The sequence below is a fragment of the Mytilus galloprovincialis genome, chromosome 2, assembly GCF_965363235.1.
Source record: "Mytilus galloprovincialis chromosome 2, xbMytGall1.hap1.1, whole genome shotgun sequence".
In the NCBI taxonomy this organism is placed as follows: domain Eukaryota; kingdom Metazoa; phylum Mollusca; class Bivalvia; order Mytilida; family Mytilidae; genus Mytilus; species Mytilus galloprovincialis.
This window is the reverse complement of record NC_134839.1, coordinates 75,046,600-75,118,688: the sequence shown is the minus strand read 5'-3', so window position 1 is coordinate 75,118,688 and position 72,089 is coordinate 75,046,600. Positions and strand designations below refer to the sequence as shown.

At 32.6% G+C, this 72,089-nt stretch overlaps 2 protein-coding genes and 1 long non-coding RNA gene across 3 annotated transcripts in view; all 3 read right to left on the bottom strand.

Annotated features, from left to right (window-relative positions):
* Positions 1–29,869: 29,869 nt before the first annotated feature.
* Positions 29,870–34,950, bottom strand: LOC143064394 (uncharacterized). The gene is made up of 3 exons (XM_076237197.1): positions 34,593–34,950; positions 32,261–32,350; positions 29,870–30,620 (listed from the first exon to the last, which is right to left on the bottom strand). The coding sequence occupies exons 1-3, from the start codon at positions 34,705–34,707 to the stop codon at positions 29,995–29,997; spliced, it is 831 nt and encodes a 276-aa protein (XP_076093312.1). The 5' UTR covers positions 34,708–34,950; the 3' UTR covers positions 29,870–29,994.
* An 11,474-nt stretch (positions 34,951–46,424) lies between these two features.
* LOC143064391 (ATP synthase subunit beta, mitochondrial-like) lies at positions 46,425–61,680 on the bottom strand. The gene is made up of 9 exons (XM_076237193.1): positions 61,522–61,680; positions 57,867–58,043; positions 54,999–55,173; positions 53,985–54,106; positions 51,867–52,051; positions 50,889–51,170; positions 50,246–50,458; positions 47,496–47,697; positions 46,425–46,666 (listed from the first exon to the last, which is right to left on the bottom strand). Exons 1-9 carry the CDS (start codon positions 61,637–61,639, stop codon positions 46,569–46,571), a joined length of 1,572 nt encoding a protein of 523 aa, XP_076093308.1. The 5' UTR covers positions 61,640–61,680; the 3' UTR covers positions 46,425–46,568.
* Positions 61,681–71,945: 10,265 nt separating this feature from the next.
* LOC143064390 (uncharacterized) overlaps positions 71,946–72,089 on the bottom strand; it is a 2,894-nt gene continuing 2,750 nt past the window's right edge. Inside the window, exon 3 of the long non-coding RNA XR_012975238.1 lies at positions 71,946–72,089. This exon is cut by the window's right edge and continues 710 nt beyond it. This is a non-coding gene — a long non-coding RNA (uncharacterized LOC143064390).

Below are 72,089 nucleotides of genomic sequence, written 5' to 3'. Positions count from 1 at the left end.
TATTTCTTATTCTTTTTAAGAAAGTAATTGTATTACTAATTACAAATCTGCCATATCTTGGGATGTCCGTCCGTAACTGCTGTAATACGCCCAGTGGTGATACTGAAATAGATACGAAGAAGGGCAAATGGAATTTCGGTACTTTCATATCTATATTGGGTGCCATATGACTTAATTATGATCAGATATATAACCACTGAATGCATTGACGCCTAAAATCACAAAGATAACAAGAAGAGTCCCGTTATATATAGTGAATAAAACATATTACCTTTTCTGTCCATTCTTTTAACTATAGGCAATTGCTAGGCTGTTTGGAAATAGATTCACGACTTCCATCTGCCCCCTTATATATATCCATGGTGTTTTCTGCCTTCTACTTAATAGATCTTACAAATACATGTTTGTATTTGCCCCCTTTAGCCGGGGTGTTTTATAACTTATAATTTTACTAGCTTATGAGTTTATTTGTTCCCTTTATCCATGTTTTTTTTCTTCTACTGACTAGATCTTGGAAGTCTTACTAGTTTATATATATACATAAATATGTAAATTTTTATTTTCCCTACTAAGCCGGTATGTTTTCTGACTTAATATACTTACCAGTATTTTTTCTTTTACCCCTTATGCAATGGTGGTATCTACCTACTATTTACTAGATCTTACTTGTATATATTTTTAGCCATGATGTTGTCAGCATTCTACATACAATAAAATGTTCGTATTTGGGTCTTTTATTCACTATGTGTTCTGTCTTTTGCTTACTAGTATATGTTTTTATTTGCCTCAATAGCCATGATATTTATTTGACTTTCTACTTAATATTGATTGATTGTTGGTTGCTTAACGTCCAGTGGCAAATATATCATGCAGGATGAGAACAAGTTCACAATAAATACAATAAGTAGGTCTTGTCATAATAGAGGCCATTTGGGATGATGGTCGGGGAAATTTGGACTGTCACTGAAAAATGAGGGTATATTGGATAGGGACAGAAATCTTTCTACTTACTAGAATGAGTTTTATTTGCTCACTTTAGCCATGGTGTGTTTTGCATTCTGCTGACTAGACTTGTGTATGTGTTTTTACTTGATTCATTTGGCAATTGTGTTATCGAACTTATACTTACTAGTATATGTTTTTGTTTAACCCCTGTAGTCATGGTATTGTTTGCTTTTGATTTATATTTTGTATTTGCCCTCCTTGTCCCTTGTGTTGTCTGTCTTTAACTTTTGTTTTTTTATTCGCCCCCATTTGACCATGTGGTTGTCTATCAATAACTTTGATTATGATGTTTTGCATTTGCCTTTTATGTTTTACTAGATTTTCTTCTGTTTGAACAAAAGACATGAAAAAAGAGTAACAAAAAGGAAAATCACAAAAATACTGAACAACGAGGAAAATTCACTACGGAAAGTCCCTAGTCAAATGGCAAAATCAAAAGCTCAAACACAGCAAACGAATAGATAACAATACCAAACTCCAATGTTAATTTGAAAAGGGGAAGTCAAGAAATCATTTATTCCTCGAAAAAAAGAAAACGTTCATGTAGCAATTTTGCTAACATATACCATAAACAAACCACAAATATAATTTTGGTCACTTATGAAGGTTCTATGCATTAAGGTTTTACGTTCATAGAAATAGTGTAAATTACACAAATTTAAGTTTCACTGTGATTTTATTATTTTACAACAATTAATCGCCCAATATCATTAAAATTTTCTAGAAATAATCTTTGATATGTTCGCCAAATTTAATGTCAATATTTCAGTCAATAGCATGTGTAACAACCTCTCTTCCGGTACAGTTTCATAACACGACGTCTAAGACTCGTTACAAGCATTCAAAAGTTTAGTTGAGGAAATCTAAGCCATTCATCAACAATTACCACTTTTAAATCGACAAACCTTTGTGAAGGTTGGTCTCTGCGATTGAGATTTTTGCCAATGACATCCCAGACATGTTTGATCGGGATTATGTATGGAAACATGGAAGGGCAAAAGATAGTGTAAATGGCGTTTTGGTCTTTGGACTAGGTTACAATACTTGCCCTGTGTGGTCTAGCATTGCCGTTCATGTACAAGGGACGTGACCATGTTGAGGCAACTTGGGGATTATCAATTTGAAGGACTACAATGTTTTTAGGCAATAAATCTCTGTATGTCTGTCCGTTTATGTGACCCTGCAGGATATGCATACCCGGCTTACAACGGTATAAGAAGCAACCCCGTACTGTAACACCACCAGGACCAAATGAAATCCTTGGGCAAATGTTGTTTTGGTTATAAGCCGTATTATTTCCCTGCGAAATTCGTATTATGGCGTCTACTGGTCGAAACATAAACCGACTCTCATCTGACCAATGAGTATTTTGTCAGCTTCTTATGTTCGAGCATAGATAGTCATTCTCCTATTGAAACCTGCCAGTACAGTGCCTGCCTGTTAGGGCATGTCTTTTGACAATACGACTCGCTCTTCGGTTGCCTCTATAAAGTCAAGTCGACGGATCAATTTTCGTACACTAACACGACCTCCTGGAGAAAGAGTGTATTTGTAAACGCGCAAATGTCCTTTAATTTAAAGTTGCTTGACTGTTTTATCGGAGTTCAATCTTTTATGGTCGTAAGGAATTTTCTTAGTGTATGTTAAAGGCAATTCATAACACCAAACATAAATATTTTTTCCTAATAGTTAAAAAAATATTGCCAGTTATATATCGGTGGTGCTTAACTTTTGGCGCACTGTATATAACAAATTGATATATTTAAAATAGTTTTACTGAATCACATCATAGAACATATTTCTTTGATTTAAAATATCCGTTAATCCGACCGGGTGAATAAATACACAAGTCGGAATGGAAACGATTAATCCGATGCCTCGTGTATTGAGAATGTGCCATACTGTCCGTGAGTTGACGGACAATTAAAACCACTTTTACCCTATGTGGTTTGTTGCATTCATAATTGACATATCCTCTATTGCGTCCAAAATGCTTGAAACTCGTACTGATAAACACACGTGCAGAACATATATGCCGTTGATCTTTTGCAAATTAGTTCTAGTCCTGAATATGCATAAAATACTTGCCACTGGACGTAGCACACATATCAATCACAATATTATTTCATTGTATCTATATGAAATGTTTATATAAAAAAAACATTTTTGTATAATTTTCTGAAGAAAGTCATATAAATTCTGACAAGAATTTAATCTTCTAAACTAAAGCTATATTGAATTTTTACATGTGTTCAATTATCAAAAGGAAATCCATAGGGAAAACAAAGATACAAGTATGATAAAAAAAAAAAGATTTACAGGTATTCTTAATTACAAATCATCAAACAGTCCATTATATCAATAAAATCTGAGGATCGATATAACTACAAGGATTGTACTGGTCACTTCTGATACAGCTTTGCTTTTTAATAGTGAGAAAATATGATACAAGGATAAGTAACTGCACGTAATAAGTTTTCATATTTCTGTACTACTTCCAGATTTATTAAGTTTTCTATTTATTTTAAATTTATAGGTTCTTTCTACTATAACGGATGGCACAGATGCGTAAAATATATTGCATATTGATAAATATTTTGGCGTTATGATGCTCATTATCTAGGAGTTTGTCATATTTTCCTCAGCATGCTTGATGATCCGTTCTCCCTAAGGTTTTTATGATGGAATCTACAGAAGGCTGATGATTAAATCAGATGGACTTATAAAATGTTATACCATTTCTTGTCTATCTTAAATGTTTGGTTTTATTGATAAACTACTTGGTAGGTTTTATGGTTTATACTACTATTCAGTGAACAATGGATATATTAAAAGTTTCTTCTCAAATTCATTAATGATTTTTGTAAATTTTGTTCGAAGTTACTATACATATTTTAAAAATTCACAAATTGATGTCCTATGATAAGCACACAATATATTATTTTGATTTAATATAAAGAAGGGAACAATTATCAGGACAAACGTGAAGTGTTAATGTTTGAAATTATTCATTGCAGACCTATATCCATCCTCCCAACAAGGTCGATAGCTACAACTTTTAAGTTTATTTCCTTAAACTAGGCTCATCTACATACACACACACACACACACACATACATACATATAGTTTGACTTTCCTCTCAGTTTGTGATCTCCTAGCCCCAATAAGGCAGATATCAATCGGCTGATTATAACCATCATTAACCACAACACTGGTTGGTCTAGGTAGGAAAGAACCAACCGGGAAAGATATTTTGATGAGAAAATTCAAAACGTTTGGCACCAAATGGGATCAATGAAAATGTGTATTTTAAGTCGTGCAGTACTAAAAACTACTGTGATAGAGGATTGTGTTAGTTTCAATTGGGATGCATAAATACGTGTAGCCTTTGTTGTAAATGAGTTACTTTATTTTTTGGACAGCACAAGAAATACGAATTAATTCTGTTTTGAATACGAAAAAATGATTTAAGTTAATTGAAGATTTTTTTTAATGAATGTATATTAATTTTTAAAATATAATTTATTATAAACTATACACATCTAAAATATTTCACTCCATGCACATGTTTATTTGGATAAAACAAAAATCCCAAAATTCACTTATTGCCTGAAAATATATTCTTCTATAGGCTGAATAATCTTAATCTGACTTCAGGAAATAAATTAAATGTCTGAACATTCCAGCCATTTATAACTTAATGCCTAGGCTTTAGTTTATTGCTTAGGATTTTTTAATTTCATTAATTGCCTATATTATATATTCTCGATAAAAACACTTACACTAACAAAGGACATTGGTGTGTCGGAGAAAAATATTTGAAATGTTGTCATCTTGTGTTCTTCATTCGTTAGTAAGACAAATGCAGAAAGAGGAAGCTTGTCTATTATGCTGATAAAACTGTCATAAATAAGCAGCCATGTCACTTAGAATTTGGAATGTTTAAATCAAAGGACCCGTTTTGTTGACAGTAACACTATATATGTTCACTTTAAACTAGCTTTTCATAACTACGAGCACTCTTATATCGGTGCTTTGTGTCTATTGTTTTTATGCTTTTTTTTTGGGCCTCGTACCGATCTTTAGAGTTAAATTTCTTGCATTTTGTTCCATGTCTATCATATTTGTTTTTCGTATATTACTTTATTATGAATAAGGCCGTTAGTTTTTTCTCGTTTTGGTTGTTTCACATTTTTCATGTCAGGGGCTTTTGATGCCGACTATATATTCCCATTGTTGACGGCCGTGCGTTATATTCATATTCTATGAACTCTGGTGGATATTTGTATGATACTATCATTAGCAATCATACCACATCTCCTTATTTTTAAATAAAAAATAATTACTGCTATTCGGTATAGTTGTTTCTGATTTTTGTTATAAGTTAAAACAATAATGTATTCGATGTGTTGCAGCCTCGATGACGGTTTATTCATAACGACCAATAAAAATATATATATATATATATATATATATGAAAAGAGCATATAATTCGACAAAATCTTAAAAGGAGATTCACAAAATGTTGCATTAATTTTGTTTTGATGTCCTTTAAATAATAAGACATAATAAAAAAAAAAGAAATGCATTGGAGAATGTGCAACTTAAATTTATACATGAAAAAGTTACCAGGAATAATGATATTTGTTCCTGACGGAATAAATGGTATAGAATATTTGTTCCTGATAGAATAGATAGTAAAGAATATTTGTTCCTAACGGAATAAATGGTATAGAATATTTTTTCCTGATTGAATAAATGATGAAGAATATATATTACTGACGGAATAAATGGTAAAGAATATGTATTACTGACGGAATAAATGGTAAAGAATATGTATTACTGACGGAATAAATGGTAAAGAATATTTGTTACTGATGGAATAAATGGTAAAGAATATTTGTTCTTGAAGGAATGTATTGTAAAAGAATAGTAAAGAAAATTTGTTCCTGATGAAATAAATTGTAAAGAATATGTGTTCCTGATTGAATAAATGGTATAGTTTATGTGTTCCTGATTGAATAAATGGTAAAGAATATGTGTTTCTAATGGAATAAATGGTAAAGAATATTTGTTCCTGATGGAATAAATGGTAAAGAATATGTGTTCCTAATGGAATAAATGGTAAAGAATATTTGTGAGCGCTTAATCTTCAAAAATAGAAGAAGAAGAAAATGTTGTTGTGCAGTGCACTTCAGTGTTACTGTTGTTCCTTTGTTTTCCTCTTACAATTGATGTGTTTTCCTCGGATTTAGTTTGTGACCCGGATTTGTTTTCTCTCAATCGATTTATGACTTTTGAACACCGGTAAAAATATATACTATTGTTGCCTTTATTTATTTCCATTAATTGGGATCACAATGAGCATAATACAATACAAAACATCAATAATACAATATAAAAAAAAGAAACAACAATAGTCTAGTATACATCCAAAGTAAAGAACAAGCAGTTTGAACATCATGAACTACTCACATTTGTTAGTACAAGTTCAACAGAGTTTCTCTCCTTAACATATTATGTAAGCGGTACAAACCCTAAAAATAAAATAAACTATAAAATCGTTTTGAAAAGGGTATGCCATATGTAGGACCAAATGTATTTATAACTGTATATCCATACATTACTGTGTATAAGATAATAAGATTTTTAAGAAATTATCTATAGAAAAAAATAATGGCAAAACAGATGAAGACTATATAGTATTAAAAGAAATTAAATTTTCTTTAAAAAAATATACCAAATTTGTACATACATGGAAGTGATTTTGAAATCTACTAATGAAAACTCATCTATTACCAAATAATCGACCAACAAGTTAACCCTGTATAATTAGCTTCCACAGCTACAGTTTACATGAATTATTATATATACATTGTATATCATTTCAGAAGTCTCAGATAACAGAAATAATAACATTTGACCTATCTTTAAACTCATCAGGGCATGGAATGTCCATGGTATTGGAATACTACGAGAATGTGATTTAAGTATCCATAAAATTGACAAGCATTTGCTCTCTGTACAGACAGACGTAGACAAATTAGAATAATGGCCACGCCTCCTTTCATTGCACTAGGCTCATCATCGCTCTGAAAACAGCTCTATGTGAGCCAATAATAGGTTTAACGTATGCCTCTCAAGCTGGAATATGCATAATTTTAATATTTATAATCCGTTTTCTACTTCTCTCAACCGTTTTGTTTTTGTCAATAAATAAGCGAATAATATACTGAAACTGCAGGAAATAGCTGTTAGAAACAATTGAATTTTTCCACAGATCTAGTTATGTGAAGTTTTCACGCTTTGTTAATGTGCTTGTAGCTGGTCTGTTTTGGGACAGATGGAATTTGAATATTAATTTCCCTGTAGAGGTTTCATGGGACGCGAGTCACACGGAAAGTGAATTTCTTTTCCATATTCCTGAATCATAAATCTGAAGACGACAGAAGTTTTATATATAAAGAAGAATTATGAAAAGATCATTAGAACATTATCATAAGAAGCCAAAGGAGGACAATTATTCTGACGCGAGTGATAGCAACGGATCAAATGAGGATGCTTCGGCAGGCCGAAACTGTACTGGAACTTTGAAAAAACGGAAACCACTAAATTCATCTGATGACAATGAACAAGATCAATCTTTGGATTATCCCTTTCCTGGCAGACCCCGGAACGCAGCAAATGCCCGGGAGCGGGATCGCACTCATAGTGTAAATTCTGCATTTATAACTTTACGAACATTGATTCCAACAGAACCAGCTAATAGAAAATTGTCAAAAATAGAGACATTAAGACTGGCAACAAGTTATATTGCTCATCTTAACACTGTATTGATGGTTGGGGCGGATTGTATAGATCAACCATGTATTAAACATCAAGCCATGCTCAGAGGAGGTATGGACAACCTACCAAAAACTGTCTGCACATTTTGTCTAAGTGCTTCACGACTTAGAATGGTAAGCCTAACAGTTTGAAAATCTATTAAGTCTTTATTATTTATTTTATAAAAATATTATCTAGGTGGATAGTTTTAAACTTTATTCCGATTAAACCTTTAAACCTTTTTCGTTTAGGAAAAGATTTGACAAAAATTAGTGAATTTGTATTGTGTCAATTTGAAATATTTTAAATACGAATTTTGAAATATTTTGGAATTTAATTTTATTTTTTAAACTTTTCTTAGAAAAACAGTTACATTGACATATTTTTGCTTTTAAGTTATCTTAAAAACAAAACTAAAAAACTATTATAATGTTCAAATATATACATATATAACAACTTTGCTAATTTACTTTGACATTATCAAAACATTTTAGAAGGGATTTTTGTTTTATCACGTGTTCAAATCTGACAGTTACAACCACAATTATATAAAATGATCCGTGAAATACAGAAACAACTGGACTCTATTTCACGGACAAAAGAACAGAAATGATAATTATTGCAAAGAGAAAAGAAAATTTTATCTTTTGGATTCTTTTCACCTTCTTAAAAGTATTCGTCATGCGCCAAATATATTTAAAAATTTTCGTTACATTTTTTTTTCAATCCAATTTTCTCTCCAATTACTATTTATAGAAATATTTATGATAAATGCATGTTTCTAATTAAATGTTGATCACATGCATTAATATATCCTAAAAAAAATATTTAAAGAATGAGTTTAGCTTAATTGCTAGAGTTAGACAATCTCTGTACAAATTTATTTCCAAAAATATTCCCTTTCACTGGTGAAAACCAGTGTTTTTATTTATCGTCAAATAGTGAGATCAGAGAGAGCTTTAACTCCCATGTGACCGGTCATTAATTCTTCAGTAAATATCATATCGTCCTAAATTAGAGAAATGCACATTTAATTGACAATCATCTGTCGGTACAGTAAAATGTCAAAGTAATTTCTAAAATTTATATCTATTATCTTTTGTAAATGAGTCGGGGGAAATGTTTGAAAATTATTTGTATATTATAAAAACGGCTTTACTGCTATACATCTGCAAAAGTTTATGTTTAGGGATTGGAGCAATTTATCAAAATAATCCCCAAGACCTGAAAGCAGTAAAGACATTTTGGTGTTATTATAACGGAAATAACCAAACATATTTGATTATATAAAAATATTTTAAAAATATATTGACAAACGATGCCTACGGAGTCCCTTTAGTGCCATAGATGAAATGTATAATATTTGTGCGCGTGACTTTTAAACTTGTGCGCTGAACTTTTACTCTGATGCGCACAACTTTTAATTTTGAGCACACAACTTTTTTAAACTTGTGCCCACAACTTTAAATTTTGTGATCACAAATTGTGCTCACAAGATTTAAAGTTGTGCGCACAAGTTTAAAAAAGCTGTGCACACAAGTCTAAAAAGTAAGATTTAAAGTCGTGTGCACAAGATTTCAAGTTGTGCGCTCAAGATTCAAAGTTGTGCGCACAAGATTTAAAGTCGCGCGCACAAATATTTTCATTTTCATCTTTGGCACTTAAGGGGCTCCGTAGATGCCCCTTCTTAACATGGTTAACTGAAATGTATTTTTATGCAAAAAAAGTCAACAAAATAAACGAGAATTCCTCAGAATATTCAATAACTCAACAGAATGCCTCAGAATATACTATAACTCAAACAATGAAAGGTATAGGCTTCTTTAAAAATATGTTTTCAAATATAAAGAAATAAAAACGAATGTATTTTTTTGTGCAAGGTTCAAAATATATGTGTCTTTCTGCTTACTTTTATCTTCATTTGTTCTGTCTGATTGGATTTAATTAAAATACACTGGCAGGATAGATTATTCCCATTTCAACCGTTCACGTTTTTAAAAATATTTTCCAAATTATCATGAATTTTGTCATATGACCGATACGTTTCATAAATAAACAAAAACAGAGATCTTGTTTTTTTTTGTGTACCACTGTCCCAGGATTAGGGGAGGGTTGAGCGCCCACTAACAGGTTTTACCCCGCCACAGTCTGTACGTATGTGCCTGTCCCAAGTCAGGAGCCTGTAAAACAGTGGTTGTCGTTTGTTGCTATGTTACATATTTGTTGATCGTTTATTATTTTGTACATACATTAGGCCGTTAATTTTCTCGTTTGAATTGTTTTACATTTGTTGTTTCGGGCCTTTTATATCTGACAATGCGGTTTAGGTTTTTCTCGTTGTTGAAGGCCGTACTGTGGCCTATAATTATAAATTTCTGTGTCATTTAATCTCTTGTAAACAGTTGCCTCACTGCCAATCATACCACATCTTCTTTTTCATATAATCACTCAAAACTTTCAAATAGAATCTATATGCTGAGCTGAGTAAAAAAAAGCTAAGCAATACATATTTCAATTTAAAATCTTTGAATTAAAAAAGAGGGACGAAAGAAACCAAAGGGACAGTCAAACTCATAAATCTAAAACAAACTGACAACGCCATGGCTAAAAATGACAAAGACAAACAAACAGCACACACGACACAACATAGAAAACTAAAGAATAAACAACACGAACCCCACCAAAAATCTAGGGGTGATCTCAGGTGCTCCGGAAGTTTCGTAAATTTCTGAGAAAAAAAATATAATTGTAGCTTAAATAAGTGCTTATTTAAATAATTTATTTAATGTTATATTAAGAAGTAAAGTTTATCTTTTAAATCTTAAATTAAACATATTTGTCGCTTAACTTGTTCATTATATATGTATACAAAAACATATCTTAAATATTATGAACTCCTTTTCATTCATTTCTTTATAACTTGAACATGATTATACAAATACAAATTAACTTCAGATATAAATCATGTTAGTTAACATGACTTTGTATTTTCGCAGAACAATTCCATTTTTTCGAATCCTCCTCAATGTTTTATCATGGTATCTAATGGGTTTATTCAAATATTGTAGGTATTTTAAAAGTATCGTTTGGCAATTGTACATTTTGTTTTTATTAAGTAATACTTTATCAATTGTCCCTATGAAATAATATTTATGCCGCAAAACTCAAGAAGACAATAACACAATCTTTTTTCAGTTTGTCAACCTTTTCAATTATTTTGAGGTGTTTGAATTAGCAATTATTAAAAGCAGTTCCTATTCTAACACGAGATCTTGAAGTCTCGTCTCTATATGAAGGTCGGCGACTTAAAATGCACATTTACAAAACATACGACTTTCCTAAGCCTGTCGTCTTTGCATTACTCGCCAAATATAGCAAATAATTTAATTTGATTAGACAAGTTACTTTGACAAAGTTATCTTTTATCATCGTCAATTATTGAAAAAGAATTGTTAATAATAATGCTCGCCCAAATATTTATCCTATTATTGCATAAGCGCGTGGTAAAACATATATACTAAAAAAGAGTCGATAGATTATTAAGGGACATTCAAACTCATAAGTCGAAAATTAACTGACAAAGCCATCTCACAAAAGACAGTTTACAAAACAAAACATAAAACAACTCAAGACTGAGCAACACTAACCCCACCAAAAAGCCAAAATCGAACACTTGACGTTCAATGCATATTTATTAGACTTGGGCTTAAAGCCGTTTCTAGTAAGGTTACTGGAATGCCTTAAGTATGCATCCAAAGTTATTTAAATGTAACCTTAAAAATCTTGGTGTCACATGCAGACTGTGTTATAACCAACAGTATGCAGGAACTCTAGAGTGAGCGCTTCAGACTTAATTGTTTAGAAACTAAATTCACATTTTTTCCCTTGAAATTGTACAAACAAAAAGGTCCTCTAGATAGAGCAGTCAGCATTCGAGTATACAAGATTCTCTTCTAATTGTAACCTTAAAATGTTGTTTTATAACCACAATGTTGTGTACATACATATTTATTGTATACATGGGGTTAGAGATTTATTATAATTATTACAGATTTATATTACCAGGAACAATGCATAGTACCGAATATTTGGCGCCAAGCTTTGCATAGTAATATCATTCATTGTATTATATATGATAATTTATATATGGCCTATGTGTTGTACAGAACCCAACCACTAGGCTGTACAGAATGTTTCTGAAACAATGACGGATTGTCTTTAATACAAAACTAGACGTATGTTTTTAAGTATTAAAATAGTTTTTCGCAAAATTTACGTACAATCTACAAAATTTCAGACATTTAGGTACCAATCGTGACCTATGCAAGTATAAATAGGTAGACATATACTTTAATTCCTGCAGAGTAATACACATCTGTAAAGATTATAATAAATTTCTAACCCCATTCGTTTTCCCCATAAGGATTGTTTGTTAAAGATTCCCTTCATAAAATAGTTTGTTCGAAACACCGACAAAAATTCACGAACAATTGAAATAACAAAAGTTGTATAAATCAAATATATATAGGTACAGTTCAAACGATGTGGTTTCAAAACTTCGAGAAAAGATTTTTATATCAAATAGGTACTCTCTAAGGTCAAGAAAAATGTGGAAACCTCTTCAATCTTTTTTATCTGGTCTTACCCATTTGATCGTTTTCTTCTCTGGTATTTTAAAGAGACAAAAAGGTGCGAGCACCCGTAATTATCATTATGTTTCTGCTGTTAAGTAAATCAGATGGCAAAACTAATTTCACAAGGGAGAGCGAAATGTACAATTCTGTTGTAAATAGGATTCAAATTTCACCTTGTTTTAGGAGCGGGTGTTATAATTTGAATTTCAGGTTTTCAAAGTAAAACAACTTGTGCAAAATTTTTACATGTTGGAGACTGTAAACTTTGGTTTTTACTACTCCAAAGACTGAGTTATAAATTACATAAAAGCGTTCACATTATAAGAACAATTATCAAGAAACAAATATCTATGCATATATTATTATCAAATATATTTTATGAACGCGTTTCATTTTCAGTCAGGATTCTACTTCGTCAAAATTATCTCCACATTACGCCAGTTCATTTTCACAACCGTAGAAAGGGAAGCCATTGTAGGGATGACGCGCTACCAATTTTGCTCTTGGAAACCGATAAATTTATCCACACAGTACCATTACGATCCTTATATGTCAGTTGTATTTTAAAAGACAAATGTATCTACTAACTAATGAGCATCAGTTAATGATCTTGTCTGCATTAAAACTATTGTCTGATCGATTGTCAGGTGGAATTTCGGAAAAATCATTAAAATTTAAAAAAAAAATCTTATTAAATATTTCGTGGAAGGGCAGACTAGATTTTTTTAGTGGTTGAAGACTATAAACCTTAGTTATCACATACAAAAAATTTTAATTTTTCGAAGATATGCATTTTCATCATCCAACTTGAAAGACTGTCGTCAAGAACTTTCAGTAAAAAATAGCTATTCGAACACACCTACTCTGTTTTTGTGATTCATTAGCTAGGTATTTCACTTGACCCGTATATTTCATCTTTTAGTACTGTGATTTGTTTATGTTATAAAGTCAAGCTGTAGCTTTGATATATAAAAATAATAGAATCTGAAGCGAGACGATGTATGAATGTTCTTGCTTTGTACGATATCAAGACAAAATATTCATCTCAAACACGCCCTAACATAAAAAGGTGAACTCGATTTTCTCTTTTCGATACAATTTTTACCCATTTTTGGGGATTTTTTCTTGAGTCACAGGAAGGGCAGACACGAAAATTACCGAACTAATAGATTTATATGTTTTCCGTCCGTGGTAATTTTTTTTTAAATCGGAGGTTATGCATTTTCTACATCCAACTTGAAAGATACCCATGTCGTCGACTTGATATCTAATTGTTCTGCTTAACTATGTACTAGATAAATTGAAAACTTATGCAAATTGTGTTTTTGAAATAAAACACTTCGTAATTTACAAGAAAATTGTAATTTTGTTTGTTTCTATAAACTTTTAAAATGTTTGTCACTATAGTAAACATTACAATAAACATTTATCGCCTTCTCTAACAAAGATCTTCGATTCTTTTGTTCTAATTCAACTGGGTTTCCGACTGATTTTAGTGTGACGTCCATTTTCACTGAACTAGTACACAATTTTATTTAGGGGCCATCTGAGGACCACCTCCGGGTGCGGAATTTTCTCGTTGCTTTGAAGACCAATTGGTGGCCTTCGGTTGTTATCTGCTCTTTTGTCGGGTTGTTGTCTCTTTTACATATGCCCTCATTCCATTCTCAATTTTATTTTCACTGAAACGTAGTTTTTCCTATTTATCAAATTTTATAGTCAACTCGAGTTCAAGTGTATCGTACTATTGATTTGTGATTTTAAGCTTTATTTATTCTGTGTGAAAGTAGTACATATTGAAGTCATTTCCCGGATTACAACCTCAGTCGACCTTCTTTCGGGTCATTCTTATTAATGGTGTTTTTATAGTTCTGGTCATCTGTTGATTGCATTTGAGCAGAAACTGAACTTATTTGATCTTTATTTCAGTAATAATTTTTTTTATTCTAACGGTTTTAATCAGATTGAAGCCTATTTTTCAACAACTTCTTGTCAAGTGTTTTAAAAGAAACAATCAAATCTCATACTAAATACACAATTTTAAGTTTTTAGAATATGAAATGATTTTACATTTCAAAACTCCATAGACAGTCTAGGAAAACATGATATATTTCTATGTCAAAATATGTTTTCCTAGACTGTATATCGAGTTTTGAAAATGTCAAATCATTTCATATTCTAAAAACTTAAAATTGTGTATTTAGTATGAGATTTAATTGTTTGACTGTTCTTCTAGTATCTCTCGCCCCTCTTTTAGTAACAAGATCTTTGTCGAAAGAGCCGGTCTTCTTACTAAGATTAGTACAGTAGAAAACTAGAACTTTTAAGTCAACATCGATACGAGTTGATACTTCTTTAAAGTGGTTGACAGTAACCTTCCAGTCATGCAATATGAATGTGGCAATTAAAAATCTTGGGCGAGCTGCACAAATTTAAATAAGTATTGAGTCATTTTAACATCACACCCAAAAAGTATATTATTCGGTAAATGTTAATTGCATTAAAATATATGTCGTGCCAAAATATACGTTTTATTATAATATGATATAAGCTGCAAACAGGGAAATTATACAGAAATTGTAAGTCATCTATTACATGTCAGATATTCAACTGTAGATGTAAATATAGCAATGTTGAAATTAAAACTTTGCTTGCTTCAATTACCTAACTTAAATGTCTTTCGGAAAGACATCTTCTTTAGAATAGAGCACATGTTTCAATATGCCGAGTCGTAAACCCTGGACTTGCATGGATTGCTAGTCATTCGAGTAACTCGGCCTGTTGTATTGGTCCGTTAAAATGCAGAGCTTTGGTGTGCAGTCATGTCATTAATTACCTTAATTTATAATCATTTTTAGCTTTAGAAGTTTTTTTGTAAGAATAAAGACATCAAACACAAACCAAGAAGTATTTGCAATTGCATAGCGAATAATATTGTAACGAAAAAATAAAAACGGCTAAATATCTATCGCTCTTAAAAAATTGAAACCAACTTATAATCAATTTTCACCAATAAGGGTGACCAAGTTTAAATCTGGATTTCTACAAAAGTAAGTCATTTGCAATATCAAATAATAGTTCAGCTTATCAAAAATTTCTGGACCGTAAATCTAGGGAAGGCGGATTTCGTTGGTTTTCGGCCCGAAAAGAAACAGTCTTATGCAGGCAAAAACAATCAATGATTTGTTTATATGTGATATACAAATATACTATGTTTTTACAGTTTAATATGAAACGTGTTAAAATCTTATATAACTTTTCGTGTTACTGTTATAAATCAAATTTGATAGAGTGTGTCAATTCGATGGGCACGCCTTTAAAAAAAAGACGAACAATTACTTTTTGTAAAACATGAACATTTATATATTTTTGATAAGGAAAAGGTTAAGCTCGAACATATAAAAATATATATTGTTTTGAATTATCACAAAACACCGAAATCAAGAAATCAAAATAGATATATACATATATACAATGTACAGTGTATATAATAAAAATGATCAAAATGGTAAAGGGGTGCAACCTGTTGTTGATTTAAAGGAACACCCCTATATGATAAATGATGTCTTAAGTTGCCTCATAATACGTCATGCAGAAAGATATGACGATGTCGTGTCTGTTTTGTCGATTTTATTTGTTTAATGTTGCAGTAACAAATGATCATCAAAACCTCAAAGACTTCTAGGCTTTCTTCATTCTGAGAAAACACGATAAATAACGTATTCATAGCTTCTTTGACATAAATAGTCGTTTACAGTTAATAACATTGCTAAGACGTATTCCACAGTTGTTCAGTCGAATTGTTCAGAATGACGGATGACAATATTTGGTTTCTGAACATCTGTTCTTGGTAGATTTTTTATTAGAGTTTAGAAACATTACTGTATAATGATTTTGTTTTACTTCCACAATAATGAATGTTTTCTGAAACAAGCTCTTTCTGTCATTTATCTTTCTAAAATTTGATAAAATCGGTAACATTTGTCAGATTTTGTTACATGCCTGTCAAGTTTTCTGACGAAACATTTCCATCCGAAATGATAAATGTATTGTATACAATTTCGTCTTATCTTAGCATGTAGCATATATTGTAAAAGTACAACTATTGTCTACTACGTTCTTGTATAAACTGAGAACACAGTGTATTACTTACACCTTCGTGTAACCTGGCAGACCGGTATTTGTACAAATGTCATTGTTGGATATGAGTAAAAAGACATGCCCTATATACGTCAATAAGATGTAGCAATCCAGCGACAACATGATCTCAAGGACATCTACTATGAATTTGATGTTTTGTTTCATTTTATAAATACCAAACATCCATAGATCTTCATAGTTTTTAATCAAATTGAGAATGAAAATGGGGAATGTGCCGGATAAAGAGACAACACTGAACCCGACTAAAGACAAGACAACAGCTGAAGGCCACCAATGGGTCTTCAATGCTGCGAGAAACTCACGCACCCGGAGTTGTGCTTCAGATGGTCCCTAAACAAAAATGTATACTACTACTAGTTCAGTGATAATGGACGTCATACTTACTAAACTCCGAAATATACACAAGAAACTATAATTAAAAATCATACAAGACTAACAAAGGCCAGACACGCGCAAAAATGCAGCGGAGTTAAACATATATTTTGAGATCTCAGCCCTCCCCTATACCTCAAGCCAATGTAGAAAAAAAAACAAGAATGTGTCCAGAGTACACGGATGCCCCACTCGCACTATCATTTTCTATGTTCAGTGGACCGTGAAATTGGGTCAAACTTATAATTTGGAATTATAATTACAAAGATCATATCATAGGGAACATGTGTACTAAGTTTCAAGTTGATGTAACTTTAACTTTATCAAAAACTACCTTGACCAAAAACTTTAACCTGAACTTTGCACTATCATTTTCTATGTTCAGTGGACCATGAAATTGGGGTCAATACTATAATTTGGCATTAAAATTAGAAAGACTTCGACTTCTTCAAAAACTACCTTGACCAAAAACTTTAACCTGAAGCGAACGGACGCACAGACGGACGAACGGAGGCACAGACCAGAAAACATAATGCCCCTCTACTATCGTAGATGGGGCATAACAAACACACAACAATAGCATACAATTGATTATGAGGAACTAGTCTTTTCTATATTACTTTAATTTTGGTTTTTGTGGAAAATGTTTTGAACACGTAAAAAAATAAAGGCTTGACTCGCTGTGTTGATGTTTTTTTTTTGTTGGCATTTGCAACTGAAGATCATCGATGTTAAAATTTTATAAATCAATTAATAAGAAGATACAAATCAACGATAAAAATATGCCATCATTCAATTTTCAAAGTATGTGTGTGTGAAATATAATAATAACAGTGTATATAACATGCGGGAAATTATTAGAAACCGAGTAATGCAGCCTTTTTGTCAACCACGAGAAGAATTTATTTCCAAGATAGCGAATTCTGAATTATACATTATCTTGACATGCTTGATGCATAGTAATTATTTTGTAATGTCAGTTCATTTTATACTCGATCTACATGAGTTTGCATTAACATCAACACAAATTAAGATGTGACTTTTGAATTGTTTTCTAGGACTCGTATATAATTTTGAATGGTCGTTGAGGAGTTGTCGAGTTATTTTGTTTATACCATGAAATTGATGTATTCCTTCAAAATCAAGCAAAAGGGGAAAAGTTGTTTAGCCTCATTATATAATACCTCAAAACCTAAATTATTCGGTTCCTTACATCTCAAGTTGATGTAAAAGAGACTTGATAAAATCGGTAACAAGAACTCAAGTTCTGAGACGAGCTGCAAAAATAAACGGAAGTTATCGTATATATTTTTGTTGGGTGCCATAGGAACCTTCTAGCTATTAAGATAATCTCGTTTGACGCTCGACTGCAAATGAGCTTAGATGCGTCCCACATTAACACGTGGCATTAGAACTTTTCATCAGTCACTGGAAAATGCATATAAGAAATCCTTTTGACATAAAATTAGGAATAACAAGAAAGAGAATCAAAAGTTCTCATTATGAGGTTGATTGTTGTGTGAAATGTACAAAACACCTGATGATGACACCTGAAATACACGCTCCAATGCAAACATATGAATATCATTACAAAAAATTACTGTATTATAATTATTTCTAAATCAATTAAGACAACTAATTAATCTTATTGACAGGTGCCTCTTCTTTATATTACTTTTGACCAAGTTATATTTGATCCACAAGCTTCTTTCTACATTTTTGTTTATTTGTTTGTATGTTTTTAAAACTGCTATATTAAAGAGACAATATATGTTAAGGGGCCAGCTGAAGCCCGCTTTGAGTGCGGGATTTTCTCGTTGTGTTGAAATAACGTTTACATACAATGGCATTAATATATGACGTCACCGTGTATAGTAGACGTGAAATTTACCGATCCCCAGTACGGTCTGACGGCGTTCAACCAATCACAACGACACCTTTTTTTTATCCGGTTCCGAAAACATAAATGAGGTTGAGTGTTGGTTGTTTAACGTCCAGTGGCAAATATGTCATGAAGTTTCAGGACGTCCTCAATGAGACGGCAATCTACCGACACAAATTATCAATAGACAAAAGTATTGACATACCGTTTGAAATATAAGTCAAGATAAAAAAAATATGTTTAGTTCCTAAATCACTTTCAAACTCAGTAGATTGTGTCAATACTTTAGTGTTATGCAATAGGAAAAACCTAGTTAGAATTATTGATAGTAATGCAATAACATTTTTTTAGCGCCGATATTTCAAGCTTACAAAAAAAAAAATTGTATATATGGGAAATAACAGGAAGAAATGTAAAGATATCAGTCTCAAGAACAATCGATAAAATTATGTGACCGACTTGAGAAAATTGTTGTTTTGTAATTTGTGATAACGGATTAAAAACATGATAACAAATTGTATAATTCGTAATCACAGATTCAATTCGTTACCACGAATATATAATCCGTTATAACGAATTCTTCAATTCGTGATTTCGAACTCTAATATATATTTTGAGGAGGTTCTAAATTGTCTTCCGTAAAACATGCTATTCAATCTGTAAAATTGCTTTGAAAAAGATGTAATATGTTTTAATAATAATGTTTCATTATTTAATTATTTAGTAAAGCAGTACAACCCAGATACTTGAACTTGAGTCGACTTAATAGAAGAAAAAAATAGAGTATGTTATTCAAGTCAAATTCAATGGCAGGTTTCCCTTTGTTTATGAATCCTCATAAATTCACTTATATCCTGTCTGTAAACATGTTGGAGTCCGCCATTAAGTTTATAAATAAAAAGGCATTGGATGCCGAATAGTTCTACCTTCTAAGTACCCTTCTTAAACATAAAGAAAAGTAGAATCATTATGATAAAATTAGTTTGCAAAATTATCCAGTGAAATTGACGACAACAAATAATGGCAACACACCCTACATCCATTTTAGAAAAATAAAATCATATCAACAAACTGAACACGGTTGAAGTTAGAACCAATAAAACACTAAAAAATCAGTTAAATAATAAACGATTTCGAATTTGAACTCTTTAGTAAGCTATTTGTTCATTTTGCATTGAAAGTTGCCTGGTAATCTAGATCTATCCTGAAAAAAATGCATGTCCCTCTGCACTCAGGAGTCTACAGCAAGGCAATAGAAGAGACAATACTGATGGATTTTTCAAAAGAACAGTTGCAAGGATAAAGCTATAAGATTTTTCAAAATTGGTTGTAAAACCAGAACGTAGTCAAACCTTCTAAATCGTCAATTTACAACTGACAGAGATCATTGATTCATCATGACTTATTATACAGTAACACACACATGTATAAAACTTTCAAATAAACTTTAAAAATGAAGACAGCAGCAGAGTTTAACATCTCGAACGAAGTTTTAAAATTGATTGTTACAAATGAAAGATGGTTTATTATTATTATTTTATTTTATTTTTTTTTTTTTTTATCTCGAATGCAGTTTTAAAATTAAAGACAATATTCTAATAGCTAGCTATGGATTTGAAGCCAACATACTTTTCAAAATTACTTGATAACAGAAAGAAAGAGTTAAATGGTGATAAAATGACTTCTCGGCAGTGGAACATGTTTTTTTTTATCCTTTTTCTTGTCATACACTTTAAATCAAACTATAATTGTCCTTTACCGTGATAAAACTATATGACATATTTCAGAATATGTTACCTTTACATTATAATTCTAAAACCCGAAAATTGATTTGTAGTAGATGTTTAATTATTTCCGATTACATGAAGGCTTAGGTTTATATGAATTTCTACGTATAAATGTATACTGTAATGTCGCTTTTGTCATTTTTCTTTTAGAGATGTCCGGAGAAGCGACATAACTTATACATGATTTATACTTAAAGTAAGTATCGGACATATCATAATAAATGCAATTTTCCATTATTAGCGACTTTTGACTCTGGCGTATGATTATGTTTGGACAGGTTATTCCCCCTGTGGCTGGACATTCTGGCCATCAGTGCAGTTAGAGCAAGTAATAAGAAGTAAAATCAAACTTACAATCGGTGCATTTGTGAACAAAATTAAGTGTTTCACGATGATGATTTTGAAGTACTATATTATAGAAAACATAGAAACAGTTATTTTTGTTCCTAGATTGAACTGATTGGAAGCTTGGTATACTTCTTTTAGTTGCTTATACCGAGTCAGTAACCGAATTTCATACCACAGAGTATATAACCTGTCCAAAAATTATTATAACTCGAAGTCAAAAGTCTCAATATGAAAATAGTCTTTTGGTTGTGGAACATGATGGTTATAATTGGGTTATTTCCCATTGACCAAAAGCTCAACTAAACAAGAAAGATGCATGTCTGATAAGTCCGATACTGTAGTCAATTATAATTTCTATCGCTTGTCCTTGTATAAACACTTTTCTATAAATTGTTGAAGACAATGCGTTTATATATAGATGCTTATGTCATATGGTTGCTGTTTCATTAGTGTAGATTACAAACGTACTTTTATCTTTAATTACATGCAACCTCTCGAGAGGTTTAAAACCGGTTGTTCCTCTATACAGTAAAATGCCTGATCACAGAGCTTTTGACACAAGTCAGTGACAGTAACTGGCGCTTGTGTACAAAAAAAGATGGTCGCTTGTTAAGACAGGGAAGCAATCGAACACAATACATAATTTTATTTTGTATGACAAGTGTACATCTATATAAAGAAGACTGTAGCTTCTATCATAATTCCATCAATAAGTTTTTTATTTTTTTATTTCCAGATCCGACCAGAAAGTTGTATGTACAAGGATATAAGAGTTTCAATGCAGTCACGAAGATAATCCAATATAAAAAAGGAGTTTGCATTTCAGTCCGGAATATAATGCACTTATAGAGCTATCGAAAATAGGATCAAACCAGTCCAAGTCTTAGTGAGACAATATAGTTCTATTCGAACTGTTTAGTAACATGTAATAATAAATTGTTCAGAAACACTATACTAGAGTTTATAGGATAGACATTTGTTATACTGTGTCGCTATTAGTTCCATCTTAACAGATGAAAACAATCATCAATCATACATCATAATGCACTGTGTATATATAGTTCTGACTTCGTTTTTTGTATCAAAATACTGTTGTTTATTTAATTGTTTTTGTAATTAAAAATAGAGTATATACAAATAAAAATGTCTTCCATATATGAAGAAAAAAAGTATTTTCGAAAATTGTAAAATTATGAAGAACCAGAAATAACTACTAGAACTATGTCATTTGGTCCTTGGTGAAGCGTTGTCTCATTTACAATCAACCTTAATAATGGTAAGTTACATGTAGATCAAAATTAAAACAATCAAGAAGTTAAAAAAATGCTACAATTTTAACACCTCTGCCTTTGAAGTCATCTTTAAAATAGAGGCATTAATTTTGTTGCCAAATACTTACACAAAGTATCCTTTTGGCCTTATATATCAGTACATGCTTAGCCTCACCACACACATATTCGCAAAGTATATTCATTGGTGTATTAATTGGAAGTTTATTTACATCGAGACATAATTATGTTTTCCTTTACAAACCGTCTTTTGAAAACTAAAGAAATAGGCTATGATTTAGTGATATCTGTTTTTAGATGATGCCTGGTTGAGTATTGTCACGGAATAGAAGTTCCTTCATAATATAAGTTCCAAAAGGAAACAATATTCTGGAATATTATTTCCACTGGAATAAATATTACAATAAATGTTCCTAACGGAATAAATGGTATAGAATATTTGTTCCAACAGGAACAGGTATTATGACATTGTTTATATTAGTTTCAATTGGAACTTCTGTTAGATGGAACAAATATACGTTGACAGTATTACCCATTTGGTTTATTACCCACTGTTTAGTCTGCATCTACACCAAAAGTGGTGAACTATTAACCACATAGCTCATTTTCCACTTCTAAGCCAGGATCGATACCTAACCAGGATTAACTGTTAACCATTTACGACATTGTCCGTATATTAAACCGGATCAACACCACCATTTGTTAATTATTGGCTTTTTGAAACATTAACCACCCTAGTTTGAGTTTTTATCTGGATCGAAAACGTCCCTTGTTGACAAGTAACCATATGGGACATTATCCATCTATTAGCCTAGATAGACATCATCTCTGGTAGACTATAAGCTATTTTGGATATTATTCATCGATAAGCCGATCGACATTACCCCTGGTTGAATATTACCCAGTTGGGACGTTATATCCATCTATAAGCCTGGTTTGATACCTCCATGGTTGACTATTAAAACTAGACTATACCACATATTAGCCTAAATACAAGTCACACCTGGTTGACATAAAACATTTGGGACATTATCCATTTGTTAGTCTGGACCAACACCACCCCGTGTTGACTATTACCATATGGGCCATAAAAATCCGCCTATTATTCAGGAAAGATACCTTTCCTAGTTGACTATTAACCATGATCGACAGTGCCGAAGTTGTTTTTCGTTTAATGTTATTAAATTAAATACTAACGTTGGATTTCTCTTTGATTTGCTTCACAGTGTGTTATCCCAAGATCTAATTATTAATATTATCTAGATTACAACTAGTCATTGATATGGGTTTTGCACATTGTTGAAGGCCATACGTTAACCAATAGTTGCTGATATTGTCCTTTGGTCTCTGGTGAAAAATCGAAATCATATCACATCTCCTTATTTTATACCTGTCGAGGAAACTAAAATAAATAAACACAATACTCTTGTTTTCATAACGATTTTGTATTTATAATACTGTATACCACAGTTGTCATAGTATTCGTATATGGACATTGTTACGGCCAGAAATCGCCTTTAAATTGTAGCCAACAAAAGACACAAATCAATAATAAAATTTAACAATATTTATTATACAAAAGTTTACAAGAAGTATTACGCAAATATTACTGTCAACTTAACTGTCAAAATATGAGTCCAATCTTTTATCTTTGTCTGTATCCGGATATCTTTCGGAATCCAATCTGAATATTACGGTCACAATTCAATATGATGTTGTTTGTAGAATAAAAGTGTCAATCCAAATGCTATGAATATAAATGTCTATCGATGTCTAAGTCCAAATTCAAGAGTGATCGTTTAACTTTAGTGTCTGTATATATATAGTTTTCATGGAAGATTCTAGAACAGTCTATAATGGAACATTCTAGAAAGTTACAATAGAAGTTTCTAGTAAAATGTAGAAGTTTATATAACGCATCTTTTATTAGGATCATTCTGGAAAGTTCCAATCATTCTGTAATTGTTCCAGAGATTTCTAAACTGCACAGTTCTAAGATTATTCTGTAAATAACTATTAGGCCACACAACACAAATCAGGCCAACATAAATAAATACAATAATTACAATATCATAACACCTCCCCCCTTAAAAGAAGTTTTAGTGTAACAAAAACTTATCATGAATAATATGAACAAAAATACATAGTATATACAAAGTGTTTTAATAAGCTCTAGATAAAGCATCAGCTATTACATTATCTTTACCCTTGATATGTTTTATAATTACATCATATTCCTGTAACAATAAAGTCCACCTAGTCAACCTCTGATTCTTGTTTCTCATTTTATGTATGAAGGTGAGAGGATTATGATCAGTACAAACAAGAATAGGATATACAGTGGGATTCAAATATACATCAAAATGTTGAAGTGCTGACAACATTGCAAAACACTCTTTTTCAATAGTTGAATAATTTTTCTGATGTTTATCTAATTTCTTAGAAAAATATGATATAGGTTTCTCAACATTATCATCTGTCTCTTGATATAAAACAGCTCCAATTCCTACATCGCTTGCATCAACGGCAAGTTTAAATTGTTTTTCAAAGTCTGGAGTAATCAGAACTGGACTATTAATTAAAAGTGATTTGCTATTTTCAAAAGCGTTTTGACAATTTTCACTCCAGATAAATTTAGAATCTTTTCGTCAAAGATGAGTCAATGGTTGAACCACAGTAGCAAAATTTGAACAAAATTTTCTGTAAAATCCAATCATGCCTAAATATCTCATAAGTTGTTTTCTATTTGTAGGAGGAGGAAATTTGGAAATAGCTTCCACTTTAGCCATTATAGGTTTCACTTGACCTTGGCCAACTGTATGCCCTAAATAATCAACAGTGGCCTGACAAAATTCACTTTTACCAAGATTAACAGTCAAATTTGATTGTGATAATCTATCAAAAGTATCATACAAATGTGTTAAATGCTGTTCCCAGCTATCACTACATACAATTAGATCATCAATATAAGCATAACAACAGTTTAAATCTTTTATAACATTATTGATCATTCTTTGAAATGTAGCTGGTGCACTTTTCATGCCAAATGGCATTACAGTATATTGAAATAAGCCATCTGGTGTAACAAAAGCTGATATTTCACGAGCTCTCTGTGTCAATGGAACTTGCCAATAACCTTTCAACAAATCAAATTTGCTCACAAATTTTGCTTGACCAATGTTGTCAATACAATCGTCTATCCTTGGAATCGGATAGGAATCAGATTTTGAGACTGAATTTACTTTTCTGAAATCAGTCACGAAACGAAAGGTTTTATCTGGTTTTGGCACAAGGAGACAAGGAGAGCTCCATTCACTGTTACTCGGCTCAATAATATCATTGTCAAGCATATATTTAATTTCTTTTCTCATAGCTTCAAGTTTGAGTGGATTGAGCCGGTAAGGATGTTGCTTAATTGGAGAAGCATCTCCTACATCAACATCATGACAAACAGCAGTGGTTTTGTTTGGCACATCTGGAAAAAGATTTTAGAAAAAAAATACCAAAGTTTTTATTTCTTCTCTACGATCAAAAGACAGATGTGCAAGTTTTGAGTCTAAATTTGACAAAATTTCTGAATTTTTCAATCTAACTGTCTCTTCGATAGTTTTAGAACTAAAAGGTGGTTCAATTACATCTGGTTTGTCATGGTTCTCAAATTTAACCATGCCTAAAGTGGCAACTGGTTTACTATCACATTCATTAGTACGCTCAAAATATGGTTTTAACATATTAATATGACACACTCTGTTTTGTTTACGCCGACCTGGAGTTTTTACAATATAATTCAAATCATTGATTTTACTCTCTATTGTATAAGGACCACAATATTTAGCCTGTAAAGGATGTCCAGGGACTGGCAAAAATACAAGTACCTTATCACCAGGCTCAAAAACTCTATCCCTGGCATCTTTATCATACCAAATTTTCATCTTGTTCTGTACATTTTTTAAGTTTTTCTGAGCAATTTGACATGCAGTATACAATTTTTCTTTAAATCTAGATACATAGTCTAAAAGATTCAAGTCAGTATGTTCAGTAAGCCACCTTTCCTTAATCAATTTTAACGGTCCCCTTACAGTATGGCCAAATACCAACTCAAAGGGACTAAATCCAAGGGATTCTTGAATAGCCTCTCGAACTGCAAAAAGTAGAAAGTGAACTCCATCATCCCAGTCTCTGTCAAATTGAAGACAAAAAGTTCTAATCATGTTCTTCAATGTTTGATGAAAACGTTCTAAGGCACCTTGAGATTCTGGATGGTACGCACTTGATCTATACTGAGCAATCCCTAACTGGTACACGACTTGCTGAAATAGACCTGACATGAAATTTGATCCCTGGTCGGACTGTATAGACTTAGGAAGTCCTACCAACGTAAAAAATTTGATAAGAGCTTTGACAATAGTAGGTGTCTTGATATTTCTTAGCGGAATAGCCTCAGGAAAGCGTGTGGATGTACACATGATTGTCAATAAATACGCATTTCCAGTTTTGGTCTTTGGTAAAGGTCCAACGCAGTCAATTAGAACTCTGCTGAAAGGTTCGTCAAAGGCTGGAATAGGCAGAAGTGGTGCTGGTGGTATTTTCTGGTTAGGCTTACCAACAACCTGGCATATATGGCATGATTTGCAGTATTCTGCGACATCATTTCGAAGTCTGGGCCAGTAGAAATGCTCCAAGATCTTAAGGCAAGTCTTCCTTATACCTAAGTGTCCAGCCAAGGGGGTGTCATGGGCAAGACCAATAATTTCTTGCCTATAAACTTTAGGCACCACCACTTGGTATACCACTCTCCATTCCTCCTCTGGGGTAGCATCAGGAGGCCTCCACTTCCTCATTAAAATGCCGTCCTGATGGTAATAGCATTCGGCCACTTTGTCTGCTTCCTCCTGTGGTTGAGCCCGCTGGTTGAGCTGAAGAACCTCAGGGTCTTTATGTTGTTCTTCGAATAAATTCTTTCGGTCTAATGAATGGCTGTTTACGTTTGGCCATGGCATAATAACATTCTTGTTAACACTAGTTGGTCTTATTATGGCCTTTTCTGAGCTACCAGGACCTTCAATGTCAGCTAGGAAAGTGTCAGAAAGGTCCATGTAATCAAACTGGTCTTCTTGCAAATTCTCATCTTGTTGTTTTCTAGCCATCGCCCTAGTAACAACACAAGCTGGATAGAATTCAGCATCATCTTCAGGTGATTTAACATCCACCACCGGTTCACTGGTAACAATTGGTTCAGCAACCACTTTGTTCCTAGCTAGATCATTTCCTAGCAATAATGTAACACCCTCTACAGGGAGATTAGGACGAACACCTACAATAACTGGTCGAGTTATCAAATCTGACTTCAGATAAATACGATGGAGAGGAACATCTATACAACCTAACTCTACACCTTGTAACAAAACGGAGGCACCAACAGAAGTCTTCTCGGACAAAGGCAACACACCTTCTAACAATAAAGACTGAGAAGCTCCAGTGTCCCGTAAAATCTTAATAGGCTGAAGAGTGGTATCATCAACAATAGAAATAAACCCATCAGACATAAAGGGTTTATATTCCTCCATGTAATCACAAAAACTGGACTTAAAAGCCTGACTCGCAGGACATTCCAACGTACTGGAAATATAAGGTGTCGTACAAGCACTGGACTTCGGCTTATTATCTCGTTCATTCTTCTTCTGGAGTCTAAAACAATCAGCCATCAGGTGACCATTCTTCTTACAATAAGCACAAATCAGTGACTTCTTCTCAAAAGTATCAAATTTTGGACTAGACATATTAAAACTGGACTGACTCTTATTCTGTGCAACAGGCTTACTATCAGTACGCTCAGTGCTTTGATATTTGTAATTTCCACTTGAATTATTAACATTTTGACCCTTGAAACTTCTTTTATGTGAAAGGGTATAATTATCTGAAATTACAGCTGCATCATGTATTGTCCCAACAGTTTTGTCGTCTAAATGTGTTTTTAAGTCTAAATGAACACATTGTTTGAACTCTTCTAATAACATCAATTGTCTTAGGTTATCAAAATTGTTATCTGTTTTCTTTGAAGTAAGCCATTTATCAAATAGATCTTCTTTTTCCCGAGCAAATTCCACATAGGTTTGCGAATCAAACTTTTTATAAGATCTAAATTTCTGTCTATATGCTTCTGGTACTAGCTCATAAGCTTTCAAAACTTCCTGTTTTACCGTGTCATAATCAGAACTTTTTTCTGATGGAAGTGCAGAGTATATTTCAGCGGCCTTACCCTCAAAAACACTTTGTAGCATCGTAGTCCAATACGGCATTGGCCATTTCAAATTATTAGCAATTTTCTCAAACTGTGGAAAATATTTATCGACTGTTTTTTCACAAAATTTGGGAACCAAACGTATATTTTTTGCTGCATCAAAATAATCTGATTTCGACTGGACTTTAGTGTTATTTTCTTCTTTGCCAATTTCAATTTTTATTTTTTCCATCTCTAGCCTTTCCCTCATTTCAAGTTCTGCCTGTTTTAATTTAAGTTCATCTTGTTTTATTTTAAGTTCATCTTGTTTTTTCTCCATCTCCAACCTTTCCTTCATTTCCAATTCTTTTAATTTAAATTCATCTTCTTTTTCTTTCTTTTCCATTTCTAACCTTTCCTTCATTTCCAGTTCTGCTTGTTTTAATTTAAATTCATGTTCTAATTCAAGCTGTTTTAATTTAAAGGCATCAACATTTTCGACCTTAAGTTCAAGAGCCTCTTCACCTAAAATTTCTGCGTCAACTAATTTGTCTATAACCAAATTTTTTATAATTTGTTTTCTCATAGATACTTTAAAAACTAATTTGAGATGTTTAGCAAGCAACACTAATTCCTCTTTCTTTAAATTATCAAAACTCTCCAGGTCTGGCGTTTTCAAAAATTTACCGGCATCAAATGCCATTTTGTAGAATTTTGTTGGCTAGTTCTTATAAAAATACTGAATAAATTTTGAAAAATATATTTTCAGTATCCCGGACGAGCCCCCAATTTCTGTTACGGCCAGAAATCGCCTTTAAATTGTAGCCAACAAAAGACACAAATCAATAATAAAATTTAACAATATTTATTATACAAAAGTTTACAAGAAGTATTACACAAATATTACTGTCAACTTAACTGTCAAAATATGAGTCCAATCTTTTATCTTTGTCTGTATCCGGATATCTTTCGGAATCCAATCTGAATATTACGGTCACAATTCAATATGATGTTGTTTGTAGAATAAAAGTGTCAATCCAAATGCTATGAATATAAATGTCTATCGATGTCTAAGTCCAAATTCAAGAGTGATCGTTTAACTTTAGTGTCTGTATATATATAGTTTTCATGGAAGATTCTAGAACAGTCTATAATGGAACATTCTAGAAAGTTACAATAGAAGTTTCTAGTAAAATGTAGAAGTTTATATAACGCATCTTTTATTAGGATCATTCTGGAAAGTTCCAATCATTCTGTAATTGTTCCAGAGATTTCTAAACTGCACAGTTCTAAGATTATTCTGTAAATAACTATTAGGCCACACAACACAAATCAGGCCAACATAAATAAATACAATAATTACAATATCATAACAACATCAATAATCCATTCTTTTAAAATATACTCATGAGTATTTTGCATATCTGTTAAAAGCATATTGTCCCTGGAGTCTATACTAGTTCTGGACCATCATTTCAATATAGATTTGCCAAGCAAAAATAAAGCAATTGTTAAGCATGTTAAGCAGATAGATTCCTTCCTCGTTAATAGTTTGCAACATGTAAGACTACGCGACTTTTTATATGCTAAAATAGGTATTATAATATGAAAGAGGTCAGGTATAATAAATCCAAGATTTCTCATTCTTTGAAATGTTTGACCATCCATAAACAGCAACTGTTTAAAGAACTGATCTAAACCACCTATAAGTATATGCACAATGTTGATAGACAATACTCCTATTAATTGGTGCGGAGTTATGGAATTGTTACTAGAGCACATACGCACAACTATCACCGAAGATATCAGTTCAGTCACTGTAAAAAACAACTGGTGAACGAACTGAGAATAGAAATCGTCATTAAAATAGTTCAGGTATCCCCACCAAGAATAATAATGCGGATGAATATCCAACAACAATAAAAATAACATTGAATATCTGAGATTTCCTTCCACATGTAACCGCAACAAGTGTTTTACCACCTCATAAAATCCTAAAACTGCCGCCATTGTTATCGTCCACATCATGAAAGTTTGTTTAGTGGCATTGAAATACATGTGTTTATATCCAACTCGCATTTGGCTTTCATACGAACCTAAAATAAACAAATGCATCTTTTAGTTCATTCTTAATCAACTGTATACAGAAAGGAAATACTTTTGAATACAAACTTGTATAAACTTAATAGAATAACATAAAAAAAAAGGTAAAGATTGTTTTGATAGGGAACATTTATAAAGGCTTTTCATATATACTTTTGGTTCAAGGTCGTCCTATGATAACTGACCCTGACGTTATTTTGCAAGTTCGCGTGAAATAATATATTATTGGTTGACTTATGATCGATGCTATAATGTCCAGCGTCAAATATTTCATCCATATTCTGGGTGATTTTAAAATAAACTAGAAATTGAATCGAGTTTTATAAAACGATTTATCTGAGGAGCTTAGGGTCTTATTTTGGAATGTTTGTGCTCTCTTGCTATTGAAAATACTGAGAAATACCCGTGCTCCTGTGGACCACAACTTAGTTTTGAAAAGTGACGACAAAGAAAAAGAAATAAGCATAAGAAATACATTAAGGTTTCTGCACTTACAGCAATGTAAGATACAAGTCACTATAAACTAATAATTTCAAAAATGATTTGAGGATACGCAAAAATAGAACAATTTGGCGGAACTAACAAAAAAGAAGGGAAAATGTTATAAATATAAATTGTATGCATACTGAAACAAAATAAATTCCATGTCACATAGGTTATCTCGTAGTTTTTCAGTTTTTGTTTTCCGGACACCATCAGGTTTGGTTGAGCGTATCTATATGTCACGGATATGTTCCACTTTTCTAAACCAAAGTCACTTCCTCTACTGTGATATGCCAAATATCATTCCTACTATAAAGTCACTTCCTCCACTGTAATATGCCTAAATATCATTCCTACTATAAAGTCACTTCCTCTACTGTGATATGCCTAAACATCATTTCTACTATAAAGTCACTTCCTCTACTGTGATATGCCAAATACATGTATCATTCCTACTATATACAGTCACTTCCTCTACTGTGATATGCCTAAATATCATTCCTACTATAAAGTCACTTCCTCTACTGTGATATGCCCAAAGTCACTTCCTCTACTGCGATATGCCTAAATATCATTCATACTTCCTCTACTGTGATATGCCCAAGTCACTTCCTCTACTGTGATATGCCAAAAGTTACTTCCTCTACTGTGATATGCCCAAAGTCACTTCCTCTACTGTGATATGTCCAAAGTCACTTCCTCTACTGTGATATGCCCAAAGTCACTGACTCTACTGTGATATGCCCAAAGTCACTTCCTCTACTGTGATATGTCTAAATATCATTCCTACTTGCATGAGCGACATCGGGATTATTCCGGTTTTTGTAGGGTTCTTTGTTCAATCTTTTTTTCTGTAGTTTTCTGTGTAACGTTAAATAGTTTGTCTCTTCGTTGCATTTTTTGGGCCGTATGTTTGAACTGAAATTATGTGTTTTTGTCGTCTATCTGTATCGAACTTATGATTTTGATTATTCTCCCCTAAATGGTATCTTTGTTTCCATTATTTTAAAATCAATTTCCAGTTTATCAAACACTTGCATATTCTTAAACAAATAAGGACATTTTAGCTCATTCACTTCCAGTTTACCAAATGATTAGTTGTAAGTACCTATTACAAGATCTGGTTGGTATAATACTTCATTTAACAAACCTTTAAAAATAGTATCCCAGCAACTACAAGTACAGTCATCATGTGATACTGGCTTTTTGTCTGGAACCCATAGTTTCGAATAAAGAATTCCTAAAAAAAGACAGATACATTTTACCCAGGCTGACAGTGTTCAAACCAAAAAAGACAAAGTACAAAACAGTGTTATTTTGTTCATGAACGTTCTGAACGTCGTATGTAATTATATATTCGTTTCAAATGGGTTTTTTCGACAAAAGTGTTCAAGATTTAAATTATTATATAGCCAACTTATAAGAAACTATCACTGTAAATTCAACCATTTGACTAGGTAAAAATGCCTTAATTTGAGTTTTGTCTACAGGATGAGGTGAAATACTTAGGTATTCCAAATAAAATTGAAAAGGTTTCAAAAGGAATAGTAAAATGGTCTTAATAAATAGCATTCTGCATACAAAAAAACTCATGGTTATTACAACTTTATCATTCAGCTCTAGAGGTTCATCTCCTTCACAAAGATTTTGAATATCATAATAATATCGATTTTATTTTCATTTTTAAATCATTTCTTCTCTATTGGGTACCGGTAACTAAGAAAAGTAAAATACCATGATACAGTTTTTACCAATTAAGAGATCGGAGTTATGCCGCTTTGTCCAACGAAAATCACTTTTAAACATGACGAAACTGGAAAATCACACAATTAAAATCTTCCACGCCTCAATTCGCCTTATAACATATTACTAAAATCGTAACTCTTGTATTGCTGATAATTTTTTCTGTTCGTAGTTTCTACCTAGCTAGTATATTATTTTGATAACTAGCTAAACCTAGGCAGTTATACGAAATTATACAAGTGTGGGTCAAAGTGGTAAAGAAGTTTCAAAGAGTAGCATCTGAGGGTAGCATCTGGAAAAAAGTTTACAAAAACGGACGCAAACTGTTGCGCCTTTCAATAGCTCGGGTAGCTTTTTAGTTACAAATGACTTCATGTGTTTGTTTCAATATTTTGTATATGATAGCGACTGCTCGAACAATGGTTTCCTTGGTTTGTGTAGTAAACCGGCAGAAAAGGACTACTATGTAAATGTTCCAGACCGTATGAGTATTTGGACCGTACGCGTACGGTCCGGACCGTATACGTATACTCGTACGGTCCGACCATACGCGTACGGTCGGACCGTATGAGTATACGCGTACGGTCCAGCTGACCATACATGTTTTGGGATCATATGGGTTAAATTCAAACAAATATTTATCAAAATCCTCATTATTAGTTATACAAATTGTTATTATTACAATAAGATGGATAAAGTGAATAAGTGAACAATTGAAATTGAATATTTGTTTGATTTTATATCCGTGAATCCTTTTGTGTTACTTTGGCCTAAGGTAACACTTGCTTCCACAAGGAACGTCATATATTTTTTACATTTTCATGCATGTTCCTTTGCATATGCATTTTTTTGTAAAGTTCCTAAATATTCTTCAACAATTGTCCTACCACATTATGTTTACTTCCGGGAATTTCAATGAGCATACTTAATAGGCGGATTTAGAGGGGGCCCAGGGGGCCCGGGCCCCCCTTTTTGGGAAAAAAATTGGTTGCTTATATAGGGAATCACTGAAGCGTGACTGGAGCGGCCCCCCTCTTAGGTCAGTCAGTGGGCCCCAACTTATGAAAATTTCTGGATCCGCCACTGGTTGTTTAGATTATTAATCTAAATTTGTTTGAAAAATGAAAAAAATATTCATGATAATAAGCATGGTTACTTTTTTGTAATCTCATTTATTTACAAAACCAATTGACTAAACACTTACGGTGAAAACAAAAACACTTAAATGTCGTCAACAAATGATTCAGTGTATAAGCTGTTTGTTTCCTATTTGTCGGTTTTGTATTTACATGAACATACATTCGTTAAACACAAAAATACACATTCTAAAAACGCCTTACACAAGGTACTATATCATATATGACAGAAACAATCTAAATTTAAAGTATGTTTGATTAACATTGTTGATATTTCTTATTTTCTTCTTTTCTTTTCTTTTTAAATTGTAATATGAAACCAACTGTCTCACACAAATATACAATTTACAACTTGCTTCAACATGTTCAAGTGGACTATATAAATCAGAGACAATATGTATATTTATTGTGAATATTGTGTGGTCTGTTATACTTGTCCTCCAGCTATATCTTTTTACTGATTCTATTTAAATAACCAAACTTGCATAGTCGGTCAATAATTGAAATGCTATGCGTTGATATATGCGTCTGCTATAAATAGCCTTTAGATTTGTTTATAACAGAAAATTAAAAAAAAGTGTGACTGCTTGTGGAGATTCTTACCTATATGAAAATATGGCAATATGATCAGCAGGCAGAATCCTACCAAACACTGTGTATAAAAGGATCCACACAACATCTTAAAGCGTTCCATCGAATCAATAAATACGCTTAACATGGATGTTGTCCACCATTTCCTTTCTCACTATAATTAGGATAAATAATTACTCACTTTCACTACGGTAAACATGGTAAAACACAAACTTGTTAATATCAAGTCGATAATTACGGTAACCTCTTGTTCATGACTCTAAGGGTCATGAGTGTATTGATGTATAAGACTTTTAAATTGTGCACTGTTGTATTTATACACATAAAGAAAGGAATTTTACACGTTACATTCGTGTAGAGAGCATAATCCGATTTCTATTAGACGTCTGTGAATGTCTAAGTGGGTAAATAAACTCGACGCTGATCATATACTTATAAATTCATTCCTGTGATTTTTTATACGACCGCAAAAATTGAAAAAATTTGGTCGTATATTGGTATCACGTTGGCGTCGTCGTCGTCGTCGTCGTCGTCCGAATACTTTTAGTTTTCGAACTCTAACTTTAGTAAAAGTAAGTAGAAATCTATGAAATTTTAACACAAGGTTTATGACCACAGATTGATTTTGGGAGTTTTGGTCCCAACAGTGTAGGAATAAGGGGCCCAAAGGGTCCAAAATTGAACTTTGTTTGATTTCATCAAAAATTGAATAATTGAGGTTCTTTGATATGGCGAATCTAACTGTATATGTAGATTCTTAATTTTTTGGTCCCGTTTTCAAATTGGTCTAAATTAAGGTCCAAAGGGTCCAAAATTAAACTTAGTTTGATTTTAACAAAAATTGAAACCTTGTGGTTCTTTGATATGCTGAATCTAAAACTGTACTTAGATTTTTGATTATTGGCCCAGTTTTCAAGTTGGTCCAAATCGGGGTCCAAAATTAAACTTTGTTTGATTTCATCAAAAATTGAATAATTGGGGTTCTTTGATATGCCAAATCTAACTGTGTATGTAGATTCTTAATTTTTGGTCCCGTTTTCAAATTGGTCTACATTAAAGTCCAAAGGGTCCAAAATTAACTAAGTTTGATTTTAACAAAAATTGAATTCTTGGGCTTTTTTGATATATGCTGAATCTAAACATGTACTCAGATTTTTGATTATGGGCCCAGTTTTCAAGTTGGTTCAAATCAGGATCCAAAATTATTATATTAAGTATTGTTCAATAGCAAGAAATTTTCAATTGCACAGTATTCAGCAATAGCAAGAAATCTTCAATTGCACAGTATTGTGCAATAGCAAGAAATCTTCAATTGCACAGTATTGTGCAATAGCAAATATTTTCAATTGCACAGTATTGTGCAATAGCAAGACATTTTCAATTGGAGTTATCTTTCTTTGTCCAGAATAGTAGTTGAATCAACTTAAATCATTGTTTTATACAATAGACAATGTATATTTACTTTTACTACCAACTGATAAATTAAAACAATCTTTACCATTCAGTGATAACAAGCACTTTATTTTACATTTTAATATTTTATGATGTATTTAAATGAGTAGTTATTGTTGCAAACTCCATTAGAAATTTGAATTGAGATCAGTTTTGGAAAAAGGGAAAGGGGGATGTGAAAAAATTAAATTTTTCTCATTTCAGATTTCATAAATAAAAAGAAAAATTCTTCAAACATTTTTTTGAGAGGATTAATATTCAACAGCATAGTGAATTGCTCAAAGGCAAAAAAATATTTTAAGTTCATTAGACCACATTCATTCTGTGTCAGAAACCTATGCTGTGTCAACTATTTAATCACAATCCAAATTTAGAGCTGAATTCAACTTGAATGTTGTGTCCATACTTGCCCCCAACCGTTCAGGGTTCAACCTCTGCGGTCGTATAAAGCTGCGCCCTGTGGAGCATCTGGTTTCATTTAGGTTATAACTACAGAGTATTTACATTAGAAAAACAAAGGATATGGGGTATCCATCCATGACACTAACAGGACCTATAAACATAGATTTTTATCCATAGTAAACATTTTAAATACGATACATTTTAGTTGAACCAAGACGTGTGTAAAGCACCCGGTTACCATCACGCTTATATGATTTACATTTACGGTGCATTACATTGTACCTATTCTGCAAATTTGGTAAAAATCAAGGATAGTTTAAGAACCCCCTTTAAGAAAGTTATTAATAAAATTTTAAAAACTTGAACCAAAGAGTGAATGTAATGTTTCCCGGCAGAAAAAAAAACTAAATCCATTTATAAGTAAAATACGGAAAACAGGAATTTTATTTTTACAAAATGTTCTGGATACTGTATTGTCTGATCATAAACAAGCTTCTGTCCAAGTTTGGTAGAAATCCAGTGTAGTTTAAGAAAGTTATTAAAATTTCAAAAACTTTAACCACAGAGTGAATATCTGTGGACGCCGCCACCGACGACGACGACGGAATGTAGGATCGCTATGTCTCGCTTTTTCGATTTAAGTCGAAGCCCCGACAAAAATCAAAAACCTGACAACATGTACACTTTCCATATACATGTATGTTCAAACAGCCTGTAAAGTGATACTTCCTAGCATTCAAACTGTAGGATGATTTACCATGAAACGCTATTCACCTCTTTTTTAAGTGATTACTCCAAATAATGACAAAGTTCAACTATCTCCCAAAAGATCAGATATCAATAAAAATCTATCTCCCAAAAGATCAGATATCAATAAAAATCAAAAGCCTGACCTCATGCACACGTTCAATATATGTTCAAACAGTCAACAAAGTGATCATTGCCTAGCATTCAAACTGGAATAACTATATATACCAATAATTGGGCAATCGGATAGACTGGAGAACGGACCGACAGGGGTTATTAAACATTGCAATGTGACCTCAACTTTTAGTTGCAGGAGCATAACAAACGACGTAACAAACAAAAGGGAAGTTATATCTTATATAAGTTTTATCAAAAGCGTCATATTTCCTTTTCAGAATTCCTGATTCTTTAATTCATTTCGCTACTATAAAAATAAATCTTAACATGGAACAAAAACAAAAAAGAAGGAATTGCGAGGACTCTATCGTCTTCATACGCTTTTTTATATGTACGGGAAAATAATGACGTAATTGAAAACAAAAGTTTTTAAATCTATACTATTATACGAGAAGACCTCATTTTGTGTGTCGCTTCTCTTCCTCCCACAATAAATTGATCATCATGCCTCTGTGTCCTATAGGTACCATGCATAGTCGCATTTGTCATCCATTCTTATGACTATTCAGTTTGGGTTATTTTGAGAGAAAAACGTAAAAAAAAAAGGCGTCCAGATATTCATTCCGTGATCAGACCGACTTTTATGTCAGACATGACTACCGGTTTTAACATTGAGAACCAAATCATGGCGTACGATAGATAACAAAAATGAAAAATAAATAAGCGAATCGGAGTGTTGTCCATATCGTGGTTTTTATATCGTAAGAACCACTACTATTATACCTCGGTTTTAACTTACACATAATTTTATAAGTACTCAGACGGGGACAGGACAATTACTTTTGCGTTTATCTGTATGTACTGTATACTATGATTAAAATACTAATATAATATATAGACACTCTATATAATATTTATAGCAGTGATCGCCATGGAGAAGAAACTTAGAATTAATAGTAAATAGAAAATTAAATACACTTTAATATTTATAATATGGATATACGTATGTTCATAGCAGAGCCATAGAATGTATTATATGTCTCTGTTCATACCATATATACAGAAATGCGAAAATAATGGAATATAACAGAAGACAAAATGATAACAGACTTTGAAAAAAAGAGAGAGGGCTTAAAAATATTGTCCTGTCTCCATGTGCCTATATGACTTTTGATATCATTTCTTAAATTCTCCAGATATAAAATCTTTTACACAAATTCTTCCTAAAAGAGATAACATACTTTCAACAAAGCTTAAAATGCCTGCCATTTCGCTTTTAAGTCAAACAGGACTTCCGGTTTTAAACTTGCACATAAATTTTATAAGAGTACTCGGGAACAGCACAATAATTAGCGGGTTGATAGAGACTCTCTCTATAATATAGCACTGATCGCCTATGAGAAGAAACTTGAAATTGATAGTTTATAGCAAATACACTTTATTTATAGGATACGTATGTTCAAGGTATACAGAAACGCGAACATAATGAAATTTAACAGAAAAAAAACGGACTTTGGAAACAAGGAAGAGGGCTGAAACTGTTTCCAAGTACCTTTGAATTTTGGTACCTTTTCTGAAATTCTCCAGACATGAACTCTTTTACTCAAATTCTCCAGACACAAATTTTTTTACAAAATTTCTCCCTACACCAGTATACATACTTTCAACCAAGTCCTAAATTCCCGCGATATCGCGGGTGTATTCTAGTAATTATTAATTCTAATGCAACAACGTTGTGACGTTCATTTTGATTGGATAACGTCACTTTTTTACATGGCATCAATTGACAATTGATGTTATGGGACGTACGCGCAAGCGCAGACGACATATTGCAGATTTTAATTACATGTTTTAACGTTGTTTTCTGTCAGTTTCATTAGAATGGAGATAACAATAATGTATTTTAAGCTCCGACGGCATCAATTGGGGATTTGATGGTCGCAAATACCCGTTTACTGTCTCCGCTAACGCGTCGCCAGTAAACTTAATTTGCGACCATCAAATCCCCAATTGATGCCGTCGGAGCTTAATTAAAAATACAATACAGTTATCTCCTAATTCTGAAAACATCACACCCTCGTACATGACTTATGAGGTGATTAAGAGATATCCTATCAACTTGAACATAAAAAACTAGATTGATTTCATTTTGGAGGAAATTCAACTCTGGTAAAGATTTACATGTAATTAGACAATATATGTATAGTGTCTTGAAATATGAAATTTATTTGTATGAGCTTAGAAACGGGGGAAATGCGAGGTTCTACCGAGCATTTTCCCGTTTCGTGCCGAATACAAATAATTTTCATATTTCAAGACACTATACGTATATTGTTTTTATACTGAGATCGATAAAAAATTGAAAAAAGTAACAATGGTCAAACTTTTTATGAATTTAAACTTGTTATGTCTTCAAATTGGTAATTTATATAAACATGGTATATAAATTACCAATTTGAAGACATAACAGGTTTAAATTCATAAAAAGTTTGACCATTGTTACTACACGTTGTCATGGTTGTGACGTGACGTTGTAAGTAGGCGGGGCTTATAGGTGAGTTGAGGTCATTGACGTATAAAGCTAACGTTTATACGTATAGCTTTATCTGTATAGTAAAATAGCTGATTGCAGTATAAAGACAGTTGGACGACCGATAAATTTTGTTATCAGCCCATAGACATAATTTAGTCATGTGAACGTGACGTCATCAACGTTTTTTTTTTCATGGTTTAAAATGGAATTTAGAATTAAATTATAAGAAATGACTGTAATATTTTTTCTGTCTATTCGAAATAACATAAAAATGTGATGCACACTGTTAAATAACCCGCTACGCGCGTTATTCATTGTGCACCAAATTTTCAAGTTATGTTATTTCTTCATAGACAGAAAAAATATTACAGTCATTCCTTAAATAAAAAATGCACAAATTTTAAGGATAGATTTAAAATACAGAAATTACAAATTATTTAACAAAAAACAATTTGTGTTTATCTTTTAAAACCAAAAAAATATGTCTTTCTTTCGAAGGGAAAAATACGACCACAAATCCGAATTTTCTAAATTTCGACCTCATTTAACTCAAAAAGTAGCACATGAAGGTATATTTTTATTTACATATTTAATTTAATGAGGCAAAAAATAGCCTATATGGAACTTTTTATTAAACTGTAAATACGGGATCAAAACTGTATCGTATGCCCTTAACCGAACACTTTCCTATGAAAGAGTTAATCTCCCCGAACACTGTTTTTGTTTCTTGTTAAATTACTTCTTCTTCGCTACCGTAAAAGGAAGCAACAAAATTATTATTAAAAAAATGCTTATTTTATCCTCAGGATGTAACATTTTATTGATTTCTGGTAAAATTGCATAGAGATCCATTCATTTAAACTAAAGGTATTGTCCTGAAACTAAATGCGCCTTTGATGACGCTGTGACGACGACGAAACCAACGACATGTGATAGCAATTACGTATGTAGGGACAAATAACCTCCTTGGAAACGACAATTGCAAATACTATTATGAATATAACTACATACCAAATACCATTGACATTTCATTAGTGATTCCCTTAAAAGTCAGTGGCGGATCCAGAACTTTTCGTAAGGGGGGCCCCGCTCCAGTGATTCCCTATAAAATATTTTCCCCCTTTCGCCCCCTCCCCGGCAGTGGATCCGCCTATGAAAGTGTCTAAAGAATAAACTAGAGTTACTTTTTAACATAAGTATGTGTATGTATCAAAGTCAATGAACCGTGATCAGGGGGTTGGGCCAAATACTCTATGAAATAACATGTGCTAATGCATACCAAATATCATTGACCTGTCATCAGCGGTACCCTTTTAAGTTCAAACTGACCTAAGCAAATTGAAGGCTATCTATGACCTATAGTTGTTAAGTCTACGTCATTTGGTCTGTTGTGAAGAGTGTCTCATTGGCAATCACACCACATCTTTTTTTATACATACATTAACAAATGTGGATGCCGTCGTTGCTAAGTCTTTCTTTTTCGACTTTTGGACAAATTGATGAAAGCAATGTTTTTTCTCTCCATAATTTAAGTTGACGTAAACAGTTTTGTAGCTCCTTTTAACTGGTAAGAATTTATATGATTTTCGGTTTACTGATAAAAATGTAGCAATTTGATATAATGGACCATCATACAAATTTTTCTTAATGGGACTGATCATTTTTTCCACTTGGCTTGAAGTCCCCTAATAATCAAATCCAGGTGTAAGGGAGGCATCTCTAGATATTCAAAGTACATTACAAATTCCAATTGTATCTGATTTTATGCTTTTTATGGGTCCTTTAATTCTTTTTATTCATTATAACCATAGGACAAACATTGTTTTTTTTAAAGAATAATGCTGTCCAATTGGAAAGCACAAGGAAAATTTCGATATTTTCACATCTTCATGAAACATTGTAGTTATGTTTGAAGCAGTTATCACCATAGGCGGAACCAGGAGCGGCCCCTCCTTTCGTGGGGAATATTTTGTTGGTTATACAGGGAATGACTGGGCCCCCTCTAATAGGTGAGTCAGTGCCCCTCCTATTCAGGAAAAGTATTAATGGTAAATTCGTTCCACTTGAAAGTTGCATTTTATGTTTATTGGTTCATTTACATTTTGAATACATCTTTTTCTGCCCTACCCACGATAGGAGGGTTGTAATGCCCTTTACCGTCAGTCATCAAACGGTCATTTTCGGCTACCGTTAGCGTCAAATTATTGGTTAAAACTTTACCGTGATTTGTCAGATGTCTCAAATAATTATCGTTATAGTTATTTTTGGAAAAAATAGCGTGAATCGTCAAGTTCAGCTGATTTTTTTTTATCGTATAAAAGAAAGTGTATGCACTAAAAATTAAGTAGAGGGGCATTATGTTTTTTGGTCTGTGCGTCCGTCTATCCCGCTTCAGGTTAAAGTTTTTGAAGGAGCTGAAGTCTAATCACATGTACACACGTTCCCTACCAATTGTAATGCCAATTTAGAGTTTATACCTCATTTTCACGGATCACTGAAGATAGAAAATGACAGTTAGTGCGAGTGGGGCATCCGTGTACTATTAAACACATTCTTGTTTCATTATATTTAAAATTAGTTCTGGTCACAACTGTGCGGCCATACTATAAGACATGATCAGATATTCATAAATCAAAAGAGTATCTAGAAAGTCTAACAGTCCAGAATAGGCAAAAAAATCGATCAAAGATCTATAACTCCTAGCAAAATTATCAAATCAAAATGATGAGATATGATGATAGACTATGAAGTACAAGTATTTTGCAAATGACAAAATGCTTATTAAGAAACCTCAAAAAAAAAAAAAAAAAAAAAAAAAAAAAAAAATATGTTTTTTTTATAACTCAATGGATAGTTTTCATTATTAAACTTATGTACATAAACTTTTTTCTGAAGAAAATTCTTTGATTTATTCATATTTAGAAGAAGTTTACTTTGTTTTAATTGCTTCCTGCCAGGAAGCAATTCCCCCGACATATTTTCCGTATGCAAAGTGACCTCAGTGTGACCCAACTCGTAAAAATCCGGTGATCGCAATACGCATGGATGTCCTTAAAATAAACTATTATCTGAATTTACATGTTAAACACGTGCTCAGTTTCCATGCTTTTTTGTTAATTTTTTGTTGATTGTTGACAAATAGGTGACAATCGTTAAACTTCGGCTTCAAAACACGAACTTTAATTACCTGCCATATTTTCACAACAACACTGACCGATTGAAAAAAAAAATGACGATTATACGAAATCTATGCGAAAAAAAAATGAAAAATTATTGAACAGAAGACTAAGTTTATGATGTTAGTATGCATTGGTTCAAGAATTGGAAGAACATTATTTTTCACCGGTCACTCGTTTCTTATGACTTTTAAAGTCATAAGAAACGAGTGACCTGTGAAAAATAATGTTAAGTCATAAGAAACGAGTGACCGGTGAAAAATAATGTTCTTCCAATTCTTGAACCAATGCATACAAGTCATAAGAAAAGAGTGACCGGTGAAAAATAATGTTCTTCCCATTCTTGAACCAATGCATACAAACATCATAAACTTAGTCTTCTGTGCACGAAATTATCATTTTTTTCGTGTAAATTTCGTATAATCGTCAATTTTTTTTTTCAATCGGTCAGTGTTGTTGTGAAAATATGGCAGGTAATTAAAGTTCGTGATTTGAAGCCGAAGTTAAACGATTTTCACCTGTTTGTCAACAATCGACAAAAAATCAACAAAAAGCATGGAAATTGATCACCGGATTTTTAAGAGATGGGTCAAACTCACGTGAGGTCACTTTGAATACGGAAAATATGTCGGTGGAATTAAAATAAAGTATTCTTCTTCTTAGTATGAATAAAATAAAGAATTTTCTTCAGAAAAAAAGTATGTACATAAGTTTTATAATGAAAACTATCCATTAAGTTATAAAAAAACATATGCATTATTTTTTTTTTTTTATTTGAGGTTTCTTACGACTTTAAATAAATGAAGAATGTGTCCATTGGACACAGATGATGCCCCCGTTTATATTTTATTTTGTGTTGAGCATTGTGTGCAAGTTTCAGAGCATTTGGTTAATAGTGCATACAAGTACTTAAGTTTGTGTAGTATTTCTATTTGTATCCATCTGATGAGTTGGGCCTTCTTCAACTGATTTTTAAAGTTTGTTCTTATGTTGTACTGTCACACTACTGTCCAAGGTTATGGGAGGGTTGGGATCCCATTAACATGTTTAACACCCTTGTCTGTCAGGTTAAAGTTTTTGGTCAAGGTAGTTTTTTGATAAAGTAAGTCCAAGCAACTTGAAACTTAGTACACATGTTCCCTATAATATGATCTTTCTAATTTTAGAGTCAAAGATTATACCCCAATTTCACAGTCAACTGATCATAGAAAACGAGTGTACGTGGAGCATCCATGTACTTTAGACACATTCTTGTTTGTACATAAATTAGACTGTTAGTTTTCTAGTTTGAATAGTTTTACATTTGACATTTGGGGGCCTTTTATAGTGGACTATGCAGTTTTGGCTTTGTTTATTGTTGAAGGCTGTACGGTGACCTATAGTTGTTAATTTCTGTGTCAGATGGTCTTTTGTTGAGAGTTGTCTAATTGGCAATCATACTACATTTTTATATTAAAGAACGGAAACTAAAAATTAAGCAATTTTCCATTTGTAAAGGGGCACAACTCTAACTGTTGACGTGACACCACCAAAATTCAAACTAAACAATGTTATGTAGTAATAAGCACAAGTATTGTATACAAATTTAAAACATTTGGTTGAGGCAAATTAAAGTTAGAAAATGGACGCATGTACAGACAGCATGGGTAAAACGTAATGTCTCTTTACCTACAGCGGCGGCATACAAATACTGTTCATCTTATGGTGCTTTAATGATTGATTGGCTTAAAAATAACAATACTTGGGTCAGCAACTCATAAGGAACATTTATGTCATGTTTGGTTTCATTCCATCCAGTTGTTCTCTAGAAGAAGACATTTGAATGTATTTCCCATAGGGTTAAATGTTAAACTAAGTCACCCTGCTAGAGGCCATCTTGGAAGATGAATCGGCTTCAAAGTTACAAAACTTTGTCAACATCTCATAAGGAACATTCATGCCATATTTGGTTCCATTCCATTCAGTGGTCCTCTTAAAAGAAGAAATTTGTATTTCCGATAGGGTGCTACATTGGCTTAAAAATGCATCATTTGGTCACCATCTCATAAGAAACAGTCATACCATGTTTGGTTCCATTCCATTCAGTGGTTCTCCAGAAGTTCAAAATGTAAAAAGTCAACTATGACGACAGACATCAAGTGATGAGAATAGCTTACTTTGCCCTTCTGACCAGGTGATCTAAAAAGGACGAAATATAATTTATAGTTCATGCCAAAATCTCTTGACAATCTCTCTAGATGTCGCCCAAATTCGAACTTGATCATATCTGTGTTTGGTGTTAATCAGCATCATGTACAAGTCTCGTAACATTTGGTTTAGGCAAAATAAGTAGGAGTGTGGGCTTATATAATTTTTTAAATCACTTGAGTAGCAAATTCGAAGTTTTGTCACAAATTGTGATTTTGTAGTTTTATCAAAATTTTAAACACATAGGTTTTAATAATATCTTTTCATGAGTAAAATTAAAAAAAAATATTTTTTTGCTTCTTTTAAGTAGCAAGGTGCTATAATTTAGCTGCAAATTCTATTTTAGTTGAAAAATTTTGCTATAATAATGGCTTTAAATAATGAACTGATACTTTCTTAACAGATTTTTCCCAGCAGTGGGAGTATTTTTCCTTAAAGTTCAAGGTTTCATCTTTCAGATTATGTAATAAAATTCTACTGTTCGCGATAAAAATTTTACTGTTCAGGGGGTGTTGAAATTAGTGGGGGTTATACAAATAATGATACTTAAAGAAGTGATTTTTGGGAAGAAAATTGAGGTACGATACTTAAACAAGTGATTTTTACGTCACTATCCTAGATTCAGTACAAGGTCATCACCTGAAATGACCTGGTCATCCTAGACAACACAGACGTTGGTTCTGATAAGTTTAGAAACATTATTAGTCCCTTGATCATTAGTATTCTATATTTAAAGCTTCAGTAAAATTAAATCACTTCATCTAGTGATTACTTTGTACTACTTAAATAGGTGATTATTAAAGAAAGACCACTCTTGCTTCCAACTTTGATGGAATTAATGTTACTTGATTCAGTGATTTAGAAAATCACTCATTTAAGTAAATCCCCCGACTGATAGCAACAGCAAATTCAGCTGTTTTTCTCAATTTATAAAAGGATATAACATAAACCCAAAACTAGTAAAAGTGACACTACCCAAATCATAATTTGATGTGTTTCGTGTTAAAAAGCTTTGTTTATAAGTTTCATAACATTTGGTTGAGGCAGGAATAAAATCACATTGACATTGTAAAACTTTATGATGCCAGCTGTCAGTCTCTCCTTGTAGCAAAGCATACAAACAGTATGACATCAATGAACATATTAAACCTTGAGCTTTCTTAAAGAGTATTTGGGAGAATAGCAAACTTAATTACAGCCTGACAACATACTAAACTGGAAACAAAAATATAAAACTTCTATATTAAGATTTAATATTCAAACTGGACTGTCAAAAATACAAGAAGTTTTAAGACAATCAATTCTTCACAAGTCAACAATAGTATCACTCATTCAGCACTATAATAATTTAATGTCCATAAGATGATGTATGTATTATGACTGTTCTTCAGCCAATTTTTCTGCTTTAGCTACGACCTCTTCAATTCCTCCTACCATGTAGAAAGCTACTTCTGGTAAATGATCTAATTCACCTATAAAATATAACAAAATTCAACATCATTATTTATGTTGTATGAATATTAATCTGTTTATCATAGATGTTTCTGCCAAATAAATATTCTATTAAAAGTACATTTTTTCCTACCACATCATATTCAAACTTACTATAATGGCTTCAAACAGCTTTATCTATAATTGATGATTTAACAAGAATGTGTCCATAGTACACATATGCCCCATCTGCTGTATCATTTTCTATGTTCAGTGGACCAGGAAAAAGGGGCAAAGTTTCTAATTTGGCATTAAAATTAGAAAAGATCATGTCATAGGGAATATATGTACTAAGTTTCAAGTTGATTGGACTTCAACTGCATCAAAAACTACCTCTACCAGAAACTTTCACAAGAAACACACAAACAAACAGAGGCACAGACCAGAAAACATAATGCCCACAAATGAGGCACAAAAAGACAACTTTGATGCTGTTCATAAGACATTTAATGTTGACAGACATCTATCTTTATATATGCTTATTTTTAACCCTTTAAATGTGAAATCAGAATCATATGACTGTTTCCCTGTGAATGAGAAGAACAGATCATAAACCAATTTAAGTAATTTAGTTATGAAACAAGCTATGAAGTATCAAGGTTTTCTACCTTCTGAAAAAATAACTAAGAGAACTGCTGTCAGATAAGCTTCTTCTCATCTTGCATTCTGCAACATAACTTTCAGACAAGTGAAATTCAGATTCTGATTAAATGTCTACAGAAAATTTACATTTGTTTCCGTTCTAATTTAAAATTTCCGTTATGTGTACATTAAAACTTATAATTAAGTTGTATGTTTATCTGAACTTACCTGACATAATTTTCTGGAATCCAGAAATTGATTCTTTGAGTGGTACATATTTTCCTTCTGATCCAGTGAAAACTTCAGCCACTTGGAAAGGTTGTGACAAGAACCACTGAATTTTACGGGCTCTAGCTACTGTTAATTTATCTTCTTCTGATAATTCATCCATACCCAAAATGGCAATGATATCTTGTAATGATTTGTAATTCTGAAAAGAAAAAAATATTTATATCTTTTTCATTTTAACCCTTTCAACGCTACACAAAAAAATAGGAAAATGGCTGCTGCTGCTGCATTTTTTTTGTGTTCATTCATTAGAACAGTATATTCCTTTTCAGACTGCTGTATCTTTTTTATTGCAAGAGATACAGAAAAAGTTATTGCATGAAAAATGCTCAGGAGAGTATGAACTGTAATGTTAGGCAGTTATTTCAGTAAAATTTTTATCAGGTTACCTGCATTTTCAGGTAATTAACAGGTAAAAGGTGTAATTTGTTACATTTGTGTTGAATTTTAAATAAAAACTACTTTTCATCTTCATCTATTTTGTTTTTTTATCTGCCATATAATAAAGAAGACACCAATTGCTCGATTCCGTAGCGTATTGCACCATACACAACGTATTATGTAATCATGGCACAAATCAGTGGCTCCGTCCTCAAAATTTTCAGTCAACCTCCGTTTTCCCCCCTTTTTCTACGTCTCGTAATGATCGATCAAATCATATTTCCCACACGAATTGAATGTAATAAACACATTGAGATAACAAGAAACCTTTTAACTAATCCTCGTCATCAGTTTCGCCATAGAAATGCTGAAATATTTCCATATTTACAGCTTCGTTTCCGATTTCCGCCATTTGCATTTGTCAAAATATTTGTTTTTATTTTCCTTCAATTTTCCTTCTACTGCATGATTTTACAATAAAAATTGCCGGGATTTCAAGCGCAAATGAGACCTTGCATATCCTCGATTCATACAAGGAAAAATTAGAGAGGACCCGAATGAAAACCGAATGGTTTAAGAGTCCTTATGAAAAATCCGTTGTCATCGCGGCATTATGCCGCGAGTAGCAGTGGCGGACGGAGTATGTCATTGCGGCATATCCCGTGTATAGCGTTGAAAGGGTTAATTAATTCCTCAAAAATATTTAAACAAATAATATATGAATACTGAATTTGATTTTAGAGATACAATAATTATGGTATAACCAAAATAATTTTGACATTTATTGATGGAATCAAACATTTTTTGTTACTGAAATTTCGATCAGCAAATGTCAAATAATTGTCTGACAAATTTGTCAGATTTGGCTAGCACATTTAGTCAACTTATTTTACTTGATTACAAATGGAAGCTTTTCCAAGAGTCACCACTACCTTTGATTGCAAATATGACAAGTCGTGACTATCCACCAGAAGAAAAACCTCGACAGTATAGTATAGAAAGCTGTAAAATGCCATGTTAACAAAATAACAAGATGAGGTTTGATTGCAAATATGACAAGTCATGACTATCCACCAAAAGAAAAACCTTGACAGTATAGTATAGTAAGCTGTAAAATGCCATGTTAACCCTTTCACCGATTGCTGCCTGGACTGAAGCTACTCTGAGACGATGGCATCCCTGGCTATTATTACTCAAGTGGGAGATCTTCATAATAAATGTCAATAAAAACTTGTTTGTAGTTATTTGTGTATTTATTTCATTCACTAACACTATGTTCACAGTTTTGTTCATGTTTTGATAATTTTTACTTTATAAAATATTCAAATTTTTGGCATTATCTAGGGGAAATTCTCAAAATTCTGCTTTTGACCCCAAATCGTAATATTTTAACCCAAAACGGCAAAATTTTGAAAAATTTTACGAGGCTGTACAAATTCCTCACACTGAACGATGTCCATTCCAAGTGTTTTGTACATAAAACAACATTTTATGTCAAACAAGTATACTAGTTTGGCTTCAATTTTTCCATATTCTTTCAAAAAAAATGTTCCCTCATTTCAAATTCTCGTAAATTCCGTAAATTTCCTCCGATTTTGACACGGTTTTCAACAAAAACAGAAGCACCATGTTTACACTTTCATCCGGGTATTCATCAAAGAAAGATAACTCATGTTTGCACAGTTTTGAGCGGGAAATATAAAAGAGGTATTCCGATCCCGGTAAAACGGGACTCATTGTCAGCTGTCTGAAGTGTGAATCCCGGTAAACCGGGACTCATCGGCGAAAGGGTGAACAAAATAAGATGAGGTTTGATTGCAAATATGACAAGTCGTGACTGTCCACCAAAAGAAAAATCTCACCAGTATAGTATAGTAAGCTGTAAAATGCCATGTTAACAAAATAACAAGATGAGGTTTGATTGCAAATATGACAAGTCGTGACTATCCACCAAAAGAAAAACCTTGACAGTATAGTATAGTAAGCTGTAAAATGCCATGTTAACAAAATAACAAGATGAGGTTTGATTGCAAATATGACAAGTCGTGACTATCCACCAAAAGAAAAACCTCGACAGTATAGTATAGTAAGCTGTAAAATGCCATGTTAACAAAATAACAAGATGAGGTTTGATTGCAAATATGACAAGTCGTGACTATCCACCAAAAGAAAAACCTCGACAGCCATGACAGCATAGTATAGTAAGCTGTAAAATGCCATGTTAACAAAATGTGAAATCATACAATAATTAACTTTACAATGGCACATATACTAAATTTAGTCCTGGTATCTATGATGAGTTTATTTACCTGTAAAATTTTTTGTACGTTACGGGCTACTGTATAATGTTCTTCTCCTACTACATAAGGATCTAAAATACGTGAATTAGAATCCAAAGGATCTACAGCAGGGTAAATACCCAACTCAGCAATACCACGAGATAACACAGTGGTGGCGTCCAAATGGGCGAATGTTGTAGCTGGAGCAGGATCTGTCAAATCATCAGCTGGTACATAAATAGCCTGTTAAGTGAAACAATTCATTTAACATAAACAATGGTAGTTATGATTAATAAAGTCAAGAATAAGAAGATTCTTGTCTTCTGTCAAATAAAGTCATTGGTTAAGAATAAAAAGCAGACACAAGTTTTTGTTAATATATATAGATCTGTGGAAATATTTACATAACATCACTTGAAAAATACCTCCAAGAATTTTCAACTTGAAAAATTCAAAATCTTTTGAAGTGTGCACATGTAAATACATTTATCTGAAAAATTGCATCTTGTAAATGATTTATGACAAATGTTTTGTTGGATAAATTGACATTTGCTCTGTGTTGAAGACCGTACCTTGACCTATAATGGTTTAGATGACTTTGATTAAGAGTTGTCTCATTGGCACTCATACCACATCTTCCTATATCTATTCATTATAAAGGGTGTCTGCCTACCTGTACTGATGTGATAGAACCTTTCTTTGTGGTTGTAATTCTTTCCTGCATGGTACCCATGTCTGTTGCTAAGGTTGGTTGGTAACCTACAGCTGATGGGATACGACCCAACAAAGCAGATACTTCAGAACCTGCTTGTGTGAATCGGAAAATATTGTCAATAAACAACAACACATCTTGTCCTTCCACATCACGGAAATATTCTGCTACAGTTAGACCAGTCAGAGCAACACGGGCACGTGCTCCTGGGGGCTCATTCATCTGTCCATATACCAAAGATACCTAAAGTGGAATTAAAAAGAAACAAAATGATTATTTTTGAACAACAAAAACTTGTTTGTAGTATGTTATAACATACCACCACTCTTAATATGCATGTTGAGATTTCCAGTTCGCAAGGAGTAACAATAGTGAATATATTGAGGTATGTCTTTTTTATGCAGTGCGTTTTACAGTAACCAGGTAAAATGTGCACTTAATTTCTGTAGGGAGCAACAGAATGCTCCCAAATGTAGACATGTTGCTGATATAATACCTGCAATTACATTTATGACAAAATTATGTTTGAAGAAAAACTGTCAATGGAAAGCTTTGTGTTGTAAATATTTGACCATTTTGTTTTTAGATAAATACAAATACAAGTGTATTTTTTATGCATGAAATAGTAATACAAAATTTAAAAGAAAATCTTCTTTAGGCTTAAAAATCAAGACTTAAGATAGTGCACATTACTTTGTTTTATTAACCATCTACATTAGCAAACATGAAGCACATACTGGAAATTATAATTTTTGCCATGTTTTCTACACAATTTTTTAACTTTACAAAGCAAACAAGTTACATTATTTTTGGACTAATAATATCCAAATAGCTTTTAGCTTCCTGTAGAATGAAACATTTTCCCTATTCTAGTCAAATTAAACAAAAATAAACAAATTTGCTGCCTCCAAATTGGTCTTTTCATATGTTAATAAATACCTTGGACGTGTCGTCTGTCAAGCTAATAACTTTAGATGTGATCATTTCATGGTACAAGTCATTTCCTTCACGAGTTCTCTCCCCTACTCCTGCAAACACTGAGTATCCACCATGAGCCTTGGCAACGTTATTAATCAGTTCCATAATCAATACGGTCTTTCCTACTCCTGCTCCACCAAAGAGACCTAGTGATTATCAAAAATAATTAGAATGTTTTACAAGAATTCAGTAGTATACAAATTACGAAGTGCATATAAATTAGCAAATAGTATATTTGTTATAATATATAATCTAACGCTTGACAAAGTAATCCCTAGACTAACATACATTTTGTACCTTAGCCATATTTTGTACAATAAGTGTAGATGTTTTCTGAATGATTTTTTCCTCCATACATGATTATATCTAAAAGAAATGTAGCATTATTGTTACATATAATATTAAGCATATTATAAGGGTATTTCATGTTTGCAGACTTGACAAATAACTTAGGGACGACATCAAAAGATCGATGTAGGATAAAAAACTGAAATCAAATAGTTTGGGGGTAGGGGGGTCAACATTGCTGCAAGTTTTGTTAATCTAAAATCGATTTTACATATATCCATCTAGGTAAATCAATTTTTCCCAAATTAAGTTAAGAAGTAGGGGTAGGGGGGTCAGCGAAAAAACTATGTGAATTAAGTTTTTAATCCTACATTGAACTTTTGATGTAGTCCCTTATAGAAAGAAGAAAATTCAATTTCTTGAGTTAATTTTTGTTTATATTAGTTCAAGTGAAAAGGAGTAAGCTTTTAAGGGGTCCTATTTGGCCCCAAATATATAGTCTATTGTTTCAAGTTAGGAATAGACTTATCAGAAAGTTAAATATTACTATTTTTGTCAAGCTTTGCTTATAAACAGTCTTCACGCTGAATGGCAGCCCAGGCTTGAAAAATTGCTCTTGGGCCTGTAAAAATCATATCTACAGGCCAACAGAATCTAACTAAAAATTTTCAAAAATTAAGCTCCAGGCCTGTAGATTTAATAACATAATTTAAACATAATCTGGATTTCAACCACACTTCTGTCTAGGAAACAGAGTGCAGGGTTATTTTAATCAGATATGTGATATAATAAAATGTCAAAAGAACTTAGACAACTTGTGTTTTGCATGTTTCCAGTCCATAAAATCAATTGAAATTAATATGTTTCAGGCCATTCATTAGGAGGCGGTACCTGGTACTTTTAGCCTCCTATGCTACAGATAAGAACCGCCTTTATTCAGGAATTTTTATATAAGATGTTCATTGAATACATTGAAAAGTACCACCTACAAATAGGAATGTACTGGTCAACACGAAAGATAATGAAACCCCTGATGTTTTCATTCGAATTCGAGTAAACAAATAAAGCTAATTCAACAAATTCAAATAAAGAAATCCATTTTGTATCTAGTCATTGTTTTAATTATGCTAATGGTCAATTAAGCCTTCATATTGGAAAATTAATCTAGAAATATGGGACCATATTCAATCTACTCTTATATTTGAAAATCCTTATCAAACAGACATGCTTAAACTTGCTGTCAGATTTATATAATCTAGAAGCTTAATTTGTGGTATAAAAGAAGGTCAGGTTTTAATTTACAGACAAGCAATTACATTAAGCAGGCTTGCATGTAAATTGATTTCTTCAACAGTAACTAAAGGTTCCAAGGAGACTGCATCACCTACCTGCTATTTATGCAATATTAACTAATGTTGATGTTAGATTTTATAAAGTCAATAAAGTGTTAAGGAGACTGAAAACTAGTACATGTATATTAAGCTATGTTAGGAACAAAATCCTAACTAGAAACCCTTAAAATAATTTTGACCTATTTTATTTCAATTTGCCTGGCTGGAGGTTTTACAAAAGAAAATCTTTGATAAAGTCATGGTCATTAGTGGACGCCAAGTGATGAAGCAAAGGTTTGTACTGGCCATTTAAGCCAGAAGACCTAATACTTTCAAATTGCATTCATATACATATAACCATAGACAATATAGCACTGTAATTACCATCAAACATTCCAGTCTACAATTAGCTAACATGTTTACTGCATGTTTTTGTTTACCATATTTGATTGACACTTACCAATTTTACCTCCCTTTGCATAAGGAGCCAACAGATCTACAACTTTAATTCCAGTCTCAAGTACTTCTTGAGTGACACTCATGTCTACAAAATCTGGAGCTTCTGCATGGATAGACAAATATCTGAAGAAAAAATAAACTCAAACAATTATGATTATACTAATGTGTTATTTTGTTTTTGATCTGCTGTGGTATGTACACATCTTTAGCATAGCAAGTACAAAGAGTGCATACACTTTGACTTAAATGTCTAGTCTTTTTGTTATGTTTGGATTTATGTTGAAAATGTGTCACATGAAGGTTTGACTTCAAGCTTCAGTGAGTGTATCACATAAACTTAACATTACCAATAATCAATATAAATGAGATAATGGTCAGATTTACCTGCCACATAGACATGAACACCATACAATCAAGCTACACAACAAATAAAATTACCCTTTAACTTATACTTTCAGAAAGAGTCAGGAGCCTGTAATTCAGTGGTTGTTGTTTGTTTATGTGTTACATATTTGTTTTTCTTTCATTTTTTTATATAAATAAGGGCGTTAGTTTTCTCTTTTGAATTGTTATACATGGTCATTTCGGGGCCTTTTATAGCTGACTATGCGGAATGGGCTTTGCTCATTGTTGAAGGCTGTTTGGTGGCCTATAGTTGTTAATTTCTGTGTCCTTTTGGTCTCTTGTGGACAGTTGTCTCATTGGCAATCATCATGATCATACCACATCTTGTTTATACTAATTATGAAAATTAAACAATATTGACCAATGAACCATAAAAATTGAATATATATTATTTGCCCTAATGCCATAGACACCAAATTCAAACAATTGTAGGATTTTGTTTTTTTATCCAACTTTTTAAATTATTCTTAGTTGGACCTTTGCATGTAATTGTCCTGAATATTTCTTTAATTTGCATATCTTTAATTTAAACATGTTAAGTGAAGTAAAGGAACAAGCAGACAACTTATGACTGATGAGCATATGATCTGGAAGTTAATAAAATACTTACTTGTCTGTGTTAACTGGTCCTCTCTCATCAATTGGGTCCCCTACAACATTTATAATTCTTCCCAGTGTAGCTGGTCCTACTGGAATTCTAATTGGATACCCTGTATCTATACAACTGGTTCCACGTACCAAACCTTCAGTACCATCCATAGCAATTGTTCTCACAAAGTTCTCTCCTATACTCATAAATAAAAAAAATATACATGAAAAAGCTGAAAAAGAGAACATTATTCTCACTCTAAACTTGAGAGCAAATTAAACTGTTCATGCCAAATTATTTCTCATGGTTATATCAAGTACAAAATAAAATGTACCTACCATGTACATAATTATTCAAAGAGTCCTGGTTATTGATTTTCTTTTCAAGTTTCATCAGGTTCATGTAGGAGTTTAATAAAAGTGACTTTAGTAAGTCTTGATTGCTGAAAACTGATTCTTTACATTACTGGATATAAAAAAACAAAAGGACAATTTGACAACAACAAAAACATGTGTGTTTACTGCACTAAATATGCAAACCTTGTGCTATAATATATCCATATTCAAGGAGCCTTATTTAAAAAGTTCACCACATAATGGACAGTTTTCACAATTGAATTGTTTCATATTTTTCATGTCAGAGCCTTTTATAGCTGACTATTACAATGTATTAGGTATATTGTTTTTCTTATTGTTGAAGGCTGTATGTATCCTATAATTGACTGATTTGAACTTGTATAGATCATGATCATTGCTAATCACACATCTCTTTTTCATTATAATGTGCACTAGGTTTTAAGGTTAATGAGATCACCTTTATCCTGAAAATGTTTCATTTTAAATTGAGTTTCTACAAAAAATGTATGTGAATCCTGAAATAGAGGTTAAACCAGATGCTCCGCAGGGCGTAGCTTTATACGACCGCAGAGGTTGAACCCTGAACGGTTGGGGCAAGTATGGACACAACATTCAAGCTGGATTCAGCTCTAAATTTGGATTGTGATTAAATAGTTGACACAGCATAGGTTTCTGACACAGAATGAATGTGTTCTAATGAACTTAAAATTTTTGTTTTCTCTTAGAGCAATTCACTATGCTGTTGAATATTAATCCTCTCAAAAAAATGTTTGAAGAAATTTTCTTTTTTATTTATGAAATTTCAAATGAGAAAAATTGAACCCAATTTTTTTAATCACATCCCCTTTTCCCTTATTCCAAAACTAATCTCAATTAAAATTTCTAATGGAGTTTGCAACAATAACTACTCATTTAAATACATCATAAAATATTAAGATGTAAAAAAACTGCTTGTTATCACTGAATGGTAAAGATTATTTTAATTTATCAGTTGGTAGTAAAAAGTGAATATACATTGTATATTGTATATAACAAAGATTTAAGTTGATTCTGGACCAACTTGAAAACTGGGCCCATAATAAAAAATCTAAGTACATTTTTGGATTCAGCATATCAAAGAACCCCAAGATTTCAATTTTTGTTAAAATCAGACTAAGTTTAATTTTGGACCCTTTGGACTTTAGTGTAGACCAATTTGAAAACAGGACCAAAAATGAAGAATCTACATACACAGTTAGATTTGGTATATCAAAGAACCCCATTTATTCAATTTTTGATGAAATCAAACAAAGTTTAATTTTGGACCCCGATTTGGACCAACTTGAAAACTGGGCCAATAATCAAGAATCTAAGTACATTTTTAGATTCAGCATATCAAAGAACCTAACTGATTCATTTTTTGTCAAAATCAAACTAAGTTTAATTTTGGACCCTTTGGACCTTAATGTAGACCAATTTGAAAACGGGACCAAAAGTTAAGAATCTACATACACAGTCATGACAGTTAGATTCGGCATATCAAAGAACCCCAATTATTCAATTTTGATGAAATCAAACAGTTTAATTTTGGACCCTTTGGGCCCCTTATTCTGTTGGGACCAAAACTCCCAAAATCAATACCAACCTTCCTTTTATGGTCATAAACCTTGTGTTCCAGTTCCTAGATGGCGCCACTCTGCAGTTGTCTGTCAAAAAGCTGGTATGTTTTTCAGTATTTTAATTAATGGATGACAGAGATGTTAGTGTTTAAGGGGCACTAGCTGTCAAATTCATGGTCACCGATTTGACTCAAATTCATTAATTTAACATTGTGTTTAAATTTCATTGATTTCTATTTACTTAAACTAAAGTTATTGTGCGAAAACCAAGAATAATGCTTATTTGGGCCCTTTTTTGGCCCCTAATTCCTAAACTGTTGAAACCAAAACTCCCAAAATCAATCCCAACGGTTCTTTTGTGGTCATAAACCTTGTGTCAAAATTTCATAGATTTCTATTAACTTAAACTAAAGTTATAGTGCGAAAACCAAGAAAATGCTTATTTGGGCCCTTTTTGGCCCCTAATTCCTAAAATGTTGGGACCAAAACTCCCAAAATCAATACCAACCTTCCTTTTGTGGTCATAAACCTTGTGTTAAAATTTCATAGATTTCCATTCACTTTTACTAAAGTTAGAGTGCGAAAACTAAAAGTATTCGGACGACGACGACGCCAACGTGATAGCAATATACGACGAAAAATTTTTCAAATTTTGCCGTCGTATAAAAATCATTTTTGTGCAATTCAATAAGGTCACATCACAATGTGCTGGTGTACTACAGCCCCCCAAAAAATTTTGTTTTAAGATTATCTCGTTTAAAAATGGGTAGGTCATGTAGGTAGGATGGCATTTTCTTTTTTTATCTTCTTCAGGTCTAACACATGATGGACTTCAGATGACTCTAAAATTGGACAACTCAAATAGTAAAATCAGGTCCTTTAGACTTATTTAATGTTTAATTGTTTGTGGGTTATCTTAATCATAAATAAAGTACCTAAATGCTGAGCTACTTCTAGGATGAGTTTTGGTGTTCTGTTCTCTACCCTCAAGGCATTGAGAATTGGAGGGAGGTCTTCATCAAACTGGACATCCACAACAGCTCCAATGACCGACACCACACGGCCTTTTGCTGTTTTAGTTTGTGCTGCTGCTGCGTCTGCTGCATAGTAGCCTATCAATTAAAAGTGTATGCAAGTCAAAGCTTCTTTTATTATAATCAAGATTTTTTATGTCCAGATCAAATATCAATCAGAAAATTGATTTCTTACAGTTAACAAGGTAGTTTCTAGGGTTTCACCAAATACATATATATATATATGTACATGTACAAATGTAGTTAGGCCAACATTAAAAATATCTTTGTTTCCCCTCACCCGACTGAGGTTGTTTGGGTATGGGTAGGTAGGTAGGTAGGCAAATTATTTTATTTTATTCCTTGAAATGGTTTTCTATATTGAATTTGTAAAAACTTCAACAGGTAAGGCTCAAGTCAAGAAAAGTGGGGTATTCCCTGTATTTTTATTCAGTGTACACCCCAGTTTTCTGGTGTTAAAAAAACCCTAGTATACAGGGACCTCCTTATTTTCCTTTTCATTCAATGTAATGAAATTAACAAAAGCGCACATTCTACTTGTGATAACAATGCTTAATGATAGCAAGTGTTTTTTTAGTTAAAAAATCAAGCTTATTTCAAGTCTAATTTGATGCATAACTCACAACAAAACAATTCCTTTGTTCACCAATTCATACCTTGATCATCAATTATGAGATGACAAAAAGATACATGTATGTTAATCACTTGGGAATTAAAATTCAATGAATAAAAATTTTCAATAGAAGTGAACATAATTCAGTTATGTTCAGTTACACCTGGATCATGCAGCTTGGTCAATTGATTCCCAAACAAAGATTTGTATGTTTTTTTCGAGTTCTAGAAGAAACAAGGCTTCCCTTTATATTCATGTTTTGTATTTCCTAAAATACTTTTAATAAGTATTTACGAATTCTACTGATGCAGGTATAACGTTAAAACATGTCCTTTTGTAATTTTCATGCCATAAATTGAAAAAGGAAATCCCATTTAAACTGGGTTTTTTTACACCAGAAAACAGGGACGTTCCCTGAAAGCAGGGAATACATGTATCCCACATTTCCTGACTTGTGCCCAACCTGTTCAAAGACAAAGTAGATAGATTTTAAAGCACGAGTCAGACCATTTTTACTCAAAGTCTTTTAAGATTTTGTCCTTTAAACAGGAACAGAGGTTAGACACAAAGCAAATCAAGATGCACTCAGCGGATTGAAAGATGCTTCATTTTTTTTTATTTTCAAAAAAAGATCACCCTTGCAAACAAACAAATCATGTGGGAAAGCATTTTGTTTGTTTTCCTTGATTCCGAATCATGTAGACGCTTCAATGCAAAAATACCTTGATTTAAAACGCTCGTTGACTACAGCATCGGAAAGGTTTCCCCAAAACCCAACGATCGTTGACTTCAGCATCGGAAAGATATCACCAATAACCAACATAGCAAAAAACAAAATAGTGGACAAGAATGTTTTATTTTTGTAAATTTTCTTGCATTCGTCCGCCATTGACCGATTTCTAAACTACGGATCTGAACCGGACCAGCTATGACCGAAATCCGTACTTTTACCATTATTACTACGGACGCACGGATGGAACAGCTGACAGAAGAATACTGATGCCAAAGGGAAAAATTACGTATTCCACACACATTAAGAGACTTTTGGTTACATCTAATTGATTGGTGTATATAATTCCCTATATTTTTTATGGATTGTTTCAAAGTTGCTTAACTCTGAGACTATTAATTATATTATGGCCCAGCTTATGACTTTTATATTTTTTGATGAGAAACACTGAATTTCATACACAAGATAGATTTGAATTAAATTGTAATTGATATATTATAATTTCTTTACATTTTTTAAAATAAAAAATAATTTTTTTAGTGCTAGATATTAAATATTTAGTTGGCAATTTCTCACAAGAACCTTAGTAAAACTAAAAAAAACTTTTTAATTTGAAATGTTACTTTTATTGTATACTCAGATATGAATTGAATAATATAAAAAGAACATTATTTACATATGACCCTTTATACTATAGTAAAATCCAAACATTGCAGCGCACCGCGGGAATGAGCACTTCTCTTTCAAATCTCACCACTTCTCCCTATCAGTTTCAAAAAGAGAAGTCACTTCTCCCTATAATTCTGAAGTAGCGTGAGCCCTGAGGTGCTTCCTGTGTTGTGTTCTACGCATGCGTGAAAGTATTCCTTTGACTATTTATAGACATTAAAAACGAAAAAATACGAAATCATTTAGAATCAATTAAACGAGAGAGACAAATATATATATAAATCGAAAAATTATAATTTCCTGATGAATCCGGACTCGTTTTGAATTTATTATCCACGTGTCACTTCCCGTTTTCGTTTCATTTTAAAACCGAAAGTAGTAAACGTGATGTATTGTTGATTTGATTACAACCACCTTTCAGTCATTATAATCGTTCCAAAAAGGATTTTATACATTTCCAACTTGATAGAAATGATTTCCAAATATCAACTTAGACGTTTTATAAGGATAATGATTAGGAAGTGAAATACTCATTGCAAATTAATTTCTGCTGTGATACCTTGTTTAAAAAAAATAGAATCCAACTTTTGTTGATCAGGAATGACCCCTGGAACAAACTGAAGAGAAATTGTGAACTAAATTTCTGGATCCATGTCAGAATCTTTCATAATAATGACCAATACAGTCAAATCATAAATCATACAATAACTGCCAATCATGCTGTGGTGCCTCAATCCATTAAAATCTGACTAAGTCAAAAGATGAAGCTAGTAATATACATCATTGCTTTTACACAAAATTAGGTTGATTTTAATAGCGTGCAAAAGTGACTAAAGCCCTCAAAATCCTAGCTTAAACCCTGCTATTTTTATTTATAAATGTTCCATAGATACCCAATTCTTTAAAATTCTTATTATTTTAATTAAAAACAACAATATAATCAACATAAAGAAATAAGTGGGCTAACCAGATTGCCAGGTAAAGAGTTCTCCAACATGGAGTTGTATTAGACATTTTCTAACAGTCCCAAAATTTCGTTTAAAAAAAATAACTTGCAATAGATTTTTAGCTCCCCTAAATTAGAAATTTTGATTTTTGCTTAAGAGAAAAATTTCGGGTAACGGGTCTTGACCTGTTCATTTCCTTTCTGTTAAAACAAAACAACATTATCAAATAAATGTTTATTGAAAAATATATATTCTAGCAACATCAAAACATGTATTCATGTATAATTTGACAGTCACTATCAATTTATTTTAGTTCGTCAACCCGTCTTTCTCGAAAATAAATTTCAAGGTCAATTTGTTTACAAAAGAAATTTTAGTACAGCCGTCTTTTGAACTACCTAAATTTAATTGCTCATCATTTAGTTACATCAAATCTGCATGTCAACTTATTTGAAACAAAATACACTAATGACTGTTTTAGTTTAAGAATAACCTTTGCCAAGGGCGAGAACCGATGCAAATTTCTGCAACCGGCTTCATTTGATCATGGATTACAGTCTGAAATATGAGTTTGCAATGTTGAATGAGTGATCTTACGTGTGTTGAAATATGCTGGAAGGACTTTGATAGCTGAAGCTGGAACTGCTGATGATGTAAGGCTATGCTGTGTAGCCTTTAACACTCCAGCACATGCCCTTCTAGCTGCATGCATCATGGCGACTGTGAAATTAGTAACATCACGTGACTGCACGGAACTATGGGATATTTTCAGTATCAAAGCATGAAAGTAATGAGAGACTGACCATCTCCTTCCAAAACGTTCTTGTAATGTCTATAAAATAACATCAGAGTGCATTTATTTTTACAGATTTTCTTTAATCATTAGTGGTTTTAAATGACACACAAAATGTTCCATTCTTTATAGTTATTTTATAGAACTTAATGGCCTATACTCTTATTATTCTAGTGGGTGCAAGACAAGTCGGCCCGGAGACTACTACTTCGTACTTTATTTCGTCTGTTTTACTTTATTGGGTTCGAGCGTCATGGATGAGTATTCTGAAGACGAAACGCGCGTCTGGCGTTAATAAATACAGAATTTAATCCTTGTATTAGTCTCGGACCATCTACGAAGACAGCTCGGACTTTTATTTATATATAGAAATAAGTGTTTAAACTCAAATTATGTTTTGTAGAAAGTGATGTTTACTGTTAATCAAGTTTGCCTAATTTATGACAAATGATATATAGATATATATTTTTTATACGAAGAGTGAGTTGTGAGTGAATTTGATCGGTAATTTAATGGATACATGACAGCTTCCCTTTCCTTAAAAAGTGGAGTGACATGGGAAATATTCAAATGCACATGGAACCTAAAATTAAATTTAGAATGGAAATGAGGAATATGTCAAATAAACTCATCATAGATACCAAGATTAAATTTTGTATTTACGCCAGACGCGCGTTTCGTGTACAAAAGACTCATCAATGTGTCGTTCGGATAAAAAAAGGTCTAATAAAGTAATAAAGTACGAAGTTGAAGAGCATTGAGTACCAAAATTTCTAAAAGTTTTGCCAAATAAAGCTAAGGCCATCTATTCCCGAGGTAGATAATCCGGCTTAGTATTTAAAAAATTCAAAAGTTTTGAAAACAGTTAATTTATAAATATGACCACATCAATGATAATTCATGTCAGCACAGAACTGGACTGTTGATACCCTCGGGGAATTAAAACTCCACCATCAGTGGCAACAAACCAGTGGTTGTAAATAGACTCATCATGGATACAAGGATTAAATTCTGTATTAATTAACGCCAGACGCGCGTTTCGTCTTCAGAATACTCATCCATGACGCTCGAATCCAATAAAGTAAAACAGACGAAGTAAAGTACAAAGTTGAAGAGCGTCGAGGACCAAAATTCTTAAAGTTTTGCCAAATACAGCTAAGGTAATCTATTCCAAAGCCGTAGACAATCCTAATATTTAAAAAATTCAAAAGTTTTGTAAACGGGTTAATTTATAAATATGACCATATCAATGATAATTCATGTCAGCATTCAGCACTGTACTGGTGAGAGAGAGACATGCAACAACCCGACCAAAGAGCAGACAACAGCCGAAGGCAAACAATGGATCTGCACAATGTTTGCTTTGCAGTGAAATATTGAATTTAGTAAAGTGGGTGGTCTAACCATACACAAAATAATTTCTTTGACTAATGGAGAAACACCTTCAGGACCAGGAGGGTTTTATGCAGTACCACGAGTTAACATTTATTCTTTTTAATTTTTTAGGATTTAATTTTTTTTTTTTATAATACATAAGTGATTGGCATGATATTTATGGCATTGTCATACTATTGATATTTTACGAATAAGTCACAGTAAAAATTTAGAAGTAAATGATGTGAATACTCAGTATACACGTAACATGATACATTTAAAGGTACTTTGGAATACATTATATATATATATATATATATATATATATATATATATATATATATATATATATATATATATATATATATATATATATATATATATATATATATATATATATATATATATATATATATATATATATATATATATATATATATATATATATATATATATATATATGATCATCATATCAAGAATAGATTTAATTAAATAACTTCCACAAATCCGCCCCTTCGGTCGACAAATGACTCGTGTTTGTCTTTAGAAAGATATAAATATTTCTAATATTTCCAGACGTCTTTTCAAAAATTTAAGAAAAGCTTGCACATATATTAACAGTCTGTCTATGTGTGTGTTCTTTACATAATTAATGTAATACTTTGCCTGTAGAATACAATAATTTAAAACTTAAGTTATCAGAATTCAATATACCAAAAATGACCACTGTCTTTATTCAAAAATATTTTTACTTCAAAAACTAAATACCACAATTAGAAAATTCTCTCCAAAATGATTGTTTTATTTCTGTACATTCAAAAAAATTATGCTCTATAAGTTCTATTTCGTTATAACTGGCACATTCATTAGTTGATGAAAGTTTATATTTTTTCAAGGAGATAATTATATGAGACTATTTCGTGTAACACTTTATATTGGAAAGCTTGTAGTTTGCTTTCTATAGTACATTTAAAAGCTAGTGAATAAATGTTGTTCCACTGTTCGTCACTAATTTCTTTAATAGTTATCCCACAAGGACGCGGTGTGTCAGTGTAAGATCACCCCGATGGCCGGAGGCCAGAGGGTGATCTAACACTGACACACCAAGTCCGAATGGGATAACTATTTTACATCCCAGCTGTTTTAGATTAGACGGAAAACCATTTACAATTCATAAAATCTAGTTTAAAATGCCACACAACCATTATAATATACTTTATATATTACTATATGATGTATACCCTTAATGACCCTCAAACACGATGAGTAGATATCAAATAATGTCAACTCGCCACTCTTGACAATCGGCCCACATTATATCGCCACTTTATAAAAAATCGTCCCACTCTTGTTTACCGACTCGCCCCACTTTTGAATAAGTGTAAAATCAAATTAAACAATCAGTCTGAAAACTCACGTATTCATGTAATTAACGAAATAGGTTTAAACCCCACTGAATAAAGGTTTGACAACTCGCCCCACTTATAAAAAGATCTTGCTTCCTTTAAGTATGTCAAATTACTATTTATTCGTTTCCAGTCGTCCTGGTGTAGTGATATGTGTCGTGGCTTGATATGCTAAAGGTCTTGAGTTCGAATCCCACCATATACACTGGATTTTTTCTGCGTGAATTTTGATAGATTATAATTGATTATAAGTTTTATAGTGGATTTGCCAAAATGTTACAGAACAAAGGGAAGCATGCATAACAAAGAAACTCAAACTGGGGTGATCTGGTAGGGGTGATCCGGCTCAGATCACCCCTGTTAGAACAAAGGAGCTGGGATGTAAATATTAAAACTTTCTTCCCACCTTTGTTGTGAAATAGGAGAAACACTTTCCCAATCGATAATAAGTGAATCATTTACTGATAGGCATTTTTTATTCTCATGCTCAAAAACGAATCCAAAGGAATTGCTGTTAGGTGACATGTGATGTTGTAATAACAAATCTTTCCAGTCACGTGGTAAAGCAAGTTTAATAGATAGAATGTCTACAAAAGTAATATTTAGGTTATATTTTTGTTAATAGTGTCATGAGACAATTTTTTTTAAGGATTATTCTGAAGGCGTCAGCGAAGCTTTCTCCTAGGAATTACACTAAAAATAATACTTCGTGTATTGTATCAGATATCCTTGTTCAATTCTTACGAGAAGGTAACACCTCCCGAAACGAAAGCTTATCTTTTGTAAGCTATAGTTAGAGGAGGGGATAAGGTGTCTGCGCAATGCCAGGAGGTGTTGTCGTAGAAGTTAGAAATAAAAGTACATATTCCGTATGGGTTAATTGTACCTTTGAAAATACAATCATTTGGAATTTCGTCTCCAGTAAATGAATGGCCAAACTTGTCTTGTTCTGTAAAGCGACACATGTAACCTGCATGATTCTGCTCACCATGATTGTTTAAAATTGGGACAAGACTTTGTAGATATTGCAACATCAAAAGACAGTCAACAGCTCCTTCACTTTAATAATTCTATGATTCCTGCACTCAAAAGCTACAACTTGATAAGCAAATGCAAATCTGCTACTTGAATTTATGAATAAAATTGGTATATTTCTACAAGACACAAGGATTAATAGGGCAAGTAATATGTCGGATATATTTAATTGAGGTCAAGCACTTAAGCTTAGTCATGACGACGCACGTGATGTAGTTTATGTGCTATGCAAAACACATTGTTTGAATATAATTTGTCGTGCATATTTCTCAAGGAAATGTGTTCAGGACAATGATGGCAACAGTCCATGAGATATCATTTACATTTGAATCCTCAAAAATAAACGGTTACAGTCCTTTTCTGAAGAACTCACGGGAAATGCGGTTGTAACAGAGACAATGGAACAGAAAACGAAGTTGAGGAAGCTCCAAGAAACAAGATGGTTTAGCAGATAGTGTTGTCCGTCTGTCATATTTTCCAGATGAATGTCGAGTCGTAATATATTTCAGCGTTAACGTATGATCGAGACAAGATGACACGATATGATTTTTGTTTGTTTGAAGAAGCTACAAGCTTTACACATGAGGATGATATTGAGCAATTCTGCTTCAGACAAGCTAGTCGCCAGCAAAACTGCACCAGTGAGTCAGTGTTTCTGCAGATAGTGTATCTGGTTATTGCAAACAGAAGGGTTCTTTATTATGTATTTTTGGACCATAGTATTTATGAAATACGACAGAAACTTATTGCTGGAGCACAGATATCAAACTAACGACCTCTTACCTTCGCAAACAATGGACTAGAAATCTAACCACAGATACTAAATTTGCAAAAATATTTTCAGCATACACAAATAACATTTCTTGAGGTTTGGAGTTATTTGGACCTAGGTTGATCTTTAGATCGTCCGTTGGAGGTTGTCAGCACAGAACCTTTCTTCTCGATGTGAAACTTTAAATATGACAAAGAAAGGCTGTATTTGGAACATACACACAGTTCTCATTACCATGCCAGTTGATACAACTACTACAGAAAGATGACAAATTTTTTTAGGATTATTCTGAAGGCGTCAGCGAAGCCTTCTCGTAGGAATTACACTAAAAATAATACTTCGTGTATTGTATCAGATATCCTTGTTTAATTCTTACGAGAAGGTAACACCTCCCGAAACGAAAGCTTATTTTTTGTAAGCTATAGTTAGAGGAGGGGATAAGGTGTCTGCGCAATGCCAGGAGGTGTTGTCGTAAAAGTTAGAAATAAAAAGTACATATTCCGTATGGGTTAATTGTACCTTTGAAAATAAAATCATTTGGAATTTCGTCTCCAGTAAATGAATGCTCAAACTTGTCTTGTTTTGTAAAGCGGCGACACATGTAACCTGATTTTGATCACCATTATTGTGTAAAATTGGGACAAGACTTTGTAGATATTGCAACTTCAAAAGCCAGTCAACAGCTCCTTCACTTTAATAATTCTATGATTCCTGCACTCAAAAGCTACAACTTGATAAGCAAATGCAAATCTGCTACTTGAATTTATGAATAGAATTGGTCTATTTCTACAAGACACAAGGATTAATAGGGCAAGTAATATGTCGGATATATTTGATTGAGGTCAAGCACTTAAGCTTAGTCGTGACCACGCACGTGATGTGGTTTATGTGCGATGCAAAGCACATTGTTTGTATATAATTTGTCGTGCATATTTCTCAAGAACATGTGTTCAGGACAATGATGGCAACAGTCCATGAGATCTCATTTACATTTGAATCCTCAAAAATAAACGGTTACAGTCCTTTTCTGAAGAACTCACGGGAAATGCGGTTGTAACAGAGGCAATGGAACAGAAAACGAAGTCGAAGAAGCTTCAGGAAACAAGATGGTTTAGCAGATATAATGCTCTAACCACATTCAAACAGGTATTTCCTGTAGTGGTAGATTCATTGGAACATCTTCGGGATAACCGTGATGATAAAACCAGGATTTAGAGCTGCTATTTCCCGATTTCAGTTCATCGTGTGTTTAATGGTCTACCAGCATATCTTCAACTGTGTTGTCCGTCTGTCATATTTTCCAGATGAATGTCGAGTCGTAATATATTTCAGCGTTAACGGATGATCGAGACAAGATGACACAATATGAAAATTTTTGTTTGAAGAATCTACAAGCTTTACACATGAGGATGATATTGAGCCATTCTGCTTCAGACAAGCTAGTCGCCAGCAAAACTATGCCAGTGTTTCTGCAGATAGTGTATCTGGTTATTGCAGACAGAAGGGTTCTTTATTATGTATTTTTGGACCATAGTATTTATGAAATACGGCAGAAATTTATTGCTGGAGCACATATATCAAACTAACGGTCTGTTACCTTCACAAAAAATGAACCAGAAATCTAATCACAGATGCTAAATTTGCAGAAATATTTACAACATACACGAATAACATTTCTTGAGATTTGAAATTATTTGGACCGAGATAGATCTTTAAATCGTCCTTTGCAGGTTGTCAGCACAGAAACTTTCTTCTCGATGTGAAACTTTAAATATGACAAAGAAAGGCAGTATTTGGAACATACATACAGTACGGATTACCATGCCAGTTGATACAACTACTGCAGAAAGATCTTTTAGTGTTTTACGTAGGATAAAACCGTACTGGTGCACCAGGAGAGACTACATATCCGTTTAAGGGTTGATGCATATTCACCGATAAATCCTTATAAATGTAGAGGGACTTATAGAAACATTTTCTGCACGAAAAAAAACACCAGGAAAATATCTCTGATGTACTTATACCGTATTTGTTCGACTCCGATCCTAATCGACAGTTATTGCAAATATTTTAACTTAAGGTCGCCTGGTGTCCGGCTTCTCCTACCTATGATGACAGGTCAATAAAATACAACAAATGTCGTTTATACATGTACATGATGTAGTAGTGTTTAACACCAAAACAAAGAACAAACTTTTAGAAATAATTTGAAAATACATATTTGTATAGCGTCCCGAATCGAAAACGTTCAAAACGTAAGAAAATTGTTCAGTGGACAAACTTGCAAGACATTTGATTTGTTAAAAAACGAAGTCATTTCGACTTAACAGCTTATCAAAAAGTATGTTATCGTATTGTGGGGTGAAAGCACAATTACGCAAAAGCACTATTTGGTATGCTACAAATAGAATATTTAATATAATGACGTCGAAACTGTTTTGGTAAATAGCGGCGAAATTAGACGTTGGACAATCTTGCAAGACATTTTCCCGAAGCCAATGCGTTTTTATTTGTGGTGTGAGTGCTGTAAAATTCCGAATTTGAAATGGTCTATCTAAGCACTTTTGTAGGAAAAATTTATGAAAACAAAATTTTATATCAATTGATATTTTAAAAAGCGATAACTTTTGATAACTTACAAGTTACCATTTTCCGAAACCTGACCATGGCGAGGATTATTCATTTTTGAAAAAATCAGCTTTGACCGTTCCATCAACACAAAAAACAGCAATGACATAATAAATTATATATGACGTTTATCATTAATGCGAATTTTCGCGGATTTTAATCTCTTTTTTAGACCACAAAAATCCCGCAAAAGTTATTTTGCGAATAATTTGTTACGTCTGACACTCATATTTTTGACGTTTTGGCAACATTTGTATCATTATTTGAAACTATTATGAAAAGTTAAAGAATATTTTTTTTTATATTTTTGGAAACAGTAATACCTGCCTAATCTATGGATATAAATTTCATAAAGCTGAACTATTTAGATTTCATAGAAGTGCTATTTATCAAATTGCTCTGTCGCATTCGAATGCATTGACGCAATAACGTGCTTAACGTCCAACTTGTGATAAATGTACTTATTTTTACTGAAGTTTGTTTTTCATACCGACTATCTTTGAATATTATATTATTCGTGTGTCCATTAACGAAATAATCGCATATAAAGGGGAAAACAGAAGTCAAAATAATTGAAAAAAACGATACCGTGTCTCAAAACAGCAAAAAAATCAACCAATCAATCGCTTGCATGAAATCGTGACTGATCAAAATTTTCAAATTAAAAGGAAGCCCGAAGACCTTGTGGCGGACATTTCAAGAATGTCTCGCATTTTGCGAGTATACCACAATCAGCTAGGAGTAAGGCACATATTTTCAACATAATCCAATTTTTCCCGGAAATTTCTTTCCTTTTTAATTTGAACTTCTTGCAAGCCTATCGATACAGCCTTTGTGGTAGTGTGAAAAAAAAATCAGCAAAATGACGTAGTCTAATGTTACATGTGTCAAATTATTGAAAATGTTGGATAACTTAGTTTATTTAAAAGGTTGGATAAATTAAATTTTTTCCTTGTATTTTTCTAGTAGAATAGAGATGTTAGAATCTTCAAGGCCAATGTATTTAAGGATCGCAAAAAAAAAGTATCTCAATTAAACTATAAGTCGGTTCAAAGAAAGAACAAAACATAAGTAGTCTTGGTTCGTCTAATTACATATTTCATATTCGCCTCTATATCCCTTATCGCGTCTTCCACTAAGTTAATTTTTAAGTCTGTCTTTTCAAGTTGAAATTAATCAACTTTGGTGATCAAACTACAAAAAGATGCATAGAAGAAATCAAATTGGCATTCTAATAGATTTAAATAACCTGTCAATATGTTATTTGAAAGTACTGACAAATTCTACACTTTTTTGTTGATAAATTGAGTTAACATCACATTTCAGTTCCTGCAACTATTATATATTCTACTTGACATATAAAACAGAGAGCCTATTCCAGTATCATTTAACTTTGCGGGTGTTAAGATAAGCAATTAATAGTTAAGTTACCAACAAAGATTAAAAGGCATACAATATGTGTGCCCTACAGCTGAACACGATAGTATTAAATTAAAAATAAACTAAAACTTTATCCAAATATATTTTCTAATTTTACGGTATTTTCTGAAATGTCTGCGTGATTCATTTACGCATGTTATATATCGACTTTTTTCAAAGCATTTTATAAAATGCCTGGAAAAAATAGAAAGGCATGTTACAGGATGCCTGGAACTATTGGATAAAATAAAATTGAGAATGGAAATGGGGAATGTGTTAAAGATAGCCTTAAAAGAGCAGAAAACAAGCCAAGACCACCAATGGGTCTTTAACACATCTAGAAAATCCCGCACACGGAAGGATTACAGCAGTCAACATTGTGTTATAATTTTAATCACTACAAAAACGCACAAATATGTTACAAAAACAACATAAAAAGGCATATAGACAAAGCACATTAGCAAAAATGATAAATAAGAAAACTACATTTTACCATAGCACAATAACACACTGACAGGATGTATAAGTACAGAGCCACATCAAATGAATATAACAAAAACAGACCAAACAGTAAAGTATGATGTGGTATCAGTGCCAATAAGACAACTCCCCATCGAAGTCACAATCTATAAAAGTAAACCATTATAGGTCAAGGTACGGTCTTAAACACGGAGCCTTTAAACGGCCGCAAAATTTTCTCGTGTAAAAACATTCAAACGGGAAAACAAATGGTTTAATCTATATAAAAAAAAAAAAAACAAGCATCTTATTGGTTATCAGGTCATGTGATAGGTTAACAATTCGCATGTCGGGTGATGAATGAATGAAGTGCAGGGGAAGTTTTCCCTGTCGACGCCACCTGTCTCGTTTCTTATGAAGTCCTTGATATTCTCACAGATTTTGGTTTACTGTTACCTTCATTTATCTCTTCTTGAACGATTTTTTCTCTCGAGATTTTAACATCGGTAAACTACGTTCGCCTTAATTCTTCATTCGATGAAGACTACATAATTCCCTTTGAAACGGTGAAAATAAAGATACTCATTTCTTTGCATTACAACACGGCCTTGTAAGTCGAACATGCTAGAGAGAAATCCGTTTGGTTATGCAGGCTGTGTGAATAGCGTTCTTTCTGATACACTCATTATATACCTACAGACTCTCTCTTACCTGGGACAGGCACATACATAACATAGTGGGTTAAATTAGTTAGATGACACTAAACCGTGCCTTAACCTGGGACAGTGATGTAACACAAGAACACACCATACAAAACAATAAATGACAAAAAGACCAACTACACAGGCTCCTGACTAACGGCAGACACACATAGAAAGTGGCGGGGTTAAACCAATCCTCCCCTAACCTGGGACAGTGGTGTAACAGTACAGCATAAGAGCAAACTATAAAAAAAAGTTGAAAAGGGCTTACTTGTAACTAATCATGCAGATCAATTCAAAGTAGAATACATATATCAAACACAGTGTAAACGCGGCAAGATAATTGTTCATCCACACAACAAAATGACAAGGTACAGATCTGAGAGTGCTCGCTCATAAAAAATCAAGCATCTAAAACTAAAAATTTCAATCAGTACATTTATAACATCCGATTTATTTAGCATAATGACTTCATTAACAGTCAAAGAAAAAACCGACCCAGTGAAATGGCAATATATACAGGTATACGACAGATTGTAGAATTTCATTAATGTGCACACGTATTTCAAAATAATGTT

Excerpts from the sequence above, each read along its gene's own strand:
- LOC143064391 (XM_076237193.1), bottom strand. The coding sequence starts at position 61,639 with ATGATGCATGCAGCTAGAAGGGCATGTGCTGGAGTGTTAAAGGCTACA. Across the intron at positions 51,171-51,866 it reads TGACAGACGACACGTCCAAG|GTATCTTTGGTATATGGACA; the intron begins GTATTTATTAAC and ends ATTCCACTTTAG. Across the intron at positions 47,698-50,245 it reads ACGTACAAAAAATTTTACAG|AATTACAAATCATTACAAGA; the intron begins GTAAATAAACTC and ends TTTTCTTTTCAG.
- LOC143064394 (XM_076237197.1), bottom strand. The coding sequence starts at position 34,707 with ATGTTAAGCGTATTTATTGATTCGATGGAACGCTTTAAGATGTTGTGT. Across the intron at positions 32,351-34,592 it reads ATTGCCATATTTTCATATAG|GAATTCTTTATTCGAAACTA; the intron begins GTAAGAATCTCC and ends GTCTTTTTTTAG. Across the intron at positions 30,621-32,260 it reads CTGGGATACTATTTTTAAAG|GTTCGTATGAAAGCCAAATG; the intron begins GTTTGTTAAATG and ends TGTTTATTTTAG.